Source organism: Rhea pennata, chromosome 2, assembly GCF_028389875.1.
Source record: "Rhea pennata isolate bPtePen1 chromosome 2, bPtePen1.pri, whole genome shotgun sequence".
Taxonomy (NCBI): Eukaryota; Metazoa; Chordata; class Aves; order Rheiformes; family Rheidae; genus Rhea; species Rhea pennata.
The window spans coordinates 129994725-130059166 of record NC_084664.1 but is presented as its reverse complement, the minus strand read 5'-3'; the positions used below and the strand labels follow the sequence as shown (position 1 = coordinate 130059166).

General features: G+C 39.3%; 1 protein-coding gene and 1 long non-coding RNA gene across 3 annotated transcripts in view; one reads left to right on the top strand and one right to left on the bottom strand.

The window, feature by feature from the left end:
- The window catches only part of LOC134137423 (uncharacterized), a 2967-nt gene extending 2268 nt beyond the window's left edge, over positions 1-699 (top strand). Inside the window, exon 3 of the long non-coding RNA XR_009957691.1 lies at positions 533-699. This is a non-coding gene — a long non-coding RNA (uncharacterized LOC134137423). The remainder of the gene's footprint in view (positions 1-532) is intronic.
- A 13480-nt stretch (positions 700-14179) lies between these two features.
- Positions 14180-29988, bottom strand: SDR16C5 (short chain dehydrogenase/reductase family 16C member 5). Of its 2 annotated transcripts, XR_009957690.1 has the most exons (8): positions 29895-29988; positions 24845-25188; positions 19435-19566; positions 18386-18485; positions 17035-17179; positions 16332-16457; positions 15961-16157; positions 15743-15807 (listed from the first exon to the last, which is right to left on the bottom strand). XR_009957690.1 is itself a non-coding variant. In XM_062570351.1 (7 exons), the coding sequence occupies exons 2-7, from the start codon at positions 25163-25165 to the stop codon at positions 15714-15716; spliced, it is 918 nt and encodes a 305-aa protein (XP_062426335.1). In that variant the 5' UTR covers positions 25166-25188; positions 29895-29988; the 3' UTR covers positions 14180-15713. The 2 variants fall into 2 exon arrangements, 1 of the variants encoding a protein (XP_062426335.1); XM_062570351.1 differs by lacking the exon at positions 15961-16157 and having other exon boundaries at positions 14180-15807.
- Between the last annotated feature and the right edge of the window lie 34454 nt (positions 29989-64442).

Below are 64442 nucleotides of genomic sequence, written 5' to 3'. Positions count from 1 at the left end.
GGTTTTTCTGCGACGTAGAAAAATTGCCAGCCAGGAGTTGGCAGAGAGCATCAGTATCTCTCTTGGTCTCCTCCAGTTGGCAGCTGCAGAAGATCTGCTCCCAGAGAAGCTGCTGTAAAGCTGGCCGTGGCTGTTTGCAAGCAGCCAGCTGTTCCTTGGGGCCAGGAATTCTAATTCCCAGTTTGACCCAAAGGGGTACAGTTCTGCACAGTTTTGTACTGGCTCAGAAGTGCAAGCTGATCTTTTTTTGAATGTGCTCATGATGTCGTTTTCTGCTGATTATTGCTACACTGACTTCTGCAAAACAGTGACAACCTGACGTTTCTAAAATCGGAGTGCTCAGAAGCAATTTGCCAATTTAAAGCATTAACTGATTCACTTATGCTTTGTTTGCATCCTCTGTTAGGTGTAGAATTGCTGTTAGCTTTTACAGAATGATTTTATGTGCAAGTCTTTATTTCCAGTTTAGCATTTACACCGCTAGATTCCACAAAAACCCAAGAGAAATAACACTTTTTTTTCTGTTCAGTAGGGGATTAATATTTCTGAGGAGATGTTTCTGACACAGGAGGCTTGCAGATGTTCTTACACAAGCCTTTAAAAGGGCATTCTTACATATGGTGTTGCAAGAACATATTCAACAAATTTTTAGGTAAGCAAATTGACTTAATTTAATAAGCCACATTTCATCAAACTAGATGGAGCCAAATCAAGTGCTTAGCCAAGAAATTTATTTTTTATTAGTTTAATAAGTAACAAATTATATTGCACTATCTGTTTTATGTGGTATTTTTGAGAGGAGAGAATGGAGTTGAGAGATTTCTCACCAAAAGAGGGCGTGATGGGAATGGTTCAGCTAAGAGCACTGCCGAGTTTATTGTGGTGGTCTCATTCAGGGTTTGAAAGCAGGAATTGATGCAGCGCTACGTATCTGATCTGTGAAACAATTTGAAACCCAAAGAAATCTGAGCTTTTTCATGTTTTCACTTCACTGCTTTCTATTTCACGGGAGATATTGCAGCTTGTCTTGGGTTTTGGATTATGAAATGCACAAAAAGAGAAAAAATTCCTAGGACTCTGCTCACTGGTCTCACAGTAATTTCTGGGGTTTCTAACAAGGCAAACGATTCACTGTGTTAAATTCACATGCATAAACTCTTTTGTGGGTAGCGAAGACTTTGGCGTGCACAGAGTTCTTCTTTCGAAAGCCCATATTTGATACATATTTCAACATTTCTGGACAGAAATCATTTCTCTGTATCCGCAAAGACCAAGAACCACAAAAGTTAGGCACTTTTTATAATTAAAAGTGTAAGTTCTCCAGAGAGAAGTGATTGCACTAGAAAGGAATTTTTGCCAGAAATTCCTTCCCTGTATCACTTTCTGTACTGTAGGATGCTCATGGGACCAGAACATGCTGTACATCTTCACAGTGGACCTTTGGATCAAATATTACTGATCACGTGCTTTGAATTTTGTCTGAAACAGTTGATCAGGCAGCTCACAGATATCACTGACTCCCCCAGTATTTAACCAAGTAACCTCTTTTAAGTCAATTCAAGGTCATAACCTTCCTCCCTCCCTTCCCTATTCCCCCCCCCCCCCAAAAAAAAAAAACTTCAAAGGAATTGCGTAATCAGGTTTCTTTGCAAGATATAAGATGATGCTAGGTTATATTCTATTTATTTATATTACATGGATTGTTTAATTTGTCCTGCTGTTTCAGGGTGTGTAGCACTCTTGGAGTGCATAATGCAGTTTACTGGACTGCCAAACTGACTTTTTCTTACCATATTATGAATGCAGGTCCTTAGCATGGCTTTTCTTAGAGTAAGATGTTCATAAGCTCTTTCATTGCTGATGATCCCACTTTAATATATGACTTCTGCCTTCATCACCCAGCATGTCCAGACCATTCTGTTTTGATAATTAGAGTAATAAGTCTTTCTTGACCTTATGTGAAATCCTCAGGCAAGCCAATATTAGATTTCATAGATTTCATTCAGCTACTGAAATAAGAGTTCTGTTAGCAGACTGAAATACAATGGGTTATACTATGAAATATTAGCATTTGATTGTGAGAGTATATTTCCCAAATTATTTTATATTTCTTTATATATTCCTGTATTCCTAAGGCTGTGCCATCATTTCCTCATTCCTAAAACTGGAAACAATACTATTTTTCTTCCCAGTCACATGTTTTTTGGTTAAAAATAATTAAATTGAATCAAAATATGCTTCTAATTTTAAGAGAATAAAATCAAAGCCTATTTTAAAGTTTAGCTACTCTAAAAACAGAAAAAACGCCTTCTAAGATTACTTTCTTTAAAAAAAATCTAGACATTTTTAAAATAAACAAAACAGCACTAACAGTTGTCCTTAAATGTCCTCACTGTATTTTCATCTCTTTCATTTCCTTTAACAGTGCTGTCCCCTAACATAACTCATTAAAACAAGCCTTTTCTTGCCATAAAATAATTTGATGTAATGAAACATCCATATTCATACAATACATTCTAAAGAATTGAGGCAGCAACTTGTATTCATATGAATACTCATTACTTTCACAGTTAGTGTTGAGGAGTCTGAGAACCTGTTGGCTGTCAGTAAGGACTGGGCTGCAGTATCCAACCCTTCTGTGTGGCTGGTAGAAGTATGTTCACCCTCACAAGATGAATAAAAAACACTTAAACTACCAAGTACTAGTTACACTTAAGGAAATACATTGTTTGCATCATGGAGTTTATAAATAGTCGTCTTCCACATGAATCTCTGAAAAAATATGATAATGTTCCCTCTCTGCTAAACAGAACCAAAGCTGTTTGAAAGAGCAGCAGATGTGAGATCATGCTTATTAGCAGGTGCCTCATCTGCTCCTAATAAGTTGTCTGAGTGTGTAGCAAACAGCATCTTTGAAGATTACCTTCACCTATAAACCCTGAAAGTGAGCATCCTCGCTTTCTGGCCACGCAGTGAAGTTAAAATGTATTTCCATTCAGCAAAGATGGCAGTAGGAAACCAAAGTAGTCTTTTGATTCTCAAGAAGCCAAATCACACAACTGGTACTTCTCTTCCTCCGTTGCTATGAAAACCTAATCCTTGGGAGAAAAACAAACACCTCCCTCCTACCCACACACATGTGCACACACTATAGCTATAGCTATAGCTCCCTTATAAGTCTGTTGAATTTGGCTGTCAAGGACAGCTGAGATTTTATTAATGAGGGGTAGAAAAATTTCCAAATTCCTCAACACAGATAATGTTCTACCAGCTGCTCTGAAAAAGAGTGGTCTAAGGAGTGGCAGCAAAAGGCACTTCTGTAATCCTGTTATGAATACAGCTTTCTCAGGTAGAGCTCCCCAGATAATTTCTGACTTCATTTTTCAAACTTCTAGGCCTCGTTCCCCTTAAAAACAGAAAGCCAACCAGCAGGCATCCAAGTAGACATTTACCTGTCAAGGTCTGCTGCACCTGTATGATTGTGTACATGTTTTCCCTCTGGTGAGACAATCATATTTTAGTTCTCAAAAACCAGAAGTAAATTTATTTTCCCTTCTTTAAGACCTGTCTCAGCTACATGGATGTTATTAGATTAAATGTCATTTATCAGAATAATTTAAGGAAGAGGAAACAAAGGAAAAAAAATAGAATATTTAAGAGAACATTTACAGATTTTGAGATAGACTATATCTTGTTTTAATAATTGTTTTTTATCTTTAAAATGTGAGTTCATTAAATGTCCACTGTCATTTCTAAACACACATATCATTTGTATTATTTTAAAAGCTGTATAAAGTACAAGTAGTTGAAGGACAAGTGCACTATCTTTTTGCTATATAAATAAATTTTGCTATATAGTTTTGCTAATACTAAAAGGAACATTTGTTAAGTTCTGCCATCATTTGCATGCTCCAACTAAATAACATGTTAAAATGTTTATCATAATTAGCTCTAGTTAATGTAATAGTTTATTAATAGCTTGAACACCTCTTTTAATACAGATTATGGTCCAGCTTTGTTAGACTAATTTTTTTTGTCAATATGAAAGTTAGGTTTTTTTCAAGAAAAATGCAGATCTAAGCCATAGCTAGATCTGAATAAGTGGATCTGAGTAACTTTTTCGAGTAACTTTTCACAGGCACCTGTAATATCAAAGCTCCCAAGTCAGTAAATGGGAGAATTTTGAGCCTCAATTAGAGATTAAATATTCCATTAGAGCACACAGATGGGGAAAGCTGCAGTCTGTGTCCTCTTCGTTGTAGACCTATGCCACCCTCAGTAATGCCAATGGCTCTTATATTCATAGACCCAGGTCCAGATACTGGCAGTTTCAGACAGTACTTTCAGAATGGAAAGCTATGTTTTTAGGCAGTATTTTTTCCTCTGTGAATGTTGACCCTCTGAGTATGCCTGAAAAGCCCAGCCACTTAATATACCTGAAATCCTGACCTTTTACTGTTGATACCACACTCATAGTGTTTTCATGCCTTCATTTACATTCCTCAAGAACCTGCAGCACATGCCAATTCCTGGCTCCTTGTCATGTTTGAGGAAGTGGAGGCAAAAAGGGAGAAGAGGCTTGGGAATGTTTTGCCCCCGTTTATGTCCTCTGACAGAACCTGAGCTGATTTGGGAATCTGAAACTTAGTTCTAGTCCGGTTTTCTAGTTAAGCCAAAGTCTGCCTTTACTTGGGGAAGGTGTGTCCATTCTGTTCACACCCAGCCTTGAGCTAGAAACTCTGTTGTTAATCTAGGCTGCATGGTCAGAGTGGAAGTGCAATGAATGCTCCTTCTCCATGGAAACTACAGATCGAAGTGATTTTCAACAAGTTTTTTTGACTTCAATTCAGTGTTTAAAGCTTTAGCCAAGGTCTGTGGGTTAATGAATTCTGTACATATATACTTTGCGAGCTTGTTAATTAATTATTAGTTGCAGCAGGAGGAAGGAAACTCATACTCTCAGTAATTAATATTTTTTTAAAGTGGCATTTGAGAGCACAAAAAGTGTTCTACGACAAACTTACATGTTAGGGTTGAACTATTTAACAGACTGCCATTGTCAAAATGGGGAGCGCCTGCTCCCTTTACACCATCCTCTTGCCTATGGACAGTCTCAGCTTTTACCTTTCACCAGTTCTGATACTTGCTGGCCTTTCATTAAGCTGATTAAATTTGTTAACTCAGCAGCTTTCTGTTGAGTTAATGATGACTTGCTTCATGAAGTCATGCTTAAGCACAGAGATTGTGCAAGCACTGGGACCTGTGAGCTACAGGGACCATATAGCATCTGCTCACAAATGACTTATATGATTGCTGCCCTCTTGTTCAGTCATGGGCAGGAGGCCTCCAGCACAAGCCAGGGTTGCCACCACTCAAACTGGTGAGTCAAGACTGTAACAGCTCATAGATCCTTGGCTTAGTAAAGAGACCTGTAACACCAAAACACTCCCATTACATTGTCAAGTTCCAATTCCCCATCTAACTTCTTACCAATGGAATTCTGCAAAAAAGCTCAAAAACCCCCAGCCTTACATGTATTGCTTCCTGTTTTCTGAAGCTGCATCCAGAACATCAGTTTCTGTAATGATGATGAACTGTGAACTGTAAGTCTTTTCTCTATGGACTCAATAATAAAAAATGTAACCAATATTTTGGAAATGAAGCTTCGGGCCTCCAGACTGTCACTCCCAGATGGCAAGAATTAGCAGAGGAAGTTTTGTTGTGATTCCTTTCCTCAGTTGTGTACCCCTCCCATGTTTTTGGAAGTGCTAACCTTCAGACAGGGATGACTCAGCTGCTGGTGAATCACCTGCTGAAGTGCTGAAAGCGATAAGTCTGGCTCAGGTTCTTCAAACAACAATGAGCTGTCAAGGCAGATGAGCAAGGAAAAGGCTTTCTGCAGCTGGAAGTGTTTTCTTGCTTTCACATCTACCTCCAGTGCAGTTGGAGGTGGTTGCCTTCATCTGCACAGGCTTCACCGTGATTTCAGTAGTCCCTGCTGAGATCTTGTCTAATCAAAGCTTCCTTGTGCAGCTGCTCATTCATGGTAGAGAGGGCTTTTTCACAAGCATTGCCATAAGCTTTCGTTTACAGAAAAGCAATCTGTGATTAACTCATACAGTGTAACTGGAGAAACAATGGTCAGGAATGCTTCACTGTTTTCCAGTTGGCAACACAGAAAATAATGGACTATCTCCAACCAGGTGTTACTTCCGATGTTTCCCAAAGAGATCAGACCTGGATGAGCCTTCTGAAATCTTGCAATTTCAAATGGCCGTTTTCTGGATTGGTGACAGCAGAGAACGACAGGAGGAAAACTAAAAACCACATAGAAAACTGAGCTAGACTCTGCCTCCCCAAGGGACTGCACACAGCCAACTAGCAGCCTTGCACAAAAAGGAGGAGAACTTCTTGTCACTATGTGGCAAGTCTAAGTTTCTTTTCCAAACAAACTGAACTAGTCCAAGGGATACCAAACAACTCTAGTATACCACAACATTTTTAACTAATGTGATCAATGATCCTTTTGGACTATTTCGTTCAATACCTGCACCTTTTCCCCCTTAATAATGGAAGAAAAGTGGCCATCTGACTGTTCTCAGTAATACCAACCATCTCTGCTGTTGAGCAAGCAGATACTGAAAGAAGATCATCTCCAAGTCACCGATGAGACCATCTTGGCAAAAACCAGCATACTTTTTGTTCTTCATCTTCTGTAGTGGTGCAGATTTATACTACTTAACCTAACCAGCAATAGTTCCTTGAGTTCCTTGAAGAAAATATAGTCAGAAGTAGTTACCTTGGCTTCCCACCATCCATTCAGGATGATAGAATTTAGAAAGGGACAAGGAAAACATAAGCTTTATCTACACTGGCAAATATTTTGCTGGATATTGTGTACGCTGGCCTCTTGGTAGTATGGCTTAAGATATTTTGGGGGACTGGCTCCATCCTCAAGAGAAGCCTATCTCCAGCTCTCTTCTTTCCTATGTGGATAACTGCAGTATCTTGGCTAGTGTTCAACTGGTTGGCAAGCTCACCCTGTCCTAACAGTTACTTCCTATCATCTTTGTCAGGGTCTCTTGAGCCAGATTCTTCTCACAAGCCAGTGGCTGCAAAATGCTGCTTAAATTCTCAGTCCTGCAGGGTAGAAAAAACAGTGCCAAAGAGGATTACTCAAAGTTATATATCTGTAAAACTCCTCACTGTAGCAAAGCCAGAGGGTTCATCACCTGGCAGGATCAAGCTAAATGAACAACTGCAATTCTATCAATTCTTATTTTTGGAACAAGTCTGATTGTTACTAACATTTTTGTGTGGGAAGGTCCAAGGAGATCGCAGAATCCTACAGTCTGGTTTGCTCATATGATCACACTCACTGTCCCTCAGTAAGCCTTCAAATTAGTCTTGTGATAAGCATGTTGCTTGAGAAACAAATTTGAGATTTACTCTAAGACATTTCTTCACATATTTTTCCATGAACTTCCCACATCTTTAATATTCTATGATATTTAATTATCTGGAACAGTAGATACATATAAGGTTCTTATCTGCATTCCAAAACATCCCTAAAAGGAAAATGTAGACATCCACAGAGAAACAAAAGTAAAGGACACATACCTCTCTAAGTGGCATGTAATACTGTATACTTCAATATCATTCCCATCTCAGTAGAGACCCAGTGCTAAGTTGTGTTCTTCCTTGGATTACAACACACACAAAGATCAAGAGAACAAGCTAGGAGAGATGTCCAGGGATCACACTGTTCCTTCACCGAGGATTTTGGAGGAAACCTAATAGAGCAGTGAATTATTTCTTCCAACAAATTAGTCCATACTTCTATTTAACTTCTATTAGTCACTATCTTAAAGTTAAGCATAAAATATATGCATGTAGTTTATAGGTATTTTTTTCTTGTAAAACAACTGCTTTTGTTAGGAACAATCTTATTCCTTAAAGGATTATATTCTATTTACAATCATTCCATTCTAGTATTCTTTAAAAAGTTCTATAACAGCAGTCAATTTATAGCAATCCCTTTTTCTATGCAAACATACTACAAAAGTTTTTAATATTTTCCAGCCAAGTCTCTTTACAGTCTGACTTGGGAGTGGTAATAGGATGAGAGCCAAGGAATTTCCAGAAATCTTAAAAGTGTTAGTAAGTCATTACTGAAGCAGTGCCATGAATATTTGGTTGATGAAAGTTAGATGTAGGTCCATTCTGCCCCAGATTAGCAGATATTATCAATGCATCCCAGAAAAAGGCAAGGCTTCTCACTTCCTTATGCAATGTGTAAAGAAGAAAGGAAGCTCTTTGCCTAATTAGGAACAAACACAACCTTTCAGCATTCTTTGACCCCAAAACATTCTCTGCAAGAGACTGTTTCAGCTACCACCTAAACCCGTCATTCTGGATTTTGGTTATATTTGCTTAACAGTTTAAAGATTATAGTTCTGCTGGTGTGAAAGTGTTCTTTAGAAATATTTGGAAATGTATAAAATCTGGCGACAGTACTGTGGTAAACAATGTCTTTCAAAAGAAGATTTCACGGAATACATAGGCATGAAGCCCTAATGAATGCAAAACTTCACTAATCAGTCACCACAGAAGCTCTAATGGTTTATACTAAAAATGCAAGAACAGACATTGTAGATTATTTCAGTGTGATTTCCTGGATGTCAGAATGACTAGATGCTTCAAAACAGTTAAGAAAAATCATATTTGGTTTGCAAAGGAATAATTTATTGCTCTATTAGGTTTCCTCCAAAATCCTCAGTCAAGGAATTGTGTGATCCCTGAACATCTCTCCTAGTATGTTCCCTTGGTCTATGAGTGTTTTTAGTGGATCTTTTTGGATATGAAGTCAACACTATTAAAGGAAAAAAAAAAGCTCTATAACTCAGGTGGAGAAGATAGGTATTTATAGTAAGGCTTTGTGACTTGGCCCACCATGGTACAATAAGACAAAAAGCATATTTATACAAGAGAACACAAGACAGTCCTCAACAATGGAAATAAAATGATGACTCTTCCTTTGGATATGAAAAATTCATTTCTTCTGTGCGGCATACTGAAAGTAATGACAGGAATGCTAGCCTTGTCCCTCACTACATAGAAAAAAAGATTTGAATATGCTAATGTCTCTTTAATGTGAGTTCTTAGCAGCTGGGATACTAACCCATAAAATGCCTGCTGTTTGTAAGGAGCAGCAGACTGGTAATCCATGAAGGAAAGAGCTGGGTAAATAAAGCCCTACATGGCCTCATACATAAAGTTCTAGCTACCTACGGAAAATCCAGATTGCAAAGACTAATTAAAAAGATTTTGAAAAGCAGGCTGGATTTGAAAGTCTTTTCCTTTGCCTCAGGAAGAGGGCATGTGGTTCCTCTGGCCATACAAGCATCTCCATTCTTTCCACATAACACATTTAAGAGACAACACTAAATTACCCCTTCTTTAATTCAGGAGATTCTCTAAAGCAGAAGACACAGTTCTCTCTTTCAATAATCCTATGGAGAAAAGGATTTCTTGTTGGGAGGTCCTGTTCCAACAAATTATTCATTAACAAGATCACTCATTCTTCTTTCCTCACCTCCCTCCACATACTTTTAGTGGAATTGCACTGGAACAAGGTGAATTAAATTTCTTCATTACTTTTTCAACCTTTCGCCAGCCTTCTTAAGGTGCTTCTCCATTTTGGAAACTGTAGCTCCTCCCCAAATCCAGCTGCCTCTTTCCAAATCTGGGAAAAAGCAGGCAACAAGGACACTTTTGCTTGAACATGGAATATATCCCTTCAGATTGTCATCTGAAAACTCTTTCTGTCCTATGACAATCTGAACCAAGGAAATACACTTACCAGCATAGGCTGAGTTAAATCAAGGAACAGTTCCAGCTAAACTTTCTTATGATAGTTATTCAAGGCCTAAAGGAATCCCTGCCCTCCTGTGACTTAAGAGATTTCTTTTTGTTTTGGCCTCAAAGTGTTTTTGCCTAATCAGATCACTCTCCTATCTTTCTCAGATGGTCTACAGGGAGATTGATGTGGAGTTAGTGGTAGTTCCATAGGGGCACTACAGGCAATTTACAGCACATTTAGGTCATTTTTTCTCTTTTTTACAGCCCCTTGAGGACACTGTACTTTTGACTGCACAGAAAAGAAGGAGCATTTAAAGGAATAGAATGAGGTATCTGGATTTTCTGAAAAGTAAGAGTAAACTTCAGCCAAATACATTATTATAGCAATGCTTCTAATATTGACCAGATAATCTGAAAACCTGAACCATTTTAGATGGGCAGTTACAATCACATGCAAATTAAAAGTGAAGATATTTTCATTTTTAATTATTTGAATGCTTTAACCTTGACCTTTAACATGACCTTAAGTGTTAATATAAATACAAATGCAGATAAAATTATCTGTATCCACAAGCTTGAGTGAAAGTAGTCAGGCCTTTCATGGACCCTTTTCTTGTCCATTTATCTCCAGATCACATGGACACTCTTACTCATTCATACCATGAATATTGCTGAGGGGAAGGGAAGAAGGCAGGAAGGATTCTTTTTCACCCTTCTTCCCTAAACAAAACTGTATGTTCCTCAGGCACATTCCCCCTCTGCAAATTCAGGCAACAACCTGGTGGCTTTGGCTAGCAAGGAAAAGACCTGCTAAACCAGAGACCCCTCGGGCTATTGAGAAAGTGTATTACACACTTAGTGGATAAAAAACAGTGACTGTAGTACTCCCCTACCTCTCAAAACATCAACATGAGCCACCAAGTCTCACCAAAAGGACAGTACTTTCCATCCTCCTGGGATATCCAGTAGTTGTGGATCTGAAGAGGTCAATCCTGATTGTGAGAGCAAAGGAAAAAAAAATAGAGAAGTTATTTTGTTACAAGATTTATTCTACAAAGCCTATTGTTTAGGACAGCTGATTATCAAAGCACACACTCCAGATACCTTTCTTCAGAATAACCTCTGCCCCTAGGAAAGTTACTAGAAAAGAGGTAGCTGTTTGGTTCCCTCATAAAATGAGATCAACCATGATGACTAGCTTCCAAGTAGCTGCATATTGCTCTTGGATACAATTTCCAAATCCATAAAAATAAAATAGTAAGTAATAATCTAGCTTTTATCACAGCTGCTAGTTATCTTCTTTTCTCCTCAGTCTTGTTCAAAGGATCTAAATAGTGCCAAGTCAAATAATACTCTGCATGCTTTGAGGGTTAGTAATATCTTTGCTATTGCAGGAATATGATCTCCCACACCTGGAAAAGCAACATAGTAGGTAACAAAACTTCACTATCTATGAATTATTCTGTCAGTGATTGTCAAGCCAACCTTGCTATCCCAACCAACTTTGAGATGCAGTCATTTTAGTAGAAACTATTTAGTGTTTCAAGCAATGCTCATACAGCAAGTAATTCCTTTGTAGGATCTCTTCGAGGTGTGTTAGAAAGCAGCCCTACACTGTTGTTAGCACTAAACACTGTCACTGTCGAGATGCTTTTCTACTCTATCTTCTTGTTTGGGTATTTCACAGAGATCCTTCTATGACTATTTTTCTTGCCAGGAGCAGGAGGAAATAGGAAAGAAATGAAAAACATTTTTTTCTTGGTAATGAGCCACTTTTGATCTCAAGAAGTTCATAGTTAAGTTGAAGATCCAAACACTCACTTCATACCCACCTCTTGAACACAGAGGAAGGATTTCTATCTCTTGATCTCAAGGATATATATCTCTACATATCTATCAGGCCATCTTAATAGATGTGGTCAGTACTTTTAGGAGTTCAAAACTGCCATCAGGATAACATGTTATCCTCCAGTCACATAAAGTAATTTCAATATGGTGACCACGATATTCAAACAGAGAGCAGCACACTTGCATAAAAGCAATGTTTATGTATTCCTACGAGGATATCTGGCTAGTAGAGATTTTCTAATGAAACTTGGTATTAGCAGATTTACACACTCAACTAGGCCTCCAAAAGTCACACCTTGCCTTCTTCTGTCAAGCAATCTGTCAGAGCTGCCAGTGCATTCAAAAAGGCTATCACTTACCTACTTAATGGCAGATTTCAGACCCTACTCAATTTGAGCTTACAAGACAAAAAAAGGAAAAAAAAAAGAAAAAAAAAAAACAAAACAAAAGCAAGCAAGCAAGCCCTCTCCCACCGCCTGCATCTTTGTAGTGTTAGTAAGCCACAGTGTACAGCTCCGGCAAACACTTCTTGGTCAAAACCATAATCATGCCTGTGTTAGTACGCTCATCCCCAGAAAGGCATAAAGATCCCATGTATTCCTGCCCTATAGCTCTGTTCACTCCACAACTCTCAAAGCCTACAGCAGAGAATGCTTCCTTTCAGAAAGACAGTGCACCTGTACCTGAGCCCCAGCCTGTTGTGAATCACTGTCACAAAAGACCCAGGTTCTTTCAGCTGCACAGGTGGATAATAGGGCCATCATGTTCATCATCAAGACAAAGACAGAATCTTCCTTCATGTCAGCAGGTGATGCCTCCGCTCCTCTATAAAATGCACACCTGCACACCATGGAATGGCTTAGGAGGCAATTTGCACCTGCTTCTACAGATCTAAGATACCCCTTCTCAATTTATTTTCTCTCAAGAATAATCCTGTTTTAAGGAATTACTTGCTAGGTACACCAGTAAGAGACAAATAAAACATGCATTTTCTGCTAACCAAGTTAATTACTACTACCTCAATTTCTTTGCAGACAGCTCTTCCCTGTCACAAGTTTTAAATACCTATACCAGAAATCTCTTCTTACATACATAATGCTAAACAGATGCTGAGCTTCAAGAGGCCCTACTTCTCCGTAGTCTAGCTGTGTGGTCCCAAGAATATGGAACAAAGTCCAGCTGGCAGCCAGTCATAGTGGTATACCCCCGGGTTCACTACTGGAGTCAATACTGTTTAACATCTCCATTAATAACCTAGATGATGGACCACAGCGCATCCTCAACAAGTTTGAAGATGAAAGAAAATTGGAAGGAGTGGTTGATATGCCAGATGGTTGTGCTGCCATTCAGAAAGACCTCAACAGGCTAGAGAAATGGGCCAACAGAAACCTCATGAAGTTCAAAGGGAAGTGCAGAGTCCTGCATCTGGGGACAAATAATGCCATACACAGCACAGACTGAGGGCCAACTAGCTGGAAAGCAGCTTTGCAGAAAAAGACCTGGGGGTCCTGGATCAAGCTGGACAGGAACTAACAATGTACTCCTATGGCTAAGAGCCTCCTGGGCTATTAGGAAGAGAGAGGCCAGCAGGTCAAGAGAGGTGATCCTTCCCCTCTACTCAGAACTGGTGAGGCCACACCTGGAGTGCTCGGTCCAGTGCCAGGCTCTCCAGTACAAGAGAGGCATGGACCTACTGGAGTCAGTCCAGCCAAGGGCCACAGAGATGATTAAGGAACTGCAGCACCTACTATGAGAAGAGGCTGAGGAAGCAGGGACTGTTTAGTTTGAAGAAGAGAAGGTGCAGGCTCAATATGTGTAAGTACCTGATGGGAGGGAATAAAGACATAACCAGACTCTTCTCAGTGGTATCCCAGTAAAAGGGCAAGGGGCAATGGGCACAGACTGAAACAAGAATACTCCGTTTAAACACAAGAAAAAAAAATACCGTGAGGGTGGTCAAGCACTGAAAGACATTTCCCAGAGTGGTTGTGGAATCTCCTTATTTAGAAATATCTGAAACCCGACTGGACATGGTCCGAGGCAACCTTGTCTAGCTGATCCTATCCTGAACAGAGTAGCTGGACTAATGACTTCCAGAGGTCCCTTCCAGCATCAGTGATTATGTGAAGCAGTAAAATCCCTATGGAGATATACTTTTCTCTAGCACAGATTAACAGGCAAGATCCTCCTAGTGGTATGACAAATTTGAACATGGTGAGATTCTACAAATCTCACTAGACTCATTGCTTTGAACTTCCCAGAAAAGATCATATATGTAGAGACACTAAGAATGGAAAGCTACCTGCCTCACAGGAACTGCAGCTTGCTACATGCTGTTTATGTGCACACTCCGCTTCCCTCTTCCTTTGCTCCAGAACCCTGCACACCTATTATTTCATAGTTAAGAGGAAAAGTGTGGCTGGTGTGGTGAAGGGGAGTGAGGAGTCTGCAAGACAGATACACCCAACAGTTATCAGTGGTCAATTTTATTATCAGTAAACAGTGCAATTTACAGACAAGAGAGCTATTACTAACATGCTCATTTTACCCAAGTGTTTCTTGTTCTTCAGCAGTAAAATAGTTCTATGTATACTTTTTATCAACTGATAAACTTCACTAATTGCATCGATGAGGGAAATAAGAGTAGTCTCCAGACCAATACTGGAAGAAAAACATTTTTTAAAAAAATCCTTTTCTCCATATCATCCTTCAATTAGTTTGCATGATAAAGAGTTTTGTATAATCTTATTTTTCAGGTATTACCAGTTGCCAGTTGACTACTGTGAAATGAGATGGGATTAACCAGCATATGCTTAAATAGCATATATTTAAAGCATAATCCTCCTTTTTCTTGCTTTGAATTTACCAAAAGCCAAAGGGGGCTTTTTGTTTTCTAAGTAAGTGGCCACTGTCAAAGAGGGAAGGCCTCCTCAGCATTTGTCCAAAATAAGTAAATGGTCCCAACAGTAAAAGGAAAGTAAAACTAATCTCTGTGGATGTAAGGCAATCCCCTCAAATCAGAGAAACAAAAACATAACACTTAATCAAACTATAGTTGTCTATAGTGATCTCATTCACTTCACTTCTGTCAGCATCATTCCTTTCTGAAATAATCCCAGAAGCCCTGATTATGTAATGTATGCTATGTAATACCTTTGCTTTTAGTAGCTTGTTGTCTTACCTGGCAAGATGTCTGATAGCCCACCTAGAATGGCAGTTTTATGCTGTGTTAAGTGGTGTATTTTGCTTAGGAGTGGAAAATTTAAATTTGTTGTTAGAATATTGCACTTAAAAGTTACAAAGACTGTCCTTTAGACAGAGTATTAGCTTTAAAAATAAATTAGATAAAAAGTACATTAGTAGCACAAGTGCGTCATTTACATTCATTTTTTTCCCCCAGACATTTAGTCATAAGAGTCCTGAGATACCCTCAAAAATTAATGCATTTTACTGGTTATGCACCAGCACAGCAAATATTTTCATTTCACAAAGCTTCCATTTGTTGCAACTTGAATTTTAGAATCTGTTGTTTCAGGAAACTTGCATTCCTCAGTTTACCACAGAATTGTAACAGCTTCAGCAGCATAGCCCCTCCTTGTGGTCCAATGAGTGACAGACAGATCATATCCACTAGAGGCTTTGCTGAAGCCCTGCCAATTGCATGTGGTTTCTTGGCTCAGTCTCCCCACAAATGTGCCAATTATTAGTTTGTGATGCAGATTCTTATTTAAGGTATTATAACAGACATCACCAAGGCAACTCATTTCATTATTTTTTTCCACAATGAAGTGAAAAGAAATCATTTCACTGTACTAAAAAAAAAAAAAAAAAAAAAGTTTATGTTAAAGCTGTTGATTAAGAGCTAATTGAAAAGCAATTTCCTTAAAATCTGTTATTAAGGAAGTGAGGCACCTTAAGTTCAAAGCTTCAGAAAACACACCTTTCCCACCACCACCCCAACACAGTTCACTTTAGAGTTGCTGATATTTTATTTTCTTGCACTTTCAGTCCTTCTTCCCTCGACCTCTGAAGGAATCCATGAAGTGGAGAGCTCCAGCAAGGTCTGCAAGGAGAATGCTTACTTTCACTGGTAGCATACTGTAAGAGAGGGAGAGGAAAGGGGAAAAAAAAAAGCATCAGAAGAGTTGTGCAGTTTTATCATAGAAATCATTTTACCTGGTTGACAATTAAGAAAATACACCCTCTATTCTACAGTATCATTTGTTCTCTCAAAATATCTGTTACACTCACTTTGCAGCCTTAATTGTTAGACAGATCAGTTCCCCAGCCTGGCTTGCAACAGAGTTAGAAGTGCTCCAAGGATGGAGCAAGGGAGACCAGATCTGCAGTTAGCTTGGAGGAGACCAAATCAGCACAGCCCACAGCAAAACTGCACCCAGATGGAGTCAGAAAGTCACAGGCAGGCATTTCTGTCACTGTTCTGTGGTCTAGGTGTAGGAGGAACACATAGAAATCAAGAAGAAAAGTCCAGAAGAATGCAGAACTTACTAAAAATTCATACTGTTAAGTATAGCTTACATATTTGATCAGACATGTAGCTGAAACATCATTTGACAGGGAAGGAAAAAAGTGAGAGGAAAAGAAGGAAGGTAGAATCTTACTTTTTCAAAGCAAAATAGAAATACAGACTGCGTGGTAGTATCAGAATTTCTTGGTTCTGTCGAATAGCCGTGACTATCTTTTCAGCTACATACTCTGGCTCTAGAATGGGAAGCAGACGTGGCCACCTGGAAGAGAAGGCATTTGCAATTACAATACAAGTTGTTCTGGATTCAAATTTTAATTTAAAATGTCTCCATTTTGCAGATATTCAATTAAAAGAAGAAATAAAACCTACATAGAGAAGAACCTTCATTGCATTAGCCTGAACAGAGTAAGAGGCCACTATCATTTTCACTTTGCATGATCTCCACAAAGCAGCCCACATAGTCCTCCTATTAAGATACACTAGGCTTTTATTTTGTGCCTCAGTTTTGTAATTATATAAGCATACTGAGCAGAGCTATGCACTGATTTCAGGAGCTGAATGAGGGTTTAGAAAACAAGAAGGACAACTGGAGAATTTGGCTTCAGCAGAGGAAAGGACACTGATTATATGTTTCATGTTTCAATTTAAATGAATTGCTAGGTAGCAAGGGTTTTGACATTTAAGTTGCCCTGTCATTATACAGCAGTGTTAATATCCATATGAGATCCTAAAAATAATGCAAGCAAAGTCTAGCCTGTAAATTCCATAAAGGAAATACGAGCATGTAGCATGCTAAATATACAAGTTGCATAAAAACATCACAAAAGCTTACTCACTTGGTTTTACAGCCATCAAACATTCCTGTGTTTATGAAGTAAGGACACACAATTGTGGTTTTAATACCAGTCTTTCCCAGATCTCTCATCTCTAAATTAATTGACTCTGCAAACCCAATTGCTGCAAATTTACTTGAACAGTAATCTGTAAAATAAGACATTAATTGCAATTAAACATTTTCATTTACTAATTAAACCTTATTAACTAGCTTCAGTGGGTCTTACCACTAAACTTCACAGGAGCAGTAACAGTTTTTGATAGAGAAGAAAAGGACAAAACTATGCTCTAATAAGAATGAAACGAGCAGCCACAGCAGCTGTGACATACAACAGCAGCTCCATGACATACAAATGACATACACAGTACCTGCACAAAACTACTGTTTGGTAATAGAGTATTTTACAACAGAACAAGGACCATTTTCGTGGTTAGAGTATTACTCAAACGTCATGTGGTTTGTTCTTTCATTTTCCTTCTCTTAAGTTAACTGTTACTACATAGTAGCAGACATAGGGTTTTCTCTTTACATCCTTGCTATCACCTTTCCACTCTCTACCGAACAACAGCAGATGATATCTTTTCATACTGGATTTTACCTTTGAATCCATACACTAGCTTTTTATTTACTGCATCAAACTCAAGCTTTCAAGGCTCTCTGTAATCTTGTTTCAACCTGCAACTCCATTTGTCTTCATTAGCACTGCCTTGAAGGTGATACAGCTAGATTTCTTTCACTGCTATGCTACCTTATTTCATAGTGCTTGCCCTTTGCACATAATTTCCTAGAATTTCTTCTCAGTTTATCCTAACCTCAACACTTTCTTTTCTGGCACTGTATGAATTCTCTTGAATGTACTTCCAAGAGCCAGAGGATGCAAAATAAGCCATCACATATCTGCCACTATACAGTATCTAGATTTTAGTATTTATTTCAGTTTGGCAAGCAGTTAGGGAAGCTTGTACAGGACCTCACTTAAATTGAGAATATCCTTAAAAAAAAAAAGAGAAAAAAAAGTCAATCTCTTCCCCACCGAATACCTGAATACCTGCAGGTTAACTTTACAGCATTGAAGTTTTCAGTTTCTAAATGTCTATGTGAAGCTCCTAGATCCTCTAACTACCTTAGCAGAAAAGCCTGCTTCACAGGATTGCTGAGCATCTGAAATGATCTTTTGAAAGGAACAATCTGTTTAAGTTAAGTGGTTTGAAAGTATGACCATTTCCTTTACCTATATACAACGATTCAGAAAGTCAGAATTGGGTGGGGGGCGGGGCAGGGCAGGGGAGCATAGTTCACTGAGTTTAAGCTAGATAAATTGTCCAAACGAGCATTAGCTTTGTTACACTAACCTGCAAGACGATTGACACCAATGAGTCCTGCTGAGCTTGCAACACTAACCAAGTGTCCATGGTTAGAGGCCATCATTGCTGGGAGGAAGGCTTTGTAAGTCTGCAGTGTAAGTCAGAGTTGCAATGAAACATTTTACTCAAAAGCTACATGTTCCAATATTCAGAAGATGTTTTAGAAGGAATTCTGCTATTCTGCTTACAATTTAAGATTTTTTCCCCCTGTAGTGCAAGGCAGGGGGGAGAGGGAGTTTATTGTTTCAGCTCTGTCATCTGCTATGCTGAGACCTTCAAGGTCCCACCAATACCAGTTTATTCTTATCACCTAGATAGGTATAGCTTCAGCTAGCTGTTAGATTTCTTTCACTCCAAAGCTCAGAATTGTAATGTTTCAAACAGGAGTTAAACAGCAAAGAAAAATCTGAAATTCCTCTCTTTCTCCTAATAATTTAATCTTCTTCATTAAATGTCTTTAGCAACCTGAAGCATGCTTTAACATCTCCTTTGCAGTTCTTTACAATAAGAACATAACATAGATGACCTATCTTCTCTGAAAAGGAGAAAAAGCACATTAAGTTACTCATTTTGGACCAAGTCCCACCTAATCAGTGTAAGAGCATTGTCTGAACATGTGGTATTTCTTACTGAAACTATCATAACCACAAAGCAACTAGAACAAAGACAGAATTGACACTTCTGTTACTAGAATAGCAACTTCTAGGTTAGGTCTGCATGATAGTAATACCAAGGGGTATTACTAACTACAGGATTTAGCAGAATATAAACTTCAATTCTCAAAAGCATTTCTAAAATACTGAACAGTTTTGCTTCCACCCATCTACTCCTCAGAAGTTCCCAAAGGATCCATTCTTCCACCCTTTATTTCATAGACTCTCAGGCATGGAAAATGGTACAAGAAACTATTTTTTACTGAGCTTATAAGGAGCTATATACCTTCCATATATTCCTCCATTCTAAAAGGCAAAATTAACCCTGGAAACACGTGTTAAAAGGGTAAATAATAAATAAGTATGTATAAGTACATGTATTACCCAAAAGTGTGCCATTATGTTCACCTCCATGGTTTTTTCCACAAGTGAATCTGGCGAATCAATAAACCTCTTTCCAGTTACAATACCAGCATTGTTGATTAGGATGCTAACATCGCCAACTTCTTTTTTAACCTAAAACGAAAAGGCACAAGATGTCATGCACTATATATAATATATACTTTCCAAGTTTTTTCTATGAAAATAAAAGAAATAAATATTGCAGGTTTCAATTAAGTTAAACTTTTATTAGGCTTGCTACAGATCCAAATAGCCCTGGTTCTCCCACACTCTATCCTGATGTCTCTTTCTAGAGCTAAGCTAGGACCTGGACATTTTTTTGGATCTGAAGCCCGACAGTTCTACAGCTCCAAGAAGGCTTCTGGTTTCAGCACCTCTGGTTCCTGCTATGACTGTTCCATATCAGTCTCTACTGCAGTGAGTTTGTCTAATACAAAAACTACTTTGCTACAGTGAAACCATTTTAAAACCAATGAGCCATTCTGTACTTAAGATTATTTCTATGTCATGCTGTGAAGCATAGTGCAGAGATCTTTAAGCTAGTTCCAGCACAGCACTAACCTCAAATCTGTGTGAAGGCTGTAGTATCTAGCTACATTACACTCAAATCCTTTTACATTTTCCATACAGTTCCTTGGGTCAAAAAGCAATGCAGCTATACAACTTCCAGACCACAGGCAGCTTGCACAGCACTTCTGATGAGCAGAAGCAGAACTGGATTTCCTGCTAGTAGCATTGATTGCCTATGTTCCAAGAGCCCAGGAAATTCTCTCCCTCACTGCACAGGGCAACAGCTACTTAACGGCATCTTAACAGAATTCAGGTACCTCAAGATGCTTTGTGCCATTTTCCACATGGCCTACTTCACTTGACTACAGATTTTAAACACTAACATGTATTACGTAGTGGCCCTTCATAAAGTAATTTATTCTTACAACTTTCTTGTTTGTTCAGGTATCTTGATTAATATAAGCAGCTTTATAGGTCAGAAACTTTTGAAAGGTTCTCTTACCAAGTAAAGGTTTTTATACAGGTTTATTTTTCATGAAGATCCCTTGAAAGAACATCATGGTTCCGTTTTTATTAGCTCTCAAGACAACATAGGAAGTGAGAAAACTGAAGTTCAGGAGTTTGCTATTAAAATTAAACAAAAGTTTGGGGTTTCTGAATAAAAGATTTTGCTTATGTACCTACAGCTAAGGTGATGGAGCAATGACATGTGCATCAATAGAAGGCAGAAATTTTATGAGTCTTCTGGAGCAGAGTATGCTGCAGAAGTACTTTTCTGTATATTTGTTTTGATTCTAACACTGTACCAGAATCTTTGAGATGATTCCCAGAGCTTAAGTTAGCTAAAGAATAATCTCTACATATTTAGTTCAGTAAGAGGAAATACAGTTTTCATTTCAGCTCCAGAATAAGAACTTTTGTGCAGGCTCATCTGAAATGATAATTGTAAGCCATCTAATACAATCATGATACTGCATCAGCTTTCATGAAAAGAGAAATATTTTAAATGCAGTATCTGAATTAGAGCACATTAATTTAAGCTATTCTGGAAAAAGAAAATAAGTTTCCTAATCTTGTTTTATCTATGATTTCCAGATCAAGTGTGATCAGCACATATGCTTAGATAGTTTATGGAAGCATATTCTTCCTATGCCATCTAGTCACATAGCTCCAGACCATAGAACCTCATTTCTTAATGGTCTCTCCTATGTTAGGTAAATATAGTGACTGAGGAAAGCACAGGCAGAACCAGGAGCACAGCTTGTATAACAGTAAGAAAAATAAAAATAAAAAATAAATAATAAATAAAAATTAGAGATTTATCACAAATCCTTCACTCCATCTTAACTTCATTTTTCTTAAATTTGTTCCAATCTCATCTATATTTGTTAGCTAGCTAACCATTTAAAAAATGCTAAGCAGCTTTGGTAGGATTATACAGAATAATTTTTATAATGAATACACAAGCCTCTCCACCTTGGTCATTGTTCCTATATATGCTTTTCTTTCTATTGCCCTCTCAGAAATTTATTATGTAACAACTTAAGTATTTCTGAAGTAGCCCACATGATCTCTACAGATAGCCTTAGAAAAGTTGTTCCAGTCACCACCGGAGCATGAAATGCATCACACATTCAAACCAGTATGAGTTCAGAGACATACATATAATCATTAGTAAAAGGTACATTAGTATTGCCTCACGTAAGATGATTTAGTAATCCTAGAAGCCTAGAAGTAATCCTAGAAGCCTGGACTATACTTACTCTTTGAGGCAAATGACTGTTTATGCAGGTACTTCTATTATGCTCCTCTTGTGCGCACAAGCATGGACAGAGGTGGGGCTATGTGGCACACAGTTTACAACTTGGTTACTGGGATATTCAGGTTAGATGGATTAGATATCTAGGTTAGATTAAAACACTGTCAGAAGAGGGGAAAGAAGAACAAAACCTTGATAGCCCTAGTTCTAACTAGTGGCAAAAACCTGAATGACCTCTTCCCTCCCCTATGTTTAAAGATAGCTGTTTCTACCCAGCTTTCCAAAACATATTCACACCTTGGATAGAATCCAAAGCAGATTCCAGTGCGTTCTTGCAACCCAGACAGATACCGCTGGCTTTATGACACATCTGTTCATGCTACTTTCCAACAAACTAGATATGGAACCTCCTTGCTTAGCAAACTAATCATTTTAGCTCCTTTCTTCTCTCAACTCTTGCTGTGCACAACACAGAGAGCTCAGACAGCTAGCCTAGGCTCCCACATCCTGCCTTGAGGCCAGGCGCAAAAATCCTTTACAAAATCTTTTGTTCTGCTGACCTTGCAGAACTTTAAATCTCTCCATTGTACAGTGCAAGAAAATGTGTTCCAAGTGTTTTCACAATGTTTACCTTACACAGGCCTAAAACAAACAGCTGATCCTATTAAACATCTTTTCTAAGCATGAGTAGTTTCCTGTTTGTTTTCACATGTGTATTTATGCCTTGTAAATGGAACTTTGCTAGTAATTACTGTGATTCCCAAACAGCATTCCAAGGTGTCTACTTCCAAAGAACCAAGACAATGTTTCCCTCCCTTCCCCTTCCATAACTAGCTGGAAGGGGTAAAAACAAGTACTGGATGAAATATCACTGGGAAACGTATTTCTGATGTGAATGGTGGCAACACTAAAGAGAATTCTTAGAGAAGTAGAAAACTGGTTGCAAACTGACACCTTGAATGACAAACAAGCAAAAGCACTGCATAAGCAAACCAGTAAAGTGCAAGAGAGATCCTGGAAGTAAATGTGAGCCCAGATGCAAGTCTGCAACTTGATAATGAGGAAAAGGCTTCTATTTCCTTGCAAGTAGCAAATCAAAAAATCATGAAGAGTTCCCTTCCTCTTTCAGAGCCCTAAAGCCTGAAAGTTATTCTAGAGAAGGCACAGTAGCTGGGAGAAGGCTGCATTCCTTTTGGGGGTGGGGTGCTTCTGAAAGGGAGACATTATAAATAAGCTTTAAGGTATAGCTTTTAATAGCCATAAGCTTTCCTTCATGCTGCTGCTACAGGAAAGGAACAAGGACACCACATGGCCAGGGCTTTGGGGTTTTCTTCTCACTGAAATAATTGTTTTTCTAGTCCCTGAGTGTTAAGGGATCATATCGTCTATGTGGCTGATGAAGTACCAAAAGCGGGTATTTCTAAGTTCATGTTCATTTCATTTTGGCTGTAGGACTGTTTTGCTGGGCACAAAGTTTTCAACAATATCCTGTCCTGCCTGTATGAATTTAGCTCACTATAATCTTGCAAAACTCTAAGTCATTGTGTACAGCTGAATCACAGAAAAAACCCTCAGACTCAACTGTTTTGCCTCATCTTACAAAGGCTGACTCAGCACACTATGAACCAGTCTACTATATTGTACTAAAACAGTGCCACTAATTAGCTAATATTAAGGTCTTATTGTTACTAGTTAGAAGGGGAAGGTGTCAGTTGACTCTGCATCTGTTGTCAGCAGGACACATTTCTGAAACAGTAGTTGGCCATTTTTTTCTATATAGATCAGCCAGAGAATTGATTCATCCATGGATTTTCCCAGTGACTGGTGACAGAATAGTTTAAGTCAGGAATCCTGCACTCACCAGTTACAAACCTTCTTGCCATTTCCTCCCTCCAATCTCCCTCTTGTTTTTATCATCCCTAACCCGCATCATATGCATATCCACATCCTCTTTTCCCTTTTATGTTTGATCAAATAAAGTTTTGCTCTCCACCTTCTCCATGAGACCCAAGCGCCAGCCCTTGAGTCCTCAAAACTGAAGGTTAGTTGCCATCTTCTAGAGCCCTTCACACTACTCTCTTCCTCCTCCCAGTTCAGCAGGAAGTCTAGAGGCCTGCAGCGAAACATAACATAATTGCTCTACTGAGACAGAAGATGTGCAGCTTAGCCGCCAAAAAGGAGCTGCAGGACATGCCAAGCATGATAAGCACTATCAGAATCGAAAAACAATAGCAGCAGCCTCTAACAAGCTATAGGTCATATGCAAACTCCATCTGTCAGAAAGTTTGGTTTATGGTCATTCTCATAGAGACAGAAAAATACAGAGCACGAGACCTTCTTTAACAGCGCTGGAGAGGACAGAATAGAAACATCATTTTGGCTAACAGATGTTCCCAAAGACAAATGATTTTTTTTCTTTAAAGAAAAAAAATATCCTGAGGTAAACACTCACTGTGGAAACTTTCCAGCCCAACAGTTAAGTTTAGCAGTATTTTAAGCAAATGAGAACAGGTTGTTATAATGGAAACTGTTGAGCAACTTTAGCTTTTGGCATATCTGCTAGTCTGCCCAAAATATATAACCATATGCTTTATTTCTAAAGCACTTCAAAAAGAAAAGTAAGAAATATTTAAGCCTTCGAGAGATACTTATTAATTTTCTTAAAGCGCATCTACAAAATTCATTGATGGAGTTAGTCTAAATTTGCCTAAGCAGTTAATTGTTTTTATGAGGTATGGCCTTTATGGCTTATTTTTATAGAAGATTGCCAGAACTTGAACTACTTCATCAATAAACTAACTTTCTGCACTTCCCCAAGTGCTTGCTCAGTAACTGAACTAATCAGGGAAGCTAATCAGTTGGAATTCTACTAAAAAAAAAAAAGTATATATAGGGGGTGGGGGGAGGGGAGAGAGAGAGAGAGAACTTTTTTTCTCTGTTAAAGGAACAGAGGTATGAAAGAAAACTGCAGAAAACAACTTTCTTAAAACAGGTAGCATATGCAATAAATTCAGAACTGATTAACCTCTTACTCTGAAGTCTCTCAAACTTACCATACATCACACATACATGCACGCACACATACTTTAGAACAGCATCAAAATCACAGATGAAGTACTTTACCTGGTCTGCTACTTTGTAGACCTCCTGCCTTTTGCTACAGTCACAGGTGTAAGACTGTACTCTTACTGCTCCATTTTCTTTGGCCAGTCGACTTGTTTCCTTCAGCCCCTCTTGATTAATGTCCCAAAGAACCAGTGTGGCTCCAAGGCGGGCAAATTTTATAGATAAGAGTCTTCCAACTCCACTTCCTGCTCCTGTTATTAATACTATTTCACCACCAACACTCTTCTTCCGTTTAGGTACAATCAAGAATACTAGTGATTCCAACAGGTAATAAAATGAAAGTCCAACAACTTTGAGCACCTCCAGGAAGACGTTCATCTTGAGGCTATTTTGTCAGATACCTGATAATGGAAAATGTTTACCAGACTGAATAAACCATAAAGAAAGACAATGCAAACATTAGTATTTTAGAACTGAAACACGTTTTCAGATTCAGTTTAAATATTCTCTCTGTTCTCCTTCTGAGTGTTAAGTGCTTCAAAAACACACGGATGTGCATCTGCATGTCTGGCCCATTTGCTTTTTTTGCCAAATCATCTTGCCTGCAGGATATTCCCACTCTCCTTCAGAATGCAGCACAGAATTGATTTACCACTTGGCAGAGGAACGAAAACCTCTACTCACTGGCTTTAACAATCCAACACCCCTAACTCACATCAGGAAGGCTTTTGACGCTGACTCCCATAACATCCTCATAGGCAAGCTCAGGAAGTGGAGGATAGATGAGCAGATAGTGAAGTGGATTGAAAAATGCCTGAAAGGCAGAGCTCAGAGTGTTGTGCAAAGTCTAGTTGAAGGCCTGTAGATATAGCAGGGTACCCCAGGAATCAGTACTCGGTCCAGTATTGTTCAATCTCTTCATCAGTGACTTGTATGAAGGGACATAGTACCTCCTCAGCAAGTTTGCTGATGATAGAAAACTTGGAGAAGTGGCTGATACACCAGAGAGCTGTTCAGAGGAACCTTGACAGGCAGGAGAGACGGGCAGAGAGAAACCTTACGAAATTCAACAAAGGCAAGTGCGAAATCCTTCACTCCATAGGAATAGCACCACACACCCATCCAGGCTGGGGGCTGACCTGCTGGAAAGTAGCTCTGCTGAGGACTAGTGGGTCCTGGTGGACTGCAGGCTGACCACAAGCCAGCAACAAGCCCTTGTGGACAAGAAGGCTGATGGTATCCTGGGTTGCATTAGGCAGAGTATTACCAGTAGGCAAAGAGAGGTGATCTTCCTCTTCTACTCAGCCCTGGTGAGGACACATCTAGAATACTGCATCCAGTTCTGGGCTACCCAATAAAAGAGAGACATGGAGCTACTGGAACGAGTCTAGCAGAGGGCTACTAAGATGAAGGGACTGAAGCATCTCTTATGAAAAAAGGTTGAGAGAGCTAGGCCTGTTCAGCCTGGAGTAGAAAAGGTGGTGGGGGGGAGAGAAATATTATCAATGCATATCTGAAAGGAAGGTGTGAAGAGGATGGGGCCAGACTCCTCTCAGTGGTGCCCAGCAATAGGATGAGAGGCAACAGGCACAAACTGAAACACAGGAAGTTCTGTCTGAACAAGAGGAAAAAAAATCTTTAACGTGAGGGTAATAGAGACCGGAACAGGTTGCCCAGAGAGGTTGTGGAGTTTCCATCCTTGGAGATATTCAAAAGCCATCTGGACAAAAGCTTTGGAAACGTGCTCTAATTGACCCTACTTGAACAAAGAGGTTGGACTAGATGATCTCTAGAGGTCCCTTCCAAGCTCAATCCTTCTGTGATTCTGTGATTGTAGTTTCCACCTCTGCTCTGACACAGCATGGACATCTTTAAAAGAAAGACTGAGAGTTGTACCTTAAGTATCTAAAGCAGAAATGCATAGCAATCCCAAATCAGAACTGATGGCAATCAACTCTAGTGCTCATAAACTTGTAGTTTAGACAATTATATAAGCTCAGGGAAGGGGGGAAAAAGAACACCAGAAAACCCACCTTTCTTTAAGGTGGTTCTTAATTTTTGCTTGCAGTAGGTCCTTCTTAGCAAGAAATCATATGCATCTCAATGCACAGTCTCAACTTTATTTAAAAACTACCACTTTAGGGAGCTTCAGAATACAACATGTCTTTATAAGACTCCAAATTACACTGAGTAAATTATTGGTTGTCACCAACTAGCTTTTCAATTACCAATACTACCATTACTGTTCAATTACAAAAGCAGGCTCTCCTTCAAAGTATCTTGTTTAGAAACACACTGTAGTTTACTTCTCTGCCTTCACCACTCCGCATTAAACAAATGTTACGGGCTTGAATTATACCATCTCACGTATCGTTTAACTTTGCAGCCTATGCTCACCACAGCAGATCTGACACTGAGCAGACACTTAAGTCACTGAAAGAACAATGCCTATTCCCCAGTATACAGATGTTATGCAAGAAACATGGCCTTAATCAGAATGTGTTTTAATCTGACTAACTACAGTATAAAGGATTAATCTTCCTTTGCAGCTAAAGGTACAGCACTCTGGTTTACTCTTCAACCTTTAGTACTACATACCTAATTTAATCACATCTCTCAGTTAACATCGCTATCTATGTACACAGGCAATCATGTTTGGCAAAAGAGATAAGTTACCTAGATCTCTGCTACACTGAGCAAAGTTCGTGAAGTTTAGCATCTGCACGTACACGTAATATGACTAGCCTTAGGTTTTGGTACATAGTAAATAACTCCATTTCTATAACGGAACAGGCAGCTACTGTAACAGGGCAAGTCATTTCTGAAAAAATCTTCTGACAGTAATGTTAGGAAATCTTAAAACCATTCTGCTAACAGAAAAATGTTTACCAAAACCACAGTGGGTAGGGAAGCAAGTTTTTCTTTCTGAAAATGACTAGACTAGTACGGTAAATGGTTTCTATTCTTAGATCCGTTTAAAATGGAACAGAGTGTGTGCTTAGATTCTGGCACAGATAAGAGACAGTAAAACTGATGAGAAATGAAAGAAACACCAAGACAGTATGATAACATTTTTCTAAGGCTAATATTGACATTTTCTGTAGTAGACTGTCACAGCTATAGCACTACTACAGAAGTAAGCAAAACAAAGTTAATCAAGGAAAAATATTAAGTTTCATGTGATTCAAGAAAACAAAAAACAAGCTTTTGCAAATACCTCTTTGCTGGGCCTAAAACAAAAGCAGCAAAACTTTCAAATAAATACAGATGCCGAGTTTAACTTGATTACACTGCCTTAATGTAATTAAGGCAACACTTTCTCCAGTTGGGTGAAAGGTGATTGGTATCTCTGGGGCAGATAAGGATGTTAAAGGTGTGATACAGATTGGAACAAAGGGAGAGGTCATCATTTTTCAAGTATAATACACAATTTGACCTACACCTACAGGAACTTTAGGAGCTTTTATGTATGTCAGTATTAGCCCTAGAAAAATGTTACCATACTGTCTCGGTGTTTCTTATCTGTGCCAGAATCTAAGCATGTACTCTATGTTCCATTGTAAAGGGAACTAAGATGAGAAACCACTTACCAAATGACTAGTCATCTTCAGAAGGAAAAATTTGCTTGCCTATCCACTATAGCCTTGGTAAACATCTTTCTGTTAGCAGAATGGTTTTAAGAATTCCTAACATTACTGTCAGATGTATGTAAAATAATCATGCATTAGCCTTGCATAGGACAGAGGTACGTTAGCACTTACAGATGTAGCTACTGTTGGCAGAGTCATCTTAAGTATATATTCTTCTGTTAGCATAGGTACTCCACGTCCCCCAGTGATATGAGTGCTTAATTGTCATTGACTCATCTGTCACCTAACTCAGCTTTAACTGGGCTAGGAGGTCTCCATTCCTCACTGGCTCACTGCATTAGTGGGACTAATTAAAGCAACCACTGAAAATAAGAGTGCCCACAAGAAGCAATGCAACTAGCCAACATGCTTGGCTGATTTTGGCTCCTCAGCCAAAGTGACCAGGGATCTATTTACAGCTGTATTGACCAAGGATGCCTTTGGCTCAACTACAATATTAGACTCTTGAATATAAACCACAACCTTCTGACTGCCTATGTTGTCTTTAACATGCCTACACCCACACATAAATGTCAAAAGCTGTTACATGTTGTGAGATATCAAACCCTTACATGGTTTATCTGGCAGATTTCTTTTCAGCTATTGACAATTTTGCCAGCACAGTCTTGTTCATGCATGTGCTGATGCTCACAGCTGATTTTCTCCTGAAAACTGCCACTACTCATGAAACATCAGAGCAGAACTTAGGCTCACTTCTGAGCTGGAATATGCCTCTGCTAGTCAAAGTTGATCATATAATATAACAACAACAACAAAAATTGGTTTGCTCAAGGCAATTAGGGGCAGGTTTAGCTCAGCTGGTTAGAGTGTGGTGCTGCTAATGCCAAGGGTTCAATCCCCATATGGGTTAGGCTGAGGGTTGGACTAGATGATCTCCAGAGGTCCCGTCCAACCTCACCATTCTGTGATTCTACATTCTGTTAAAAGCTGATCACAAAACCACCTGGTAGAGGTAGGCACGAGCTGTCTCACTGCATTTGGAGGTTTCAAGTCTCAAAAACACAATGTTCCCATAGTGACAGTCTGAGGACTCAATGCGTAGCAATCTCTTCCTTACTAGCTGGAAGATATCAACTCTGTTCTAACTTACTGCGTTGCTGTGGTCTGGATTACTCCAGGAAGGCATACACCATCTGCTAAGCCACTTAACATCAGGTTAGGAAAATAAAGGGGGGGGGGGGAAGCAGAAAAACAGCAGGCAGGTTTCCAGCAGCTGTTTCCAGCTCAGCGCCGCCGAGGTCTGCGCCCTCACGGCCGGCCGCGCTCGCTGCGGCCGCGGGCTGCTTGCACTCCCAGCCGCGCCCGCGCCCCGGCCTTCGTGGCGGCGCGGAGCGCCAGCCGCCGCAGCCGTCCGCCCGCTCCCCACGCGCAGCTCGCAGCGCCCCCGGCACGTCCCCCGCAGCCTGCCCCCGGCGCGGGACCCCCGCCCCGGCGCCGCAGCCCTCGCCCGGGGGTACCTCGGCCTGCTGGGGTGGGTGCGGACAGGCCGGGATCCCGCGGGCAGCGCTCCGGCCGCGTCGCGGGGCCGCCCCATCCTTTTTGACTCGCGCCCGCCCCTCGGCGGGGCCTGGCCGGATGCGCGGGGGCGGCGCGGTCGGCCTGTGCGCAGCGCAGCGCCGCACTGCACTGCACTGCACTGCACTGCACTGCACTGCACTGCACCGCGGGCGGAGGCAGGGGCGGCGCTGAGGCACGTCCGCAGGGAGCGCGGCTGCGGTGGCCGCGGCCGCGGGCCTCTCTTCTTTTCGCAGTTTCCTTATAACTGCTGGTTTGCACAGTGTGTTCCTGATTTTTGTATGATAATAAACAACATCTGTGGGAGAAGCTACTGACTGGAACTGTAGAAATTACACAATTCTGGGCCATTGGTCTCATGGAATTGTGTGTGTTGATCCAGGAAAGTCACCTTGTTGGGCACCCCTTGGAGAAAAAAAGATGTGGCTGCTGGAGAAGCATTACTGGGGGAAGGAGGGCATTGATTTCATCTTTAGAGGAAGCTGAGAGAAAATTGAAAATAGTAGACTTGGGGTTGCGAAGGGCTTAAGGGATTCCCCAGGAAGGCCTGTGTGAAGATGTTGGTGCACTCCGTAGGACAGCAGCTCACACCAAGTGTGAAGAAACCCGCACGTGCGCTGCACTGAGCATGGAGAGATCACCTGACATGAGGTCACGCTGTGCATGAAGTCATCCTGCGTGAGAGGAGGTTTCAGTGGGGTAGATGAGATGTTCCTGGTTGTTGTCATTCATGTGAATGAAGAAAACTTGAGCTTGCAAAATGGTTCACAGCTGTAGTCAGGATACAGAACAGAATGAGAAGAATAGGATCTATATTTCCTAACTTCGTACTAAATGCTGCATATTTTCTGATGTAGAAACCAACATTAACCTTATGATCATGTTTAAAACATCAGAATTAAATATTTAAAAGTATTGAATATTCACAACCTTAGAGGAGGTAGGTAAGCGCGGGAGATGCTTAGTGCCATTAGAAAAATATGGCTGAAAATTCTTCCTTGGCACTTAAATCCTTAATCTCCCCTCTTTCCAGGTTAGTATATTTGTGTTGCAGTTACACTTTTCTAAAAGTGAGAGGATACATCTCAGAATATTTATCTGTCGAATTAAGCAAACATTCAGTCATGAGACACCAGATTTAATATACTGCATAATAAAGGCCATTAAACAGTGGTTAATAACCTAAGCTACTGGAGGCAGCTTTAAAAAGCTGTGTAAAAGGTGTGATCCAATAACCTCTAAATAAATTTTTAGAACTCTGTGAACATTTTCAAGGAGAAAGGATGGGTATATTGTGGTATATACTAGTGAGGGAGAAGGTTGCTCTGCTTGTTTGCTTAGGAAAAAAATGGCTCCTTGTAGTCAGCAAGGTTTTGAAAGCTGCTCTGCTGTTTAAATAAATACTTTTCTTGCTTCCACTGCACATTCTACTTAAAGTATTGTTGAAAGAGGTCAAAAGTTTTCTCTGAGCTACACAGTTTTGGGTCAAAGTCTAGATTGTATCTACAGTTAAGACCGTTGCACCCTCAAGAGCTGCTGAAAAAAAAAAAAAGAATTGTCAAATTAGAATACTTACAGGAGTTTTTAATATATTATTGTATTAATACAGCAAATCCAGGAGGCTGATCCAAGCCAAGCCACTAGCCAAGCAGAGATATGGATCAGGTTTGTTTTTGGTGACTGCTTTCTTCTTGTGGGCTGGAAAAAAAGGTAAAAAAGCATTCATTTAATTTTTAAAAGTTTTAAATAAGACTTGCACTTCATAGAAGTACTTTCAAATTTATAACATTTGAGGCTGACCTTATGATCAGAGTAGGAGGCTAGAAACTGAGAAATCTGGCTCCTTCCCCCAGCTTTTACAAAGTTTTCTTTCAGGGCAAGAAATAAAACTCACTGCATGTCTTCAGTTTATTTGTCTGCATGATGAAAGTTAGCCTTAATGTAAAGAAACTCTTTTTAAGACTGTTAGGTGGGAGATAATATAGAAGTATTATTTTTATTATTGATTCCAGTCTATGAATAGAACTAGCCTATTTATATCAGATGAGAATGTCACCACCCTCATGCCATGTATTAGTATTTTTGGAGTAATTTGTACATGTTGGCAAAATTCCAGGAGTGCAGGACTGGGGCTAGCATTGTTTGTATTTTGTATAACATTGTGCTGTATGTTTTTAAAGGAATCCAAGGTCATTCCAGTCCTAAGAACAAGTTTGAGCAATTTTGTAAGTGTTCTCACTTTTGTTTACTTGTAACGAATCTGTAGCAGGTTTTTGCCAAAGGGCTGCACTGTATTTTGGCCTACCTTCATGTTCAGAACGCTCTGGCCCTTTGTAGGATGGTCAATATTGGCATCTTTAGTGGAGCAATACAACCAGTAGTGCAGTGAATTACTAGATACGCTTCACATGAAACTAGGGTAGTACCTTATGATACTGATCATGACTTCACAACCATCTGATCTTAATTATGGATGCGCCACAACAAATGATGATGAAAACAAATAGAAATTAAGGGTTGGTCTGGGCAGGATAAGTACAACTGCATGGTGATTAGGATATTCATTCTCACTTTAGTGTATCCTGGTTTGCTCAAGGCAGTATTCTGTTAAAAGGTCTCTCATCTTCCTCTTCCCTCTCCCCCCGACTCCATATCAGACCAGTTCAAAATACTGATTAAACACTTATTATTGTCTATCTATCCCAGCTGCTTAAGTGGAATAGTGTGATGTGCTTGCAGGCAATCTGAGCTTTCTACTTTATTTTAATTGGCAAGAAGTAGGAAAGGAAGCACTAGCACTGCTGCCTGTATTTTGTGATTCATTACACAGTCTACTGTGTAATGTGTGTAGTCCTAACAAGCTTTTAGTGGCTGTGCTAGCTGCTTTGGCCATTGCAGGTACATCATTGTCCTTAGTTATATACTGCAAATCCCCAGAGGAACAAATCTTAGATTGAAATCTGGTGCTTTTCTAATAGAATATCTCCTGTGTGCATGTCTCACAAACATCTCTTGTATGCAAGACTGCCTATAAAGGAAGTAGAGTGAACAGCAGAATTAGACAGAAATCTTCAAAGCTGACTTCTTATTCTAGAAGAAGAAAAACAGTGTTTCAGGGCAAAGGAGATTCCAGACTAAAGGAAGAATCATCATCCTGAACACAGAACATGGAGCTGCATTCTGAATTTCTTCTTTACCACATGCACTTCCTTCGAGTCACATTTACCCTCTGAGTTCATTGAGTCCCAAATGAGTTTTTGATATACTAGCAGATTGAAAATGCAAGAATTGTAGAAGTGACAAACTGTTACCTACTGGAACCCCATTCACTATGCCCACGAAGTGCTAATTCCTTTTTGGTGAGACTGGGATGAGATGTACTGCACTAACATATTCCATTCAAGCTATTTACTAAATGCACAGCAAACATAACTAGCAGCATGGTCCACTAAATAGCATGCCTCTATGCCTTGCAAATCAAACTAAGAAAGGACCAGATCCTCATAGGACCAGGAAAACACCAGCATCACCACCACTTAACTGTTAGATGCCCAGATCCCAAGGTTCACAACCTATCAAGTTGCTGTGTTGCCAGTGTGATGGTTGGTATCTAAACCTGATGCTTTGTGTCTTTATTTTCATGAGCCTTCTACTGCAATGTAGTAAACCAGGTCAGCACTGATCTTGATGAGTAAAACTCTACAGTAAAATATCTTGTGCTTAATTTTTCATATGGACCCTCTCTGATCAGATTTACTGTGTGCCCACAAAGGCAGCACAGAATTGTTTGGGAACAGGAATGAAAGCCTATGAAACAAGGAGCTAATTTAATCAATGTTCCCATGAGACATGGAAGTACAGCCTGGGCAGGAAGCCACTAACCTTTGCAACAGGTAGTATTACAGACAGATGTGTCTGAAATTACTTCTTTTCCCAGACAAGAACACCTGCCACATTAGGCCTTTAATACCACTCATATTCAAAGGCCAATTATTCTTTGTGGATGTAGGTGACTAAATCAGCTCCTATGAGTTACAGATATTTGTTGGTATTTGATGATGGTAAAAGTGGTATGTGCCCTTCAGACATGGAAAAGTATGCCAGTTTCTGCTACAGTAGGATTATCGTGATGGTAGTGTGAAGGACTTAAAACCACATTTTCTACCTTGGAGGAACACACTTCAAAAACCCGGCTAGAACTTCTTTATCAAATCTGCAGAGGTATGAGCTGTAATGGGCAAGGAGGTACGGCAGAGATATCTGGCTTTGCTGATTCCTACCCCTCACCCTGCAGTATAAAAGTGGATAGTGTCAGCAACAGCAGCTGTTTGAAGTGACATTTGCCAAGGTTGCTGCATTTTACTGAACTCAGTGCTATGGAGGTAGAACTAGCTCACTCTGATCCCCTCTGGGTACTCAAGTACAGAAGTGATCAGTTTATTGATCCTAAACATGCTTTGGCATGACACTTGGGTGTGGAGGATGAGGGCTCTGTCAGGTAAGTGCCCAGCATTGGCTGAACTTTCTTTTGTCCCTAGAGATGACACACTTTATTCAGAGCAGTGAGATGAAGAAAAGAAATTGCAAGTAATTCTAGTGTGATAAAGAAGCGTTAAAGCATATGCTCAAATTTTAAATGTATGTCCAAATGCTGTTATAAATCAGGTTATAAACCAGCTACCTCATGTTTTCCCTCCACTGGCATTTTATTTGCCAGTGCAAAAGCTATAACTTTGCAAAATGAACAGAGATAATCAATACCCTGAATAGCCTTCCGTAGTCAGCTGCAGAAAGACTGCTGTTAGGTAGCTCTTTGCTCACTGTGTTGGCATGCTCCCCTATGTGCCTGTGGTATATATTCCTCATACTGCCTCTACTTTCAAGAGAGCCTGTCTGCACTACAGGAGAAAGTGGAGAATTATCAGCGCACAAGAGATTTATCTTCATTCTCAGTGCAAAGAAAAATTTGTGAGAGATTAGCTAGGGAGTATGGATTAAAACTTTGATAAAAACGCAGTTGCCTGTGCAAGAAAGATACATACAGAGTGTCAGGACAGAGTTGAAAGGAGAAATTGCCCACAATTTAAATGGCAATTCATAATAACCCTGACTGACGAGAATGAGGCGTCTTCCTACTATTTGAGCCTTTGGAAAAATCATTTCTTATAAATAGTAATACCACGTTTCTAATGTAGAAAAATTAGAGACTAAGCAGAAAAACAGATCTAACAGCACAGGTGTATAGTGATGTTTTGGAAATGAGGTGGCTCTGTTGATGGCTGATTAAGAGAAGTAAAAGTTAGTGAGGTTTCAACTAATTGGGTATATATGAAAGCAGTAGGTGGGAAAGTGTGTTACAACAAGGAAGTAAGAGAAGAAGCAGGGACTGGAAAACGTGGGATGGAAACAGCAGGGTATAATACACTGAAAAACTAATTGAAAACTCCATACCTGTGGAAGAGAAGTCCAGAGGAAGCTCTGATGGATACCCCATCTGGGCTTCCAGCTCTGTGCTCTGATGGAAAGTCAGGACAGCCTTGCAGGTAGGTAGCAGCTGTGTGTGGAGATAATTGATTGGAAAAAAAAAAAAAGAAACAAAGAAACAAAGTCATAATGATTATGTGCCAGAACAACTCTTCGTTTCCCTGCTCTTCCTTCCCCTTTTCAAAGTCCATTGCTTTATATATTGTTTTAGATGGCAAATACTTTGGAGGCAGTGAGGTGACTTACACACCTGCAGAACATTCAGTATGCCCCAATGTGCTCTACAACACACAGCAAACTGATTTTCTAAGTGTTCACTTTTGTTCCATGTCTATGCCACCATAAATAACTGTAAAAAATGGAAACTTGTCCCTTACAACCTTAGCCTTTCCTCATTTTGTGCTTTGTAGGCCTGAAGGAGACAGGACTTTTAATCTCTCTGTTTACAGTGGTCTCTGAGAGTCTAGCTGTGATTATTAAGCAACAGATTTTCACTATTCTGAAGTATGTGCTTCTCTCAACCAGCAATGAAGTACCTTTCTCTCAAAGAAATCTTGTCAAACAAGTATATACTTTTGACTCTTGTGATGGTTGATTTTGGCTTGCCATGTGTGCATCTCAGAGGTTGACAGAGATAATGGTAAATAAAGCTGTGAGAGGAGTAAAAGGTGCTATGTTTCTCTGCATTAATTATTGGTCTTTAAATTGAAGCAAGATGCTCTGGAGGAGAAAAAGTGCTGATATGATGGATTTTATATTAATGTTTATGTCCACATCGTATTTTGTTACCAGTTGCAATGGCATTCTCCGTTGAGTCTTTGCAGAATCCTGGGATTGGTGCTTCTGTATTTGAACTCAGTTTTTATCTAGCTTTTCTAAATGATCAAGGTCCTCAGCTGCAGACAATCCACATTGTAGAAATTTCAGTGAAACCATTCTATCAGAGAACACAGCAATTTATGATCATTGATCATAAAATGTTCACAGGAGTGTACTGGCTTGGATGAAGCTTCACTGCGTTACCCTGGTTATTGCAGAATAGCCCCAAACCTGCTTCTAGCTGTTGTCTGAGGAATAGGACTTTAAATCACCTTTGCTTTGCCAGTTTTGGTTCAAACTTAAATATCACTCTTCCCACACCTGCAGATTTGGATTTTTGTAGTCCACTTAATATTTGGTTTATTTAAGTGGAACAGCCCCAGAAAAAGACATGGGAGTACAGACTGAATAAAACCAGATGGTCCTGGCAGGCGGGGTATGGGTCACTGGCACATGCTGTGCTACATGGTACACACAATGTCACGTGCACTGCAGACCACTAGGATTTCATGAGGTTAACTGACACTAGCTCAGGTAACAGAAGCAATGCTATGCTATATGACTACCCCCAAAAATATGGTTGAACAAAACATGACCACTGAACCTGATTTTAGACTCCTAATCTGTAAGGATTTTGATTAGTGCTAATGGCATACAATATAGCTCTGACCTTACTTCAAATTATGCTAGGTTGACATAACCATTTACTTAAAAACAAACAAAAAAAAAAAAACAAACAAAAAAAAAAAAAAAAAGAAAAACAAATAGGGATCTCTGAATCAAGGAAAGCACCCTGGGAATGTCATGCAGAATGTAAGATTAATAGCCAGTGAAGAAATAATAGTTTTCCATGGAACAAACAGATGACAATATAGAAAGCAATTATTACAGCATGACCTAAATCCATGGTGCACCCACATCTTGAATGCTGAGTGAAATCTTACTCCTCTGACGCCTCCTCCACCAATGTCAGAAAGGATCCAGTAGAACTTGAAAGGTACATGGGAGAGTGATAAGGAAAGCTTAAAAAGTGTGCAAGAACTTTCACTTAAGGGACATTTCAACAGCTTGGAAGGGAGTTGAAGAGAGAGGAGTGTGATATGTGAACATAAAATCTATAATGGCATAGAGGAAGAGAAAGATCCTTCAGTTTCTCACAATAACTAGGTGATAACAACTGTTAAGTCATCCATAAGTTTTGAAAGAACAAAATGCTCTTTCACTCAGTACCCTTTGTTCTGGAAATCAGATTGATTTTCCTGCTGCAAATTATAATCCTTTATGTACAAAGTTTGCATGTGTAACAGATAGGTATTTATAAAAACTGCCTATGTTAAAATGTGCACTTACTAATCAGTATTTCTAGAAGCTATCTGCTAGAAACTTTTTAGAGATTCAGTAGGCAGCTAAGTTATGGATGAGTGTTGGGCATTTTATAAAGTGATTGTGAAAATATTATACAGAGAAGCAGTTTAAAGAAAGAAGCACTTCATTTGAGAAAGCAAAGCTACATAGCTGATCTGTCATGACTGATTCATGTACTTTTACAGGAATGGCTGTTAAGTAATTCTTTACAGAAGAACAGCCATACTTCGTTAGACAAAACATCTATTTAACCTAATATTTTGCTTCTCAGGTAACCAGCAACACATGCTGAGGAAAACAGTTTAATAACGGGGGGGTGTGGGGGGGGCACACGAGTAGTATTTCCCCAGTGTATACAGACACACAATCTCAGGGACTTCTGAAGCCACAGAAAATAGCTTTGTGTTTAATGGTCCCAATGGATAAATGGAGCAAATGGGGTTGACATGCTTCCAGATTCCAGCAGCTCTAAAATAACTAAGAAAATATTACTTTGCATTTTGAGCTCTTTAACTTGTGAATTTCCTGAGAAGTACCTTTTATATGCAAAATGCATGTTTTGAGTTTGTCTGTATTATTAACAGTGTATCACCCATGTACAATTAAAGTCTCAGGGCTTTATCTGATTCACCTGCTTCAGTAGACATAAGAGCATAAGCACATAGTATTTATACTGTTATAATTGGGAAAAGTGGCTAATTAAAGAAGGCATCACTGAATGCGATGTGGATTAGCAGATACATTGCTTTTTAAACTGGTAACCATGTATTGTGTCATCCATGGTTTATAAAGGAGGTAAAGGAGTGACAAAGGTAACTAAAAAAGCAAATGTGTTGCCACAGATCTTAAGTTTGCCATAAGGGGACAGGGCTCCATCTGAAAATTTCTACAAATTCACAAATTAATTGAGATGAAAACTATAGATCCTCAGAACAGATTTAGGAGTTAGGTGGGAAAGAGCTTTTTATCACATTTAACAGAGACTTTCCTTCCTTTTTTTAACTGAAAGGCCATCCAAACCTCTTGAGAAAAAACAATGACTTGCTACCTATTTTATAAAAGAAAATCCACAATGCAGCTTGGGCACTGCTACCCAGATGCTTTTCAGTTACAAGTGATCAAAAACTAAACTTAATCTTCGAAGAGTCTTTTTTTTTTTTTTTTTTTTTTTTTTTTGCATTTATTTATATGCTCTCCAGAATATCTGTGGTGGTAGTGGTGGTTGTTTTCTCCCAGTGATTTCATAGACAGCCTTCATTCCATGTTTGACATACTAAAGGGTGAGTAACCAGTGGTCAGGAAGGCGTTGCCAAAGAGATCACCTAGCTACCAGTTTGACGATCTCCGTCTTTCCTGGAAAAGACCAAAAAGCTAGAAGAAACAAAATGACGTAGGTTGCTTCTGTGAATCTCAAAGATACCAGCTACACAAGGATTTCCTGCAAGTTCCTGCAGAATGGTGCACAAGTCTCCTGAGGGATCAATTTTGCAAGTATGTTGATCAAATGCTCATTAAAGTAGTCACAGTACATAAGCATGGCAACTTTGTAAGAGCCATTACTTTCCAGGATGTAGGTTACACGATTATTGACATAATAAATTTAATGATGGATTTTTAAAATTAATCTCCAAAGTGCCAGAAGCTTCTGAAGAAAGAATCTGCTCCCTCCATATAATCACAGATGAGCCAGGGTGGAACCTCCTCTGTACAGCTATTGATTGCTGATACAGTGTCTACACTGTTCTCAGTAGAGACTATGTGCATAGTTCAATTAAATTCTTTTTTCAGGTTTTTAGGTTTTCTCCCTAGCCTAGCACCTAAAAAAAACCTACAAAAAAACAGCCCCCCCCCGCCCCAAATCCCACTCTTTTCTAAGATGTGTCTTGATGCTCTGGAAAACTAGAAAGCAGACAGAAACCAGCTGGAAACCTAATGCAGTCTTGATGTCACACACTGGCCTCTCAAATTCGCCAAAGTGCCTGCATGTGAATATTTACGCTTTATACCAGCAGCTGAGTCTTATTTACCAGCTGTATTGCTTATCGGCATGGGTCAGTATAAAGTGTTTCAGACCCACGGTCTACTGTGCATAAGTCCCAACCGCGCCGCCGCGGCCCCGACCGCTACCCGCCCCTCCCCACCGGCGGCCGTTGAGGGGCACGCCCCACTAACGGTTTTCCCAGCAGCCCCCGCGCCGACCCGCTCCCTCTCGCTCTGCGCGCCGGGGCTGCTGGGAAATGTAGTCCTGGCGCGGGCCCGGGCCCAGCGCTGGCTGGGGGCGGGGCGGGCTCAGGCCCGGCGTTACGTGGGGGGCTGTTACTGCTGCTGTCAGGTTATTCCTTCGGGAATGAGAAAGCATGTGTTTCAACAGGGTTTTTAGGAATTCTCACTTTTAAATGAGAAACAAATGATTTATTAAGGCTTCTCCTGGTATCAGCGAGGGATGAGGAAAGTTGATGTCAGTACTGGTCATGACAGCAATGGTAGCTACCGGCCATGCAGGCGCACGGCTGCAGGGCGATCCGAGGCCTCTGCGACTGAGCTGGTACCTCTCTGTGACAGCGAGAAACAGAGGGGTGTTCAGGCTTCATAGCGGTACCCGCTAATTGTGAAAGTGGCTGAAAGGGAGCCGCAGCAAAGGCAGTTCTGCCTTTCAGTGCTAGAACGTAAAAGCTGCTTTTTTTCTGCCAGATTGAGGACAGATTATTTTTCACTCGTTTGTAATGGCATTCATGTCTGGTAACATGATATATAGCTGATGCAGTAACACAAATCCTGAAATGCTTTGTTTGTGCCCAAGGCTTAATCATGCCACTGTGATGAAACTTCCTTGAGTAGAAAGCACACCTGGATGTTTACATGCAAACAGATCCATCACCCTTTGTTTTCAGCAGGGTTCAGTATCACAGACTGTGTAGAATGAGAGCCGCTTCTCTGTGCTGCCAGGAGTGATGCCTCTTTTCCCATGTCTGTAATTTTTTAAAAGTCTGAAATCATCCCCCATCCTACAGCTTGCCCTGAGTTCCCTCCAACCTTTCCTTTGGTATCTTGCTCTCCTCAACTCTTTAGAGTCCGAGTCTAGTCACAGTCCCTCCCTCCCCCTCTCTCTTCCCCCCCCCCCCTTTTTTCTTTTTACTGTTCTTTTAAGGAAAGTCCAATATACTCCCAGTGAAATGTGCTGGTCAAGCCCCAAAATGTATTTAATCCCTGCTCTAATTCTAACATCTCCCAAGCATCTCTTGGATATCTGGCTATATCTCATCTCACCTTTTCTAGGACTGAGATTCAGAGCTCTTCTCACCATTCTCTTTTTGTGCATCACTATCGCCAGCACTCCAAAACCTCAACAGCCTTTCCTACTCACCAAACTGACTGTTTAATTCTTTGCTTTCCTCTTTCCATTCAACTCTTAATTTTGCCTCTTTAAGTCATCAGGCCCATACATTACACAAATACATTGCAAAATGGGATTTTTGGTTATATGTATCTCAGTTGTTCCTCATTGACTTCAAACCTCCACACAGGAGGTTGCCCAGGCACTCAAATATGAAGACAGTGGAACAGGTAAGAGATTATGGCAGGCTGGTGGCAGATCAGTTTACAATACAGCAGAGCAAGAAAGCCCCTTAAGCATTGGGGATATAAAATTTACCAGGGAGTCCATTATTAATGACCTACTGGATCTGCTTCTTTCTTCAGTCCTTTTGTTAGATATGGGGAAAAGGATAGGAGATCTCTGCTGCACGCACCTTCTACCTCCTTGGAGACATCTCTGAAAGGAAGGGAAACAACAGTAATTGAATTTGGGAGAATAAAGCACATGGACGCACCAGACCTATGGAGTTTGGGACTGCAGTCCAGGAGAGCCTTCTCTTGCATGGGCAGGAGCATCTAAATTAGCATGAACAGGAGCAGATGGGGCAGGGGGGAGGAGAGCAGCAGCAACATTTTGCTGACATTAGCCCCTTAGACCTCTTTTCTGTGGCACTGGGAAGGGATGCTGGCCTGAATGATGCCAACCATTCATTTACAGTTACCCACTGTAACTTATTTCAGAGGAAAGTACAGAGCTGCAATAACAAGGTACAAGAGTACCATGTCTACAGAAAAACTGTTTCCAAATCCATATAACTAATGTCGGACTTATCTCCTCTTCCCCCATCTTGCTGAATATTCAGATATTAAAGTCTGTCTCCACAATTTGTTTACATTTGTTGTTCGCCTCTTCATTGTTTCTTTGTCCTATATCTCACTTCCATATCATTATTTCTTTGTGGAAAGAAATGTGAATGAAATTTGGGTAGGAGACAAAATGCTGGAAAGCAGTTCATTCAGTGGCTTTTTTTTTCTTTTTAAATAGACTTATGTTACTTTATCTAACAAATATTTATCCTATCATCACAGTGTTCACATGTGACACCAATGGAAATCAAAGGTTTTATTTCTTGTATTTCCCTATAAACCCCCTTCAAGTTTGCCAAACTCTTGCTTTGCCATGTGGAAAATTGGACTGTAAACACTTTGAAACTAGCTCTTGTCTTTTTAACTGTTCCTCTGAAGCACTTAACACATTCCCTAGCAAAGTTTATACTATTGAATGTTATTTCCTGATGGCCTTATAACGAAAAAAATAAAGTTTCTCTGAGTGCAGCAGATATTCTGGCTGTTTGAAGAGATGATAGTCATTAGGTGTCACTGAAAATTACATATGCCTTTTAGCATCATACTGGATGGAGCCGCAAAAAGTCACAAATGAATCATATTTCGTGCAGGACAGCAGAACATCATTGAATGTCAATGCTGAAAGTTGGGAAGTGAAGAATTGCATTGGAAAAGTTAGTTCTAATCTCTTTCTTACATATTTAGATTGATATGCTTGTTATATAATCTGTCCATAAGAAGTCTAAACCTGGGAACCAGTGAACATATGAAGTTCAATGCATTGCACAGGTTACAGATTTGGTAATCTGATACAGAAAAAGTATTTTTAAAGAAAATACATGTACACAAGTTGAATGATAAAGGGGTCCACTAAACATCTTCCATTTCTTCCTGTCTGTTCATATTTCACTCTGTGTGTTTTGCAGTACTTACAAGCACAGTTGCAGGTCAAAACTGAAAATGGCTACAGTCCTTGCAGGGGTTTATTTTCCAATATTCCACAGTAGTTTCAAAAGCAATAATATTTTTGTTATGGAAAAAGAAAGTGTGTATTTTGTGCTCTACAGAATAGTTTGCTTAGGTAAAGTACAAGTTTGTTAGACTTATGGCTAAGCTTACAGCAAACAAAAACAACATATATATACTTTTAATCCATAAAAACAGAGCCAGCAATGCTATTTAAGAGTCAGGAAAGATAAACTGGTTCTTTTTTTCTGAATGCAATGGCAACTCGAAGAGAGGATTGCATGTGGGAGGGTGAGGGGGAAGAGGGTGAGCTTGTGAATTAAAAAGCTTGACCATTAGCTCAATAATCCTGCTGGTTTCACTGCTGAAAAAAATGTGTTAACACATTGTCAAAATTGCTCCATAGTGTCTCATTCTCTTTCAAGATGTGCAGTTCAATAACAGTCTGATCTCTGAAAACCAGAGAGTAAGGAATTAAGGTACTTGCTAATGCAACTTTAGCCCTGCTTCCTGGAGCTGGAAATAATCACTTGGAATTGTCTGCCTGCATCCAGCTGTGTCTCCAGTGTTAGGTAATGCTGAATTGAGGGGTTAGAGGATTAGCTGGAGCAGCTTGACAGAGCTGTTATTGGGGCATGAGGTGATTCACCCCATTTACATGATCAAAAGGAGAGATTCCCTGAGGAATCTGGAGTGGCCTGTTTCAAAGCTAAGCTTTTTACCATGTGTCAGTGGTGGGCTCCAGTGGTCTTGTAAGAACTGCTGACACACAGTGAAGAGTGGGTTGTGGGATTCACAGTAGGCCTGTGAAGATACAGATTTGGATGTAGTTGTGTATTTGAGAGTGAAGTAAATATTTGTAAAATTCAGCAGAGAGAGGGCTAATGCTGGGTACCATACTACAAGTATAAGTTCACAGCTGACATTGAAAACTTTAATGTGTCTCATGCTTACATTTAGCAACAGATGGAGTCAGATTTGAAGCCTTAATTTCTGAACAATATGTGTGATCTTCAAAGGCAAAGTATGTGCAGGTGAATTAAACTACAACTATTCAAAGAGAGCAGAGTTAAGGTTGTTCTAATGTATATCTTAACTCATTGTTTCCTGGCTTTAGAAGTTTGAGTGTCACTGAACTCAATATTTTGGAGGAAAAAAAAAACCCTACACAACACAACAACAACAAAAAGCAAAACGGTAACTTTTGCAAAGAAAAAAACCCATATCACAGGAACAAGAGATATGTAAGAATTTAAGTAAGTGATTTTGGAAGTTTGCTCTGGATACACTGTTATAGCTTAGCAATAACAAAAACACTCTACATGAAGAGTTGCAAAATAAGTATTTTATACATAATAAAATGCACAATTTGCATAATGCTTAGCAATTTACATCATCATCTGATTTTTTTTTAATGGGATGATGGGAAAAACAGAGGCAAAAATTAGTTGATCTGTCACACATTCAAAAGTTTAAGATTGATCAAGAAACAGCAGATAACTTTCTTTATTGAAAAAGATGCCAGACTGAGATTAAAGTTGCATAGATGCTATGTGATCCTGCACTGATCTTTATTCTGCCTGTATACTTTCCCATAGTGAAATGGGGTTAATGATCATATTTTGAAATAGCTGAAATATGTTAGGGACAGTGAGAGAAATCAAAAATGTAGTCTCTCTGCTGAGTCTTGATAGCTTATTGAGCATATCTCTCTTCTTTTCATTTACCTGCTCACCTTTCCCATTGTCCTCCTGCTAGGCAACATTCCCAGCTCACCCTCTTGAACTCCCATTAGGCTGTTACAGCTGGAGATGTTAGAAGTGTGTAAAAGGTAGATACTTTCCATCTCATACTTTCTGCTGCTATACATAGGCATCACTCTAGTGATTTCAGGTTCATTATATTCTGGGTTAAGTAACCTGAGGTATCTGATATGCAGCAGTTGGCCTCAGGTGTTCCCCAGGCAGAATAAAGGGGCAATTAGCTTGTTTGTTTTTCTCTGTAAAGGGAAAGATGGTAGTGTTGTCTCCTTTGATCCTATTGTATTTGTACTAATAGCCTATCAGTAGAACAGAGACTACTTTCAGTAGTTAAATCATTATGTTGATCAAGATAGAACATTTCATTGGGAGGGAGATGAGCCCAGGCCGGTAGTTTATGCACAGAAGAGGTATATTAACAAGGAGATTGTGATCACTATAATCAGCTGAATAATGTATAATCATGTGGTTATAGTGTGTTCCAGGAAAGTAAGCAAAATCAAGATTTTTCTCTTAGCAGCTTCTGAAAAGAACTGAAATGAGACCTCTGATGTCTCTACAAATGAGAACTCTGACTTCATTTGAAAAGAGAAGAGAGAAGGAAGTCATCTTCTCTCTGGCAGATTTGTTTTTCTAACCCTTGATTTACTTCACTTTTCTACAACATGTTTTTTTCTGGATGGAATTGAATGGTTCACGTTCAACAAAAGATCTCTTGATCTTTCATGCCATTGGTAAAGAAATGAAAAACTAAGAACTCATTTTGAACTGAACCAGAACATACTAACATACTTCTGTTTTTTTTTTTTTTTTTCAATTTGAAACACTAATTATTCGTGCAAACTTTCACTCAGCCATTTTATTGGCCAGCTGGAGCATTCTTACTGTGGCTCGATCTAGGACACAATCTTGTGACTTATTTAAAACACATGAAAGCATAATGTACTGTAGTTCTGTCCTTCCCAGTTTCAGAGGGTTACATTTACATTTCCATCAATGTCTCCAGCTAACATGCAAAAAACTTCCATGTGTCACTTATTTTCTCTTCAAAAATAGTTTGAATTTCATCTAAATTATGTGCAGTATTCAGAATATACCCCCAAAATACAAATATTCCCAAGCACTTTAATGTAGTTTTAATAACTTCATTATATATTCTTGAGAATTAAATGTCCTACCCAATTCTTTCTTCAATGCTGAAGACCATCAGTACCTCAGTATACAACCAGTGTCTTAAACTCCAAATATCTTTATGAACATTGGTTTTGATAACTCTTTTCACGTTTCTATTACATATACAAAGAAACTAAGAATTAGATAAAGTGACTTCCTGGGGAACACAACGAATGCCAATTTTCAGTTTGGGTACTGAGAAGCCGAGTGCTCTCATCTCAGGGGCCTATTTTCTGATGGCAATGAACTATAGGTAACTAGGCTGTCTTTTGGCTACTGTGCTCATCATCAGTTGTCTAATCTCAGCAATGTTTGGCAGAAGGACATAAAGGTTACATTTCTGTATTTTTTGTGAGCACCTGTAGGAGAGAAGAGAGATCAGCTGGAAGAAAACGGAGGAAGAATTCAGTCACTATCTGCCCTGAGATGCAGCTGAAGCCTGGCCAGTCCTCTAGAGTGTGCTGGTCAGTGCTACCACGAGTGCATGTGCTGTCAGTCCCCTGCAAACAGGCAGGAGATATGGAAAGGAGATGGACCCAGGCAATCAGGGGATGAAAAAAGTAGGCTGAGCTGGGAATGTGAGGGTGGACTGCGGGGTCATGGGTTGTTAGGGAGGACTCAGAAGAGCTGCAGCGTGGGGTGGAAGAGATATTGGAGAGCGTTACAGTGAGTGAGAATGTTACAGTGCTGGGGGGATGTAAGGCACCATGCAGGAGCTATGAATTCTGTTGCCTGTGCAACAATTTTATAATCTAGGAGCTCTGATTACCACTGTGAGAAAGAGATGAGAAGAAGGCAAGTAGAGCAGAGAATATTTTTGTTTCCTCTTGTGATGAAAAGGAATTTCAATGAACAGTGCAAGATCTTCTGTCACATTTAGGGCCTATATAGCCTTGCAGGCACTTTCACTAAGAATGTTTTTGTTTCTTTGAAGATGAGATTCCTAAATTCTAACTGAGCTGTCTGTCTCCATGGTAGCAGAGCAGGGTATGGAGGGGACAAATGCAAACCCAAGGTTTCATTTCAGCTAGCATTATTTTCTTACGGCTTGTCTACACTGGGACACTCAGGAATGTTAAAATGAAATAAACTAATGCACATATGCTGAATTGCATTAAACCCCTATGTGGATGCTGTCATTCATTGTAGCTTAAGTCATTATAGCTTAGCCTACTGTGAACTAAAACTGCCTTCCTTCTGAATGAAAATGTAATAAAGCCTCATTTATGTACATTGACTCATTAATTTGTCTTGAGCAGACATTTTTCTGAGTGTCCCTATATAGTGAAGCCTTAAATGAAGGCAGTACTGAGGCCACATTGTTGGGCAATCAAGATCCCAAACTTAGTTGAAAGTGTTGTTAAAATAGGATAGGACCAGACACCAACTTCTCTTTAGGAAGCACTTGCTAACACAAACCTAAAAATATCTGCTTCTTGATGCAAACAGTCACATCTATTATAAGACATTTCAATCTGCCTTTTTGAAAAAAGTTTATAGTGAGGCAATTCCAGAAATATTTGGAGGCTTCATATTTCCTTGATCCCAGCCAAATTGGTTTCAGGCCTCATTATGGTAGAGAAACTGCCTGTCTTATGAGCTTACTGGCAATTGCCAGAAATTGAGTTTACATACTGTCTACAGAAAGTAAGTTCATGAAGTTTGGGGGCATCCATAGTAGACAAATTTACTTCACAGGCAAATGTGCCTCACCAATACACTGACACTTCTTACGGTATAAAAGGTCATAGCGAAAAAGATAGTAGTTCTTGTGTTGTAGGATTTCTTGTACGCTGTATAACAAGGTGGGATGAATATAGGCTCTCATCAAGTCAAAATATTATAGAAATGGTTCCACTAATTGGTAGAGCTCAAAAATTCCTCTTTTCTGATAATTGTGAGACGCATGACTGTGCCTTGAATACTCATGTTATTCTTTCTGTCCTTGAAAATACAAAAAGCTGCAAGCATGTTGTGCCAGTGATCACAGCTATAGTACTCTTGCTTGCCTTGAAACTAAAAATAATTAAACAAAGACCTGCAAGTCTTCTGTTAAACACCTCTTGGAACCTATTTTCCCACAAGAATGGGAAGTAGAGTAATTAAGATCTTCATTCAGTTAGGAAAGCATTTTGCACTTTTCATATCAAAAAAACCTTCCTCTCTTTATCTAAAAGGACATCCCCACAGGATGACAAATGTAGGTAACACCCTTGTTTCTCGACAGGGACTATTTGTGTCCCAAAAGTTAATAGAGTTCTGAATATGGGAGATGTGGGAGAAAAACTAGAGTTAGCAATAACTCTAAGAGATCCCGAGTTGAAGATTCTCAGGATCAAACTTCCTGATCCTCAAGAATGTCCCTATAAATGCCACCCTAAAGTAGAATCTTTTAAGTTTGTCAGAGCATATGAGTATATCTATATAGAGGTGGATAATATTTCATGTTCGTTTTGGAAAATGTTTCTCCAAGCCCTAAACAATGTGAAACGAAAGTAAAAGAGGTAATCAAGAACTATATGGATGATATTCATTAATCAGAAGAACTATATGGATTTTGTTTATTCATTTTCCAAATCCTTAAGTGCACTCTGGAAGTTAAACAAAATTTTTCACCTGCAGAAAGAAAGAGTAATATTCAAAGGGATAAGTACTTAGCAAATAGCTGATGCTGACATATTGAAAGAAGATGATCAAAAGTGGGAGGTTCCACTTAACAGCTCGAGTTGATACAGAAATAAAATTGCTGAAATGCAAAAAAATAAAAAAGGAGAATTAATAAAAAGGAGTAAAGAAATACATTATACTCTGAGACCACCTACTGGCTATTGTTGAAATAGCAGAAGGAATGGCAGCAAAAATATGAGTCAGTTGGCCAGAACCCAAAACAAAATAAGAGGACTGCCTTGTTCTAAAAACCCGGGAAGGAATAAAATATATGATCTGGAAACTCTGAATTTGATGACTGTATTAAGAATTTTCAGAACAAGCAATTGAACTTGTTATGAGGCTTCATTTTTTTCTGTGACTATCCATCCTCCAAAGGGAAGAAACTTTTTTTCCGAAGATAACATCCTCCTATCTGCTCTTTAATAGGAGTGATGGAAAGTCACATGGATGAGCTTGTGCCCAAAGTAATGAGACTCTTTGGATCTAGAACCCAGTATACTAACTGAAGATGCTGTTTTCATCTTTTTCCTTTGTAAATCAAAGTAGGTTGTCCTAAAGAAATCCGAAATAGAACTATAAAACAGTTCTGATGCTTTGAACTCGTCCCATTCAAACTGAATAGTAGACTTCATTCATGATGATGTGCTAGGAAAAGTGTATTTTTATTTCTTGAAATGTGGTCAAAGTGTGGTTAGAAATGATGATGGATCATTATATACCCGAATGGTTCCTGTTAACGTAATCCTGTTAACTAACATGCTCTAGGTGACCATGCTTGAGCAGCGGAGTTGTACTAGCTGATCTCCAGAGGTCCCTTCCAACCTCAACCCTTCTGTGAGTCTGAGAATCATTAAAAAGAATTTAGTATATGGATTTGCTACTAGTAATTAGAACAAAAGTTTTTCTGAGAAGGACCTAACAGTAAAATTGGGTGTCTAGTGCCTTTTGGACTTTTATAAAAGTCATTGTTTTATGCCATTCTATTAAAATTCAGTTTGCTTTTCAAACCAGCAGAGTTAGTGTTTGTTCTCCAGCTTTAAAATGCAACTTTTCCTGGGAAAATTCATCAGGCCTGGAAAGGCTCTGGGCCTTGTAAATGTCTGTGAAGAGTGAGAGGAGTGTGACTGAACAGACCAGGTCTCTTGAAAGGAGACTTTCAGCATCATCTTCAGGAGAATTTTATATGCATATAACCTGACTGTAAAACTGAAAGGTTTACAGAAGCTGAAGGTGGCTGATGTCTCATATGTTCTACCATTTGACTTGCAAAAAACTGTCTGAGAAACAAAATGAATATTTGAGGAAGACTGAATGCCATCACCAGAACATACCTACATCGTAGGGAATGCTCCACACTTTTTACTTTCAATAGCTTTCCTCTGTTGGTATGGAAAAGTGGGAATGACTAAAGAGTTTGTGGAAATATGCCCACTGATTTCATTGTGATATTCACAGTGAAAGATTAAACATAAAGTTCTTATTCTGCAGTCTGTGACAGTGAATTATCAAAAATGTCTTTTAGTAAAACAAGACTGTAAAGGAGTCAGAGGCAACATATCAAGCATTTGGCAGAGGAAGAGTCTCTTCCTGATGTGGGAGGTGGTGCTGAGTTAATTTATCTACTAATGTGTTGTGATTAGCACTAGACTGCGGGTAGAACAAGGCTCAAAGCAGGGTCCCAGGTACCCTACTGGTGGCAAGAGCAGTGTTGTGTCCCCTGCCCACTGCTCTGCAAGCCCTAATGTTGCTGATTGGTGGGATAAGGACTTTGCATGATGTGGGATTATGGCACAGGGAAAATATCATGGTGCTGTGCTGTATGTGCATGAGAAATAGGTTTTGATGTGTCAGAGGGTAAAGTAGGTGAAAGCAATGCAAATAAATTTGTGAGGCTTGGCAGGTCTGAGAAAAATGTTTCGGAGTGAAATGAAAAGATGGTTAACTTCTAGACTGACCTTGTTAGGGACTGTATGGAGAATTCTGATTTAGTTATTGCTAAATGCATGAAAACAGAGTGGGTTGAGTGAAAAAAGAAATTTCAGCTATTCTGACAGGGATGTTTAAGGCCTACAGTGTGGTGGCCCCAGATGTTGTGGTCAGAGGGAGCATAATGTGTTCCCGCCTTTCTGCCTGTCTGCACAGTTCACTCACACTCAGAAGAACTGGGAACTGGGACCACTGAATTGATCCAAAGTGCTTTTCATCTGGTAGGACTAAGCAAAAGCCTGCATGGTTACCCAGCAAAACCATGAAGTTTTGGCCTCAGTTGCCAAAATTTCTGCTTAGAGATGTTGTGTAACTCAGGAGAAGTGATGAATACAGTGTTTAAGAGCTTATCCACAATTGAAAAAAGAACAATCTGTGCATGGTGTGATCATAACTTCCATAATGGTGAGATATTTGAGAGACTCGCACACTGTCTGAATGAATGATAGGGAAGAGGCATGATTTTTCACTTGGAGCATCTAAGCAGTGCCCTGTGCTTGCTGATGCTGAAACAAGGGGGGAAAAGCACTGTCCATGCTGAAAGTCTGTTGTGAGATTTTCCAAGCATTTCTCTGCAGGCTTAGAGTTGGCAAACTTGGCTTCAAAATTGAAGGTTTTTATTCTTTTTTTTTTTTTTTGCTGGCTTCAGTATGTTGCTGATCGGAGTACATCTTTTTTTTTTTCTTCAGAAAAGTTTCATGTTCCAAGGGAATGAATTATAAGTTTAAATTCTGCTGTTTTTTTTCTTCCCTACTGGAAATAATAGACTGGTCTGTGACTAGTCTGTGGTGCTGGTCTGCAGAAGCGAATGTAACGTTCAACATGTACTCTATTTGGTATTTACTGAAACTAATCACCAAAGTGATTACATAGTCACAGCCTCAAGCAGCATAACCAAATCTATTCACATTCTCATTTAGAAGCTTCTCTTATTCTAAATCAGGGAAAGAACAGATTGTAATGTCAGCGAAGAACTGTCTGATACCTTTCATAAGACTGACAATTTGTACAGTGCTTCAGCACTGGAGAATACCTCACTTTGCACATCATTTGTGGTAAAAATTCTCTGATTAAAAGGTAGTAGTAGAGCTGGATGAACACAGTAAAAACCTTACTGTCAGAAGGCCACTCTTTGGTTTGAACAGGACGTTGAGAAAACACGATTATATTTCTGCTTCTAAGCCATTTTCTGTGCAATCATCGGTTGAAAACAAGGACAGGTGAGGTATACAGTAAGTCGTCACAGTTCAGGTTCATTTTGAATGTACTATCTAAATGATGTTGTAACTGTTGACCAATCTGTTAATTCACATTCCCTTCATCTGAACTTGTCATTAACAATGTCACAAAAGGGCTGAATTCTGTTCAGTGTTTCAATTTGTGGTGGAAAAGGTAACTTGCCCATTTTTATGTAGCCTGTGTGCAAAGCCATGATTCCTTATCAGCAGCTTTTGTAGCTTGTGAGGAAAACACAACGCACCTTCTCACCAATGTTCTCTTGAATTTGACTAAACAGGACTCTGTATCCACAGTTTGAAGTAGAAGTCAGTAGTCACAACTGTCAATAAAACAAATTTTAATGGACTGTGTTATGATCAAAGCTCTTCAATTTAAAAAATAGCTTGTCAGCAATAGGTCAAGAGGAATTTCATAAAATAATGCTCTTCGTGTTCTACGAGTGACAAACAGTTTAACTTAGCATACTAAAATGACAGATGTAAAAAAAGATTGCAAAACTTGTACTTCTCTTAATAGAAGGGCTTTTCTAATTGCAACGGTACTCTCAAGATCTGGTCTTATTCCAGTTGAGGAAAGGGCAAGATTGGCTTGATTTCCTATTTCATGCTGGAAATGACTAGAATACTCCACAGACAGTTGCAAAGAATCATTACTATCATTCTTTGGCTGTCCGTAGGTGTCCATATAGCACAAATTTCTCTCTCAAAGAATTTGTAGCTTTCGTTTGAGGATAATACAGGACAGGGACAGTTCCTTGCAGGCAGTATCAACGAAGCCACCCCATTTTTGAGGGGAAAAGATTTTAACTTTATAGACCTGAGCCAACTGACATCCTATTTATTATCTGCATTCTTGTTGCAGCACAAAAATCTTTGCCTTATAGTGATTATGTATAATGCATTTAGTAAGCAACCTGCATCTAAAATTGTATATATGTGGAAGCAGCCAAGTGAGAAAATCTATTTTCTCAGGTACCTCTCTAGGCATAAAGGAGACTCAGTCAGTGGAAAACACTGAAGTTTTACAAATAGATACCATTACAACTGCCAAGACTACTGTCTAAGATTAATTCAAGAACTTATGGCTCTCCTTCTGATATGACATAGATTGTAGTGATACCTGTGATTATATCTGCACTGCATTTTTTAATTAGTCTTCCAGTGTTTTTATTGGTGAAACAGAGAACAAAGAGTCTCTGTTCATCTTCTTTATGCTACCCTTACTCTGCAGACCTTTTATCATATTCCCAGCTGTCTCTTCACTAGGTTTAGTACTCCTAATCTAACTGTTCTTTGTAGGAAGACCATTCTGTGGTTCAAAAATCATCCTTACTAAGTTTATCTCTACCTTTTCATTTTGGCTATACCCTTTCAGTCATGCTTTTGCTGTTCATAATACACTTATATTGATTTTACACAGTGATGTTATTTTTGTCTTATTCAGTATTCATTTCATAATAATTCATAATATTTTCTTTCATTTGTATACCATTACTTAACACTGGGTTGGCATTTTCATGTACCTACCTCTTTATGGACAGCTTGGGTGCATCATTACATTTGTAGGCAAAGCTAGGATTGTTCTTTTCGTATCATTTTACATTTGTCTACATAAATGTAATTTCCTTTGCTGTTTTGCTACCTAGTCACTCAATCTTCTGAGGCTCTTCTACGGTTCTTGTCAGCCCAACTCATTTTTACATGCACCAGCAGCAAATCATGTCACCTTCCAAGTCGAACCTTTCTGTGGTCATTCTGGATATGGTGAACAGATTGGGTCTGAGCAGGGGTCGAAGATTTTCTGTGTAGTCTGTGACAACTGATATTTATTCCTACATCTTGGAGTATTTTTTTAAACAATTATTAATCACATGAGGGCTTTTCCTGTTAGTTTTTGTTAGTGTTATTTTTCTTAATCTTGTCAAATGACTTTTGTGAATCTATAGAGGCTGTATCTAGTGGATCTCCGCTGCCATATGCAACAGATTCCTTGAATTCTTGATTCCTTCAAAGAACAGCAATAGATCTGTAAGTTAATATAGTTCCAAAAATATATGATGTTCTATCTTTATTCTACGTTATCAGCATCAGTCATTTACAGGAACAGATAGTGCCTTTGCTTAGTATAGGTAGAGATATGCTGAATACTATGAATGACAATGGACACCTAAAAACATGGTGAAAGAATATTTGTGGAACATATAATTTGTTTGCTTTTCTTTTTACTGTTTTAATAATCTTATGACAAAATTGCAACAGTATATGCATTGCATATCTACCATTCACAGTTTCCTCAATCAAGAAATATAGATGATATATTTTTCCATCCTGAGTGGTTACACACAATCTATTTCTCATTGGTTACCAGAAATTATTGGTCTTTCCTATTCTATTGCAACAAAGATATGCAAAATGCAAAGCAATGTTACCAAACTTACGTTTTGACCAAACACCAGTTTGTTCCATGCTGTGAATCATAAAGTGAAATAGTGTTGTGCCTGAAAAAAAAAAGGAAAAATCAATCTCGACAGGCATATTGTATTTAACTGCTTAGGTCATTAAATCTTTAGTCTTCATTATGATCAATTAATTGTGGAAAATAGCAGATGTTACAGTGCTGAGGTGTGGATCACATGTCAGCCTGGCGGGGGTTTTAACAAGCAGCACCCACAGAAGAGATGGGATTATCTGGCCTCAGGCCTGCACATAGACCTGCCAAGCTTGAGTGGCTATGTGCTGCTGCTGTTAATGGAAATGACTTAGAGAAATAGTCTGTCGGTCCATTCACACCCTCCCACATCTTCCCACAGCTCTTGACATGCTCTACCATGAGACTATGCTGTTTCCTCTGAGAGAAATGGGAAGAATAATGGACAGTGTGCTAAGCTGTTCTGAGGTGTCCAGGGGATGGGGCTAAACTCTTTTCAGTTGTCTGATGCAAAAGAACAAGAGGCAACAGGCAAAAACTGATCCGCAGGAAGTTCCGCCTGAATACGAGGAGAAATTTCTTCACTGTGGGAGTGACAGAGCACTGGACCAGGTTGCCCAGAGAGTGGAGTCTCCTCTGAAGATATTCAAAACCCACCTGGATGCAACCCTGTCTAACATGCCCTAGGTGATCCTGCTTGAGCAGGGGGTTTGGACTAGATGATCTCCAGAGGTCCCTTCCTACCTCAACCATTCTGTGATTTTGTGATTCTTAGGGTCCTTCCTGTAGGCATGCAATGATGAATAATTAGGTTTAGCTCAGTTGGTTAGAGCGTGGTGCTGCTAAGGCCGAGGTCGTGGGTTCAATGCCGTATGGGCTACATTGAGGGTTGGACTAGATGATCTCCAGAGGTCCCTTCCAAAGTTACCATTCTATGAATTACTCAATACCATCATACTGCTCACATGTAGAGTTGAATAAGGATCTCTCTTGGGTCTTTTATGTTGTCAACATCAAGGGATCAGGTGGTATGGACTCAGATACTAGAAAAGGTTGATGGTGAGCTGCTCAATCTATTAGTTACTCCATGCAACCATCCTACTTTTGTCTTGTTGGCTCTGTGCTTGGATAAAGTTAGCCTAAGGATGAAAAACAGCTGTGTGAAACAGAATCCGTGCAAGAATCATGAAGTGAGGAAAGCCTTTCTGTGGAGTGCAAAATGCAGTCTACTTTGGAGTCAGTCGATCCACATCTGTAATTGATCAACTGAATCCATAACTTAGAAGTCCTCTTGCATTCCTCTATCGTGCATTCCTTGATTGTGCTAAGTTTGGACATAGCATTACCCATGAGTAATGCTTACTATGAGCTTTGATTGGCTAGAAGACCCCATCCCATGCTGGCAGAGAGTGACACGTTACTCAGTTATTCATGCTTCACTGGCTTCCTGGCTGGACTACAAGAGTCTGATATATTTGGTCACCAAGCTTTTCAGCACTTAGAACAATCTACCTAGAATAAAAAGCCCTCAGCCGTGCTGTTTATTTTGAGTATATCAGATCTGTCCTCAACTGTCTACATTCTCTTCCTGTAAAGAAGTCAAAACCAAGTTTTGGTCCTTCTCATCACAGCAGAGTTTCCTGCAGTAACCAAAAAACTTCTAGAGTTTTGTGCTGACAGCTATGCCTGTCCTTGTAGAACATTCCCTTTGCTCCCAGTCTCCACCTCAGTAGGGGTAAATACTATCATAAAAATTATCTGTCCAGGAGACAGAATGTTCTTGGAGGTCACTCTGAGACTGTGAAATAAATATCCTGGGAAATAAAGACAATTTCAAACCTGATGTTCCAATTGTGTACAAGACACAATTATTTGACCTTCTCTAGCAAAAACACTGAAGCAACATAAATATTTAAAATCAAACCAACCCTACCAAAAGACAACATTTCACTGCCCAAACATCTCCTCTTGGGAAGGAGAGGACAAAACAGTATGCAACAAGCAAGAAGTCATGCTGCTTTATATATCTTGGAGTGATTTTCTAATGGCATGCTAATGAGTGAGGTATAAAGAATTTTTGCAAAGCTGAGCAGAACAGAGCTTAGAACCTAGTTCCCATGATGTAACCTGGTCCTAATGTGACCATGACACCTGCTTCTTTGCACAGTGTGTAAATGGGTGAAAAATAAACACACCCTTTCCTTCAAATGCTTTTGGTTCTGCCCAAAAAATTCTGCCCATTTGAAATACTGTCATAGGGCATGACATACAAGTTGTGAACGCTCAACATTTTTCTGATGCTGTAATCAAGTTCATATGTTTGAGGCCCAGACTCTGCAAAAACACCCCCAGCTTTCCTCTGTGCTCAGTCCCAAACCCCTTGTCCAATGAACACCTGCCTCTACTCCCTCTGTCAGATTCTATTTTTTTTATGAAGCTTACAGCTTCCTTGTCCATGACAAGAGCTCTTAGGCAGACTAAACAAATGTATAAAATCAAATTAATCCCCCAGCTAAAAAAGTATTTGTCATACTGATAGGAAAGTGCAAAACTTAGTATTAATGAGGCAATAAAAATAAATAAAGATAGTGTCTGTATTTTAATCTATCTTTTCTAAGAAAGCTTCTTATGCGACAGAATATATGTAACACTTAAATTTTAAGCCATTCCAATGACTAACAGAATTGTGAGCATTTAAAAGAAAAACAGAGTTTTGGAAACCTGGTGACAGAGATTCCTGTCAAAGTTTCATGAAGGACTTGTCAGAGTGAATGAACTTTCATGCAACATTTTGCTTCTTATATAAATAAATACAAACTGTCTCTGCATAGGAACACTTTTTTTTTAGTGATTATAGCTCATGTTGACCATTGCTGATAGTGCCATGCAGACACAAGGTGTTATATTACTATGTGTTTTCTCTACAAAAATACAAATTTGTAGCACTTCTGAAAAACATTCATAGTTTAATTTATAACTTCACAGTTTAATTTGTAGAATTACTTAACTCATATGGAAATTTACTGATCACTAAGGGTCAGGCTGGCGCTCCCACCACTGGACCCTTGGATAATAGAGAAGATATTGAGTCTAGCAATCATTAATTGAGGTTTACTTTCTTTCAGACTCTAAGTAAATCCCAGAGTAACAATAGATCTTTCCTGGCACTTTTCTTGTTCTTCATATGTTCTTCCTCTTCATAGAGGCAAGATCTCACTTTTGCAAGAAGCAGTATTTCACCTCTTATTCTTTGGTTTTCAGAGATAGTAAAAGACTGAGCCACTGGAAATTAATTTCAGAAATTGGCTGGGATGACACTTCTCTATTCTGAGGTGAAATGTGAATTGTACTGTATTTGCCTTTTAACTAATTGTATGCATCTAGGATACCCTGTGACAAGAACTAACATTCTCTGTGTTTTGCTGTAAAATTAGTGTTTACATTACCTTACCCTGTGCTTAACTATGTGCATACCTGCATACATTGACATGTAATTATTACTGAATACCATAACTTGAAGAATTATTTTTATAATTTCTCTGCATCATACTAATTTTAGAAATAAAAAGTAACTGGAAAACACAAATTTTTAGAACATTCATTCAAAAAAAATTGGTAAATGTGATTGAGGAGGGCAATAGTTTCTTTTGAGGGTATGGTTTTTGATTCATTTTATATTTAAATCAGTTGAGAAAACTAGCTCCTAGAGAGCAAAGAAATTATACACACCCCATAAAAACATATTCTCTCTTTCTTATTTCATTCTTTACTTAATTATATACTTGTCTGCATTCAAGTATTTTCATAGCATATTATTTAAAGGCAGTTATTTAACACTCTACACAGCCCCCTATGTCATCAAACAGAAGGCAAGGAATTAGGAACAGGGAAAATTCTGAACTATTTACTGCCAAGTAGAGTTCACAGTTTATGAAGTTTACATAGAAATTAATTAAAAGTTGCTTTGTCTGAAAATACTTCTTTTACTGTTTTACATACAACGTATAAATATATTTTAAAGTAACTTACTTTTCTTTGCTGCTTTACAGGGAAGAGCTAAGTGTCCAGCTAGGTTTAGTATTAGACCCAGTATGAGTTATGCATTTTTAAAACTGATAAATAGAACAGTATTTGTGAAAAAAATAAACAACAATTTTCACAGTAGCATTTTGTTTAAGAGACTGTAAGAATGACCATAACATCCTGGAAAATCTTAAATTTATCATACAGAAAATGTTACCTAAAGAAGAACTAAATCTAAACAACTCATTAATTCTGTAGCAACTGGAGAAGAAGTTTGAAATACTAGTCTTTAGGTTTTTAGAGCTATCTAATTTCAATCCTTTTTCTTCCGAACAATGAAATTATCTGGATTGTTGCAAATCCCAAGGTGATTTAAAATAAGTATTGTTATTTTCCTAACTACAAAACTGAGGTGGCAAATAGCGAATATCTACCAGCCCATAAAATTGCAGAAGCCTCCTTCTTCTTTCTCACCGTCAGTAATTCTATCTAAAACCAATATGGTTAAGTCATACTATGTATGCATTCCTTTACATCACTGAGATTCATTTTCATGTTATTGTTGCAAGGTTGCACATAAAGAAACAAAAGTAGATGAATCCATATGGCTAAGAACCCACGGTAGATGTAAACATAGAAATTAATAAATCGCTGGCATTTGAGGTTGTTGGAGCTATTTGCTTTCAGACTTTTCACTTTTCATTGAGTGAATCTTCAACAGACTGAATGATTTCTCTCAATGACAGATTCCAATGTAAATATGAAAGAGATTAACACCACTTCTGAGTGCCAAACTGACATTTTCAGTTAGCCATGAAAATTTTAAGTGTCCCTCTCACTAATTATATTAAAAAACGCTCTATTTAATTCATATCTACACTAATATAGAGTTATTACAACATGCTTTTTAGATATTACTGTAATGCTGTCTACATTAATAATAGATACGATAGTCTTACATTTCTGACACAATTCTTTGTGGTGTTTGATGTTCTCTGGTTGCAAATGGAGAAACACATTCACTTAAGCCATTTAGTTGAGAGAGCAGTCAGTAATAGAGGCTTTAGAAACTGGAAATTGCTGATTTCTCACTCTGGGGGCATTCTGCCAGAGAATTCTGCTTGAGACTCATGGAAATTCTTGGACTAAATATATGCATGCATGGGACTGGAAAAAGCATACAAAGTATGTGTTTCTATAGGAATCCTATTAACCTAAAATGTAAGAAAATTTGAAAACACTTTATGAATCAGCTTGAGACAGACTGTGAGCATGACATCTTTTTGCACATTTTTACTAGGTTTGTAGTAATCGATACTTGCTAATCAGTGTTTGGCAGAGAGAAGGAAGAGATCATGGAGAGAAAGGACACATTCTTAAGTGTTTAAGTAAAAATGTGTGTGCATTTTTCCACTTACATTTCAACCATTAACTTCCTGATGACATATTCTACGTCTGAAGTAGAAAATGAAAATGAGCACCAGATAAAATAAGAAATGTGGATTTCAAATTAGTGTAAAATCTGACTTTTGAGATTCCTTAATTTAAAATAAGATATTTTAGTATTGATTTTCCAGTCTCACAGACATCTCTCTCAATAAAATATATAAGAACAGCTGCAGGTTGTGAAATTGAAACAATGAATAAATAACACTTCTGCACTACTATTTCCAGAGCCTGATTAAATTTATAGGACTTTTTCCCACAGCAACTGGCTTATTCAAACATTTACTAACTCATACTATACATAAATATTCAGACCTCTACTTCTGTAAATGCATGCCTAATATCTATGCCAGCTGAAGGGGACGCTTCATTTTTGGTTTCTTGCAGTGATACGGACATTTATTTGAGAAGGCAGACTTAATTCCTCTGCTCACATACACAAAGAAGTCTCAGAACTTCAGAAGTGCTTCAGTCCAGTTAGCTTCTTGCAGACTTCTTTTCTTGGTCTTTTCACTCACTATGTGGGGAATTAACAATTCTGAGCAAATTCCTTAAATACAATGTATTAAAAGTTCATTACTGAAACAGCCTGATGACACCTGGAATATACCAGTATTAACTGGGATATGATCATTCTAGATATCTGAAAAGGACAACCTTTCTCACCTGTCTCACAGTGTCTGACCCTATCAGGCAGGTATACAATAACACCTATGGTTTTCACACTGATTTGCACAGGGACGTATTTTTTATTTGTCTCTGAGGATATTTCTAGAGTTCTAGAGTTCTCCACAAGGAGCTTTATCTGCTTGAGAAGTAAGAACTAAGCCTTCCTCAGCACTGGACCTAGATGTTCTCAGGTTTACCACAGGTCAAGTTCTCAGCTATATAATCCCAAAGGAAACTTGCATTGGAATGGGAAGGATGGTTCCCAACTTTTCTGCATTCTTTGTGTTTATGCTTTTCATACCTCTACAAACATCAGGCAACCTCATCTACTTCTGTTACTTTCTGCTACAAGGGTTCCCAAATCTGGCTTTATCCTGGGCTGACTCTTGCAGATCCAGCAGTCTTTGGGGCATCTCTTTTTAAATATTGCGCTGCACTTCAAATATAACCTTTATAACAATTTACCTTTCCCAATTTCTTATATCTGTCTAGTCTCTTCTTACTGGCAGCCTCGTGGTTAATTAGCATGTTATTAAGGCGGTCCCTGAAACCTCAAGGAGCACAGGAACAGATCCAGGAATCTGAATGACTCCAGAATGCTTCATAAGGTGCACATGACTTTTCTAGCATAAATGACAGTTTTTTAAAACAGCCCCTCAAATTCCTTCAGCTCAAAACCAAAAACATTTCACTGAAAACGTGCATGAGAAATGTGCTGCCATTAGAGAGCATCTCCTCTGTTCCATGCTTATATGACAGCATAGAGCTACACAGGCAATATCTTAGAAGTAACCATAGCTGCATCTAGGAACTTACAATTTTATAATAGTGTGACATATTTCCTTTAAGTTGTTTCCATGTTAAAAGAAAACTGTTTCCTTTAAATTGTCTCTTTTTGTACAAACCTATCAAGCCTTTAAAAAGTTCACTGCTCACTTTAGGGACTTGTGAAGACAGGGTGCAGAAAGAGCAGTAAGAGGAGAAGCCATCAATCCCTTTCCAGGCTGAATACTCTCATCATAAAAATGCATGCCTCAATTTGAAGTATAAACCATCAACAACCAAAAAATTGTCTTTTGCATCTTAAATTTTACCTGCACATTTTGATTAGTGAGTGAGTAGGCTGCGAAATTATCTGTGACAAATGACAGGGGTGAATCAAGCACACAAGCAGGAGCAGCTTTCCCCCCCCACCCCACCCAGCAGTTCCGCTAGTGTCATGCCAATGCAGGCAAGTGCTCACCTGGTGTCCCCGACACTGCCTGCTCCTAGGGCTACTTGCCATGATGGGACTTTCCACCAGTCCCACCACAGCGACCTGGCCTAGCTGGGTGCAACGCTTCGGCATTGCTGGCCCCTGCTCAGATGCTCGGACGCTGCTGGCCTAGGCAGCAGCTCTACTCGGGACTCGCCATGTGTCTGCCAGTGCTCAGGAGTACATCTCTGTCTCTGTGCCTCTAGGCAATCCATCTTGCACCTTCCAGGAAGTGTGGGTGGTTCCAAAACCAGATAAAGGATGCAGTCACAGGCTATATGTATTTCTTTTAGAGAAGCTATAAGGATGTTCTTTCTCTTTCCAAATAATTGATGCATCCTAGAAGTTATATGACCTGCAAGGCACACACAAAAAAAAAAAAAAAAAAAAAAAAAAAAAAAAAAAAAAAAGTTTCTGTGTGTGGTTATGCTAATAAGTGAAATTCCTTGAGTGGAAAATGCCAGTTTAATGGCAGTAAGTGTGCATTAGTATACAGCTAATGCATTTATAAATAATGTAAAGCTAATACCGTTAATTGATAGAGAGTTAATATTGCGACTCAGTCGTTGAAATAATAAAGCCGATCACCTCCAGCAAAAGGACGAAGGAAAGAAAGAGAGGCTCGAAGAAAGCGGCCGTGCGCGGAGTGCCACCTGCAGGCCCCGGCGGGCTTAGCAGCGCGAGGAGCGGCCCGAGCCGCGGAGCCTGCAGCGAGTGACCCGCCGCGCTGCGCCTGCCCCGGCGCAGGGCCGCCTGCGCCGCCGCCTTCCCTTCGCCCGCGGCTCAGGGCAAGCTGCGAGACTTCATTTTGGTGTGTACTTATTTAATATTCATGTTTATTCCCCTTCTTCCCCCCCACAAGCGCAGGTGGTGTCGTACAGGAGCCACAGTGATTTATTATTATAAAGATCGCAGTCTCAAAAATTGCTTTCAGACAGATAGTTTACGCTTGACATGGTACAGATCTCAAGAAAGGGCTATCAAAATTGCAGAAGGTGAGTGCTCCACACTATTTATCATTTATTTGCAAAGAGCAGGTCAAACACTTAGAAATGCTGCAGGCATTTTTAACAAATGCCTTGCAGTAGCTTTCCCACTCACCGTGATTTATACTATCACCAGCTCCTCTCTGTTGAGTAGCTATCCGGCATAAAATTAATTGAAGCAAACCAACCCCTTCTGTCTGCTGTGCAAAAGTGGTCTTGTATGAGGATATCTGTCTTTATGGAGATGTACATCTTGGCATTGTATCCTAAAGGAGTCACTCAGCAGTAAAAGCTGACCTAATGGGTATTTTGCACAGAAGAATCCCTCCAAGTTTCCAATGTTTCACTGTAAAGCAGTGCTGTGGGTGAGAGTTGCAGCATCAGACTGCAAATGTGAGGCACTAAGCCTGATGGTAGGAACTGGCTTTGTGTGCCCTTGCAGCAATGCAAGACTTCGGTTTTGAGGAAAGGTTGCGGCCTCTCCTGCCATCTGTGATTTGGGGTTCAGCTTGTGACCTGACTGAAGGCCCTGCAACCCAGTTCTGTACTGCAAGTGAGATTATGGGGTAAGGGAGAAAAATCAGCTACTAGGCTGGAAATACGTGAGAAGACATCTTTGGTGCACGTCTGTGAGATGAGAGTCACCTATGTCCCTTCTGTAGATTTTATCTCATATGAGCTGAAGTGAAGATTACTGGTAGTATTATCATAGCAAGTTAGTTACTAAGGCAAAACTGTCTCAAGGAAGGTACAGAGTTATTGTCAATGCCATCATGACAAAGCATGCTGTGAAACTTGGAGTATAGGTACATGCATCTAAGTGAGTGACACAGGTCATAGCCCAAGTGCTGGGCACAAGGGGAACATATATTTCCTTCTTCTTGCCGACATTCTTGTCTAGTTCTCATCCATGTATCATGAAAGTTGGAGGTCGCTGATATAAATGATGACCTGTTGATCCAGCAATTCTAGCTAATTGGCAATGATCTGCACCATTCTTGTTTAAACCCATCCTAGTTTTTCCATGTGTAAGAACAAAATACCCCAGAACGGGTACAGCTATGGGAATGAAGCCTGAGCAATGCACAGGTAATAGAAAACTCATAAAGAGCATCTGAACCTCACTTGTTCAGTGCTGCAGTGTTATACTGGAAACAGAGGCAGGCCACAGGATCTCCCAAGCTCTTGCCACCAGGTTAGCCACCCATAAACTTGCTTTCAAAGTTATAAAGAGGCACTGATCTTCTGTTTCCCTTATATGCTGGACATGGTGCTATCTATACCACCCATGTGGAGTGATCTTCTCAGCGAACTATCCTGAAAACTTTTGCCATTTTTCATCTGGGAGACAACTGATTTGCCTTAGTTTGCCTGGTAGCAAATGTGTACATACCCACTATGGACGATCAAGAGCCTGAGGCCTGGAAGCAAAGGAGAGAGTGAACTAAATTATTCAAGTATCTTTAATATTTTTTATATCATCAGATGATTTTGTTACTTCATTTTTCACCCCTTATTCCAGATCAATAACAATTACATTAAAACAGCACAGATCCAGCATAGATGTCTTTGGGATTCCACTTGTGGCCAACCTCTACTTTGAAAATCAATTGCTCGTGCTTATTATTTGTTTCTACCTTTTAGGTAGTTATTTATCCATTACAAGGACCTTCATTTTTATTCATTTTAACTTTCATAAGGATAAAACAATATTTCAAGTCAGTGTGGAAACTGTACAATTTTACTCTAGTAATTTTGCATAATGAGAAGGAAATAATAAATTCACAGTTTGAACCCAAGCTTCACATCTTTATCAGTATTTTTCATGATGTTTGTTGTTCTAACACTGTCAAGGAAAAGAGTGAGGCAATCCATTCAGTCATGACCACAGCCAGTAAGGCTGTTTTAGAAATGAGAGTTACTCATTCTTAGCCTCAAGAACATTTCCGATGAAAATATCCTGCAACTCATAAAAATCTTTAACTCATTATTTACCTCTGGTAGAGACTGAAAAGTGATATGAGGCAAGTTTTACCAGAAGAAGGCTGTTTACCTAAAATT

What these genes read in the sequence shown, in the direction of transcription:
- SDR16C5 (XM_062570351.1), bottom strand. Translation starts at nt 25,165, where the DNA reads ATGAACGTCTTCCTGGAGGTGCTCAAAGTTGTTGGACTTTCATTTTAT. An exon ending in TCTACAAAGTAGCAGACCAG is followed by an intron (nt 19,567 to 24,844) that starts GTAAAGTACTTC and finishes TTTTCGTTTTAG; the next exon opens with GTTAAAAAAGAAGTTGGCGA. An exon ending in TGGTGTCAATCGTCTTGCAG is followed by an intron (nt 17,180 to 18,385) that starts GTTAGTGTAACA and finishes CTTATTTTACAG; the next exon opens with ATTACTGTTCAAGTAAATTT.